The 53920-nt window shown below is 37.5% G+C and overlaps 2 protein-coding genes across 2 annotated transcripts; one reads left to right on the forward strand and one right to left on the reverse strand.

Annotated features, from left to right (window-relative positions):
• Window positions 1-7736: 7736 nt before the first annotated feature.
• On the reverse strand, window positions 7737-9260 carry LOC110866085. Its single transcript, XM_022115433.2, has one exon. The coding sequence runs from the start codon at window positions 9258-9260 to the stop codon at window positions 7737-7739; it is 1524 nt and encodes a 507-aa protein (XP_021971125.2).
• Window positions 9261-25101: 15841 nt separating this feature from the next.
• LOC110864419 (homeobox protein BEL1 homolog) lies at window positions 25102-28721 on the forward strand. The gene is made up of 4 exons (XM_022113476.2): window positions 25102-26428; window positions 26841-27223; window positions 27708-27768; window positions 27913-28721. The coding sequence occupies exons 1-4, from the start codon at window positions 25682-25684 to the stop codon at window positions 28501-28503; spliced, it is 1782 nt and encodes a 593-aa protein (XP_021969168.1). The 5' UTR covers window positions 25102-25681; the 3' UTR covers window positions 28504-28721.
• The last annotated feature ends 25199 nt before the right edge of the window (window positions 28722-53920 follow it).

Below are 53920 nucleotides of genomic sequence, written 5' to 3' on the forward strand. Positions count from 1 at the left end.
TTTCTAATTTTGATTATAACTAGGGCCGTAGTTATCCGTGCGTTACGCAGGGACGCGGTTAGAATTCAGAACGTATTGCACACCATGACAACCGATAAATAAATTTGTAAAATTAATTAAAATGATATATTAATGGGTTATGCTATTTGCATAGTAACTCGGCTTTGAACATCAAAATAATAACAAAAGGTAAAACAATATAGTAAATAACAAAGGTAACATTAAAGTAAGCGATAGAAACTTCGTACAAAATTTACACCAACGCGTAAAAAAAACGTGCATCAGTCAAAACTACCGACTCGACAGTTTTTTTTTTAATTTTTTTTTACAGATTTGTTTATAATATTTTCATCTACGTTTGTGCAAAAAAAATTTAGCCCAATTCGCGCGGGAAGAAAAAAGTTCTCACGGTTCTCACAACTCGTGATGGTTCTTATTTGAACCGAGCCCTATATATGAGAGATTCATTTGAGAAGAAAATTAAATTAAGAACAAAAAGAACAAAGAGTACAATTGTAAAATATTAAATAATTTTTCTCTAATATCATTATTATTATCTTTGACTTAAGACTATCATACTCCACTAAAATTTTTTCCTATACACATCAAAATTTATCACACACGTTTTGAAATTTATCCTACACATATTAAAATTTATCCTACACAGCTCGTAATTCATCCTACACACCTCGTAATTTATCCTACACTTTAAATTATTTTTTTTCTTCTTTGAAAAAAAAAATATATTTTTTGAAAATAAATTACAAATTTAATGTAGTTAGCTATTAAAAAGGAAGACTATCAATTAATGATCTATCTAAGTTTATCAATATACTCTTACACTAATATTAAATAAAAAATAAATGAAGTAAAATAAAACATTCTTATTGATTCTTATTGGTTGAATTTTCTTCTTTTTATTCTTACAAAAAAATTCTTTTCATTTAAACCTTCCACACACACACATATATGCATGTTTAAAAATATAAATTAAATTATATCAGGTATAGTCGGGTAAACGTGTAAACTTTATCAGGTAATCGGATCAGGTAAACGGATATATCACCAAATCTCAAACCCGTCCTAAACTCTCCAAAAAAAATAAAAACTAGTCTCAAATACGATTAACCGACCCCATACCCGTCCCAAATGTGTTGGGTTTCGGGTTTACCCATCGGGTTCGATTTTCATCCCTAATTGAAGAAACACGTAACTAATTTTAAGGTTAATTAGTTTGGTTTATGTTCCACCATAAGGGTTAATCTTCTTTGGTTTCCTGAGCTCCTTAATGACCGGGTTATCCTGCAAAACAAAACACCGTTAGCTCGTTAAGAGGGGAATATCGGGGTTTCCCTCTTAACCAGACTCCGGCGTGAGAATAAGTATCTGCTTTGAGGAGATTAAAGTGAGTAAGAGTGAGAGTAGAGAGAATAGAATGAATCAACTTGTGAATGAAGGGTTCTATTTATAGCCGGAGAGGTGTAGAGGATGTGGGCTGATGGGCCTTGGGCCGGAAGACGAAAACAGAGCGGATATGCCCTTTGTCTCACTGGTGTCGACCGTTAGTGCCTTCTAGAAGTTTCCCGGTGTTGGCGCACCGTGATTGGAGCCACGTGTCGCTGTTGTCGGCCTTGTTGTCCCTCTGCCATCAGCAGGTAAGTGGAGATCGTGGGACAGGTGTCTTTGCCCTGTGATTGGTGCCACGTAATCGTCCTTTAGTACTTTCTGTCTCCTGCACGTCAGACGATCGTGGAACACTATTGGGCAGAGCCTGAAGGACGCAGATTGGCTCTTTCTTCTGCCACTTGTACTCTGTGTACTCTAAAGTGCCCTTGCACCATATCCCTGCGCGACCCTTGCTGCACATGGGACTGGCCTGCGTATGGTATGGGCGATTGGAGGCTCGTCTTCAGGATGTTAAGTGCTGAAGTTGTTGCTTTCTCTTGTTTAGACCCCGCACGAGGTTGTTAAGTGCTGGCGTAACCCGCGCGAGGGTGAGATTGAAGAAGTAGTTGATTAAGGAGTATGGCCCGGCGCGCGACCTAGAGGAAGGTTTGCGCGACTTTTTGGGACCATACCCCTTCAAGTCCCCCCAGTCCAGTGCTGCACCATGCGCAAAGTAAATGGTTGGAGCTCTGGACTTAGAAAAAAGAAGTTAAAAGCTTTGATGGTGCCTGCTTGATCCTGGTTGACGATGCGCGTGTACTTGCTTGTCGGTTACTATGGCGCGGCTACCAGGTTAGCTCTTGTGATACACTGCCTTTTGTTTGATGCGCGCAAGGTTGTTGGACAATTGTTGATGGTGCGCGACCTTAGTATCTTCTGCATGAAGTTTGTAGTAATTGTAGGCGGGAAAATCCTCGAAATTTGAATTCTGACGGGTTGGTGCAAATGCCGTTGATGGCGACATTTGAGTTGACCGTTGACACGGCTGTCATCAAGTTGTCCCTGACGGTTCGGCTTTCCGTCAGACGAGTGAGGCCCACGCGCGCGTGGTAACCGTCACTCCGATAATCCCGCCTTACGTGGCGTTTTGTGATTGGGCACGCGCGCGGTGATCTCGGCACGTTTACCCATCGCATTAAACGCGATGGGTATATATACCCGATGAGATGAAGGAAGGGAGCACTTTTTTCTTCAACTGCTCCCATTTTCTCTCCTCGTTCCTTGCAGATCTTCAAATCTTCAAGTGGTTACTAGCAGATCTTTGATGAATCTTCTTCATAACTTCAAAACTTCCTTCTGAACTTTAAACTCAATACTCATGGCTGAAGAACATCATGAAGACGTTCCTGGAGAAGAAGGTCCTTTTCTTGTCCTCCGGTGGGATCTAGGGCTTTTTGAACAAATCGTTCGAGGTTTTCGGTTTCCACCGGAATGGGATGCCAAGTATCCTGGTCAGAACCAGACGGCCGCCGATGCGCCGCCGGGCTACATCACGTTATTCGAGGATTTCTGTCGTCAGGGCAACTTCCGGTTGCAGGCGACGAACTTTATGTCCCATATTCTTTGATTTTATGGGTTTCATATCTCCCAGATTAGTCCTCCTGGGATGGTCAGGGTTCGACACTTCGAGTTTCTTTGTGGAGCTCACGACATTGAACCTACTGTGGAGAGGTTCCGGGTCTTTTATCATCTGATTAGGAATATGGGTTTCTATTCCTTCGCCAATCGGGGAGCTGCGAATAAGATACTTCTGAACCCTCCTAAGAGTTTCCATGACTGGAAAACAAAGTTCTTCTTTATTCGCGAGGAAGTGATACCGATTGCCATGACCTTCCGCGCCTGGTCTGAGCCAATTGTGAAGGAGGATCTGTCGATCCCTAAGCAGGAGAACTGGTATCTCAAGCTTACTGCCACTCCAAACCGAGTGTTTGGTGAAAACGTTCTAGTGGCGGCGGGAATGAGTGACCAATGGGCGCCGGATAGCAAGGACGTTCCAGTTTTGAAGTTCGATGACCGAGGTTAGTCACTTGCTTTATTTCTCTGACTTTAATTGTTTTGTAACCTGTTTTTAATTCTGTAATTGCGCGTGTAGAAGTGCACCTGTACCAAGCTGCCTTCCCAACTTTTGGAGGGTTCATGGGTGCGCGCCCACTTAGAGCGGGGGAGGTATACTGGTACGACCAGATTAAAAGTCATTTCATGTACCCAGTTGCCGATGCTTTTGCCGATCCACCTACATCAACTGAAGGTGCGCATATTCCTAACCCTCGTCCTCTGCGCGTTATGACTTCTGCTGGGAAAGAGATTGTTTATCTTTCCAGCGAGGAGTCTGTCGGATCTTCCAATGGGGAGTTAGGTTCCTGGTCTACCATCTTTGCAGGTGTGATGCGCGATTTAGGCATTGACCCGGAAGAAAAGAAGAAGAAGCCAAAGAAAAAGAAGGTCATCACCCTGGATGTCGATGTTACCAGTAAAAAGGGTGGGAGTAGCCGTGTAACCACTAGTGTTGCTGATAAAGGTACCCTCCGCCTTCGTCAAAGTAACTTAGAAGATTATGTTATTATCAGTGACTCATTTGAAGGTTTGTTGCGCATAGGCGAGAAGAAGGCGGGAGCTGCTGGTTCAAAGAGCTCGGGGAGCGCGGGTTCTCGCAACCCTGATGCTTGGGCCACCTCGTCTTCTGTTGCGCATGAAGAAGGAGAAGACGAAGAAGAGGTAGAGGATGAGGAGCCTGCCGTGCAGCTGATTAGGAAAAGGAGTAGGGAGGCTGCGATTGGTGCCTCTGTGATGTCGAAGCCTGGTGGCGCTCCTCTGATCGGAAAAAGGAGCAATTTGCGTTCTCTTTATAGATTTTCTCCTGGTTAGTGTTTTGCTTTTGCCTTGCGGTCTTTTTGTTATCTCCTTTTTAACATTCCATTTCTGCAGAGACCGAAAAGAAGGCCCCTGAGAAGAAGGGTGTCACCATCACGGAACCCTCAGAGCCAGCGCTTAAAAGGCCCAAGGTCACCAAGGTTACCGTTAAACCTTTCAAGGCTCCTCAGTTTGAGAAGGAGAAGCAAAAGGCTGTTGAGAAGCCTGTTAAGGAGAAGGAGATGGAGAGAAAAAGAGCTGCTGACAAGCCTGTTACTGAGCCTAAGGAGCCCGAGGTTACTGCTACTATTCCTCTTGAGAAGGCGCAGGGTCCAGAGGAAGTTCGTATCACAGGGCTTGACCAGCCCATTCATGAGAGGGGGAAAGGCCCGGAGGTGAAGAAACCGGTTAAACCCTTGTCAACTGATGCCCCCGTTCAAACTGCTCAGGTAACTTCTGCTGGAGAATCTGGTTCAGCTGTTGATAAGGAGAGAACTGCTGCTGGTGGTGGTGCGAGTGCTGGTTTTGCTGCTGGCCAAGCTGGCGCGGGAAAGCAAGGTGCAATGCCACACTCTCCTATAGGTCCTATGGATACCTTGGGAGATATTTACTACAAGTCCTATACGGAGGAGGGTCGTGGTGACGCTCCGCACCAGCCGCCATGGGGTTTGAAACAAAAAGACACTTTCCTGGAGTTCGCTCCGTGCCGCGACTGGCTTCTGAACTCCATTCCTCCTAGTGAGGTTAACCGACAAAGAGAGCGAACCCACAGTGCGTTGTATCACGCTTATGTTGTTGGTGAAGCCAACACCCGTGCTGCTAACCATCAGATTGTTCGCGAGTGGCGGAGCATGGTTAGGGAAAAGGAAGAATGGGAGAAATACCGCGAGCGGTTGCTAAGGCATGTCAAAAACTTTGAAAAGTCGAAGGCTACCTTTGATGAGGAGAAGGCAAAATTCGAAACCGATAAGAAAGCAGAGGAGTGGGGCCGTGAAGGCCTTAAGGGCAAACTCCGCGCTGGTGAAGACCTCTTAGCAAAGGAGCGTGCTGACTGGAAGACGATTTGCGCGAAAGACAACGAGCGCATGTATGCGGCTCGCACTAAAATTTGCGCGAAAGACAACGAGCGCATGTATGCGGCTCGCACTAAAATTACCGATCTTGAGGGTCAGGTTACGGAATTGGAAAGGAAGGTTTAAGATGCGCAAGCTGCTAAGGAGCAAGTTGAGGTGTGTTAAGGTGTTATCCTTTTTTGTCCATGGTTTAGCGTGTAGAATTATCTAAGTTTTTCACCCTTTGCAGGTTGAGCTTAAAGCGCAAGTATCCAGAAAGGATAAAGATCTGGCTTCCAAGGACGTTGAAATTGCGGAGTTGAAGCGTCGCCTACGAGAGCAGGTTGACAAAACTGAGTTCTTGGAGATCGATCTTGAAGCTGAAAGGTCGAAAACTGCCTCTGCCGAGGAAGCCAAGCAAAAGGCCGAGGAGGCACGCGCCATCAGTTCATCTGCCCTTAATGTGGCGCAAAATAATTATGATGAGGTCCAGGGCATTGTTGACACCCTGGCTTCGGAGGCAGAATGGATGCGTGGCAGGGGATTGTGCTGGTACTGTTTTCTTTTTAACTTGGGTTTTATTTACTAGGAAATAGTTTCTGATTCATTTCTTTTTGTAGATGGCCAACTCCATCTTGAATGCAGGGGAGCTAGATGGAACTGTTGCTGCTCTTATAGATGCCTCGCGCGCGGTTGTCACTGTGGAGGTTATCTGGAATGTGCGCAGCATGCTGAGGAGATTTTCGGGCAGGAGTTTGACACAAGTCACTGCTCGGTGGCTGATGAGGCTAATGCGGAGTTGACCCATGCTGAAAATGCATACGATCATCTAGCTCTGCCTGTAATGGATTTGATCACGAAAGCTTTGGAGCATGATGACTGGTGTGCTCGCCTTAAGGCTATTCTGGACCCACCAGAGATGGTTGAAGTGTCTGATGAGGAGGAGTCAGAGGGCGATGATGGTGAAGGTAGTGGCAACGGCGATGATGGCGGTAATGGTGATGAGGATGGGGATGGTGATCAGCCTGAATAGTGTTGACAGGCTTTGTGCCTTGTAGTTTTGTTTTTGGATTTTAAATGTAACTTGTTGCGCGGTCGCGCTTATGTAAACTGATGATGTTTTGTAATCGTTGCGCTTCTGCGCCTTTTGAATATGATCTTTATGTTTTGCTTTCCTTTTTTCGAGTTACAATTATTGCACTGTTGCGAGAAACTTTGGTTAAGTTAGCGCGAATAAATGTAAGTGTGGCTCTTATGTGAGTGTAGTTGCCCGGTCACGCGCTATGTTCGCGGAGAACCTTGGAGGCATAACTCGATAGCTCATATTTTGCTGAAGTGTTTTCGTGCTAATCAAAAGTTTAACATGCATTTGTAACATAGAAGTCATCATGATAGGAGAAAACATAAGGCATATGCTTTCATTCATTTAAGAAACAGGCGCTTAGGCCAACATACATCGCAAACACGTAGGGCGTTTAGCCAACATAGAAATTAGAAAGGCGCGTGGCCAACATAAGAAAGTAAAGGCGTAAGGCCAAGGGTAGTTACATATAGCACTTGCAGTTCTTGCGCATTCCACGTGCGCGGGATGATGTGTCCATCCAGAGTGCGCAACTTGTATGCCCCTTTCCCTAGCACTTCATGTACTAAGTATGGGCCTTCCTATTTGGGTGCTAGTTTTCCTGGGCGCTCGGCGTTTGAAGCTTCATTGTCCCTGAAGACGTATTCTCATGGAATGAAGGTACAAATGCGGACTCTCGCATTATAGTACCTTTCCAGCTGTGTTTTGTACTTTGCTTCTTTAATACGCGCAATCTCGCGTCTTTCTTCCAGTAAATCGAGGTCGAGACGACGCTCTGCTTCATTATCAACCGTGTTGGCTGCTGTCAAGCGCGGTGAGGGGAGTCCGACTTCAGCTTGGATAACTGCCTCCGAGCCGTATACTAGGCTAAAAGGAGTTTCGCCAGTGCTTGTTTTCGGCATGGTTCGGTGAGCCCACAGGATGCTTGGGAGCTCATCGACCCATCCTCTTCTCTTTGTGCCCAGACGGGCCTTTATCCCCTCGACAATGCTTTTGTTGACACTTTTTACCTGACCGTTGCCTTGAGTATGCGCAACGGAGGAGAAAGTGTGCTCAATCTTCATTTCCTTCATCCACTTTTCAAGGTCCTCTGAAGCAAAATCGGTGCCATTGTCTGTGACAATTTTGAGTGGGAGACCAAATCTGCAAATGATGTGTTCCCAGATAAAATTGCGCACCATCATTGCAGTGGTTGAAGCGAGAGCTTTGGCCTCCACCCACTTAGTAAAATAATCAACAGCCACAATTATGAACTTTACAGCTCCCGGAGCATCGGGGAAAGGTCCCACCATGTCAATTCCCCACTGCTAGAAGGGCCAAGCAGTGGATACAGGGATGAGATCATTCTTTGGGCGCAGGGTCTTCGGGGAGTGTCTCTGACATGAGTCACATTTGCGCAACTCCCTTAGAGCATCGACATGCATCCCTGGCCAGTAATAACCAGCATTCATGATCTTTGCGACAACCATGCGTGGTCCTGCATGGATGCCATAGATCCCTTCGTGGATTTCTCTGATCAAGTAATTTGCGTCTTGAGGGTCCACACAGCGCAACAGGGGCCCTAAATAGGATTTTCGGTATAGAATACCATCATTCATTTCATAGTGCAGGGCCTTGTTCTGAATCTTCCTTGCCTCTGCTTTGCTCTCCGGTAGTATCCCTTCTTGTAGATATTGAATTATAGGGGTCATCCAAGATGGCTGGCCTACTTCGATCACATTTACCTGGCGTAGCAGGACTGATGGATTCTTGAGTACTTCAATCCTTACATCTTTGGCTAGATGTTGAAAGGAAGTTGAAGCGAGCTTGCTCAAAGCGTCTGCTGGTTTGTTTTCAGAGCGATTGATGTGAACCACCTTGTATGACTTGAAGCGTTGAAGTAACTCTTTCGCCTGTTCTAAATACAGGGCCATGACCTCGCCCTTTGCATTGTAAATTCCATTGATTTGACTGGCGATCAGAATTGAATCAACATGTGCTTGTAGATTTTGAGCTCCCATTTTTATGGCGAGGCGTAAGCCTGCCAGAAATGCCTCATATTCCGCCTCGTTGTTGGTGTTCTTGGAGTCCAACTTGATGTTATATGTAAATTCATGCTTCTTGGGGCTCACGAGGCGCAACCCTGCTCCTGCGCCATCCTCATTTGATACCCCATCAGTGTACAGCAACCACAACTCGTTAGATGTATCTTTCGCGGGAGTCTCAACAATCTCACAATCTTTGATTTTTTCTACTGGAACTTCTGTGACGAAGTCCGCAAGGACTTGACCCTTGATGGATGGGCGCGGCCTGTACAAGATGTTGTGGCCCCCCAGTTTGATCGCCCATTTTGTTAACCGCCCAGACGTCTCTGGTTTTTGCAATATTGTGCCGATGTGAAAGTTGGTAAGTACTGTGATTACGTGCCCTGTAAAGTACCTGCGCAGCCTTCTAGAAACATGAAGCAGCGCCAGTACCAACTTATCCATTGTTGAATATCTTGTTTCTGGGTTGGTAAGCACCCTACTGACATAATAAATTGGCGTTTGCACTCCATTTCTTTCTACCATCAATACCGACCCTACTGCCCTATCCGAAGAAGATAAGTACAGTATAAGTGGTTCCTTTTCGTATGGCGCAGTCAGTGTAGGGAGTTTGATCAAGCATTCTTTCATCTGCTGGAACGCCGCTTCTGCCTCTGTCGTCCACTTGAACTCATGTTTCTTTACGCAATTGCGCAAGGTGCTGATAAAAGGATATGACTTTGCGGCGTGATTTGATAGGTATCGGTTGAGCGCGGCTAAACGGCCGGCTAATTGCTGCATCTCCTTGATTGTTTTTGGTGATGGCATTTGCTCTATTGCTTAAACCTTCTCTGGGTTTACTTTGAAGCCGCCATTTGTGACTATGAAGCCTAAAAACTTCCCTTCTTCTATACCAAAGGAACATTTGGCAGGATTCAATTTCATGTTCACATTCCTCAACGAGTTGAACGTTTTCTCGATATCCTTCAGCATTTGGTCCTCTTCGGGACTCTTGATGACCAGATCATCGATGTAAACCTCGATGTGTTTCCCAATATCATCAGCGAAGATTTTATCCATCAGGCGCTGGTACGTCGCGCCAGCATTTTTGAGGCCGAACGGCATCTTTGTGTAACAAAAAATGCCGAGGTCGGTTCTAAAAGCTGTTTTGTCTTCATCTTCGAGTTTCATTTGAACCTGGTGGTACCCCTTGTAACAGACTAGAAAGCACTTCCATCTGTATGGTGCGAGAGAGTCTATCTTTTTGCCGATCTCAGGCAAAGAGTAATAGTCTTTGGGACATGCCTTGTTGAGATCGGTATAATCGACGCACATTCTCCATCCTCCATTTGACTTCTCCACCATTACCGGGTTTGCCACCCAACTTTGATAGCGCACCTCTTGAAGGATTCCTGCTTTTAAGAGCTCGCATACTTGCTCGTTCATTGCTTTTGTCTTATCCACTCCCAGACTGCGCCTTCTTTGTACTTTTGGTTCAACGGAGGGATAAGTGTTTAGACAGTGTTCTGTAACATCGCGCGGGACACCGGTCATGTCTGCCGGAGTCCAGGCGAAGATATCCATGTTTCTGAACAAGAGCTGTTTTAGGTGCGTTCTGATGTTTGGCGAGATAGCGTGGCCTATCGTCACCATTTGTTCAGGGTATTTGCGGTTTAGGACCCATTTTTCTGGCTCTGTCGTGGAAACCTTTGGTGCCTTAGTTGGGCGCATATCATCTGTTGACATCACTTCCTTCTTTGCATAAATAATTGCCACCCCCTACTCGGTTGGAAACCTGATTGCTGAGTGAGGGGTGGAAGTTACCATGTTGAGCTCTCCTTGGGTTTCTCTCCCAATCAAAACGTCGTGCCTTGATTTCACAGGCATCACCATGAAGTTGACCATTGTTGTTCTTAAGTGTTTCCCGTCAGAAAGCGTGAGAGGGAAGCTGATCTGGCCTAGTGGGAAGACCATTTCATTGCAGAATCCCGACAAAGGGTAATGGACTGGTTCAAGTCTTGCTTTATCTTCATCATCGATTTGATTAAAGCATTGCTCATAGATGATATCTGCTGTACTCCCTGGGTCAATGAATACGTACTCTGTCTCGTAATGGCCGATAATGTCGGTAATGATGACAGGACGCGTTGCGCGTGGGCCCCCGCGCACTACCGGGAAGATGATCTGTTGCTCTTGCCATGCTGGTTCGAAAGGACGCTTGCCTTTATCTCTCGCGCTATATCTTGGTCCGTTAACCATATGTGTTTCCAAGCGTCTGACCTTTTTGTCTCTTCCGTCATCATTGCGCTGAATCTGACGCATTTCTTTGCGCACGTTCTTTACTAGATGACCCAGTTTCCCACTTTTCAAAGCTTTCTCGATTTCTTGCCTCAAACTGATACAGTCATCTGTTAGATGACCTGTATCTTTATGGAAGTCACAATATAGGTTGGGGTCTTGCCCCTTTTTGTTGGTCATAGGCCTTGGCGCCTTGAAATCATGGTTCTCCGTCATGAGCACCTCTTTAAGTGTCTTTATGAGCGGAGTCCAATGCTTTTCTCTATTTTCATTCCTGACTGCCTTCCTGTACCCAATGCGATTGATGGTGTCTCGCGCGTCTTCCTTATAGCGAGATCGTTCTTCATAACGAGGTCGTTCATCGTAACCGCTGGAGTGGTTAGCTTTCCACCCAGGGTTTTTGCCTTTGTTTCGTCTGCTGTTATCGCGCGAGTTTCCCTTATAAAATCGATCTTCAGTATAAGAGTTTTTGTTGCCAGCCAGTGACTCTTCAGTCTGCGCGACTATCTTTGCGGCTTCCATGAGCTTATCCCACTCCTTGGGCATTCCATCTTTTCCTGTGATTGTCCTGATAAGGCTATCACAGCGAATTGCTTTCTTGAAATGAGCACACATGAGTTGCTCGCTTACGCCACCAATTTCTAGACACTCTTTGTTAAAGCGGGTGATGAAATCTTCTAAACCTTCGTTCTCTCTGCGCCAAATATCCGTTACCTCGGCTGTGTCACGCTGGTAACGTCTCTGTTGACTGAAGTGATTCACAAATTGTGTTCTAAAATCAACCCATGACTTGATCTTTCCCGGTGGGAGGCTGTCGAACCAAGCCCGAGCAGCTCCCGTGAAGGTTTGGATAAACAAATGGCACCACATGGGCATATTCCATCCTCCCATGCAGCCGGCGCTTGTGAATACTCTGACATAATCATCCGGATCAGTCAGCCCGTTAAACTTTCCGACCGTTGGAGGCAATTTCTCTTTTGACAATGGCGCTAGAGCGATCTTTGGGATGAACTTCGAGTGTTCTGTAGCTTCTTCTGGTCGATAGGCGAGGCGAAAGTCTCGCTCTGCCTCTTCGCTGTATCCGACGTGCTGCCTCGGTCTGTAGTACTCATGATTTCTTTGCAAGCGATTGAAAACTGAGGACCCCTCGTCATCTTGCCAAGTTGGGTCATTTGGGTCTGTGTCATCCCACTCGTTGTTCATGTTGCGCGGCGTGAGCCGGCTATGAACTGGTCCTCTCTGGACATTAGACGGATAGTCGTAATAGCTTTCTGTTTCTCCCCGTGTGTCGCGCGTGTCATGTACGCTTGGTCTTCTCTGGGGAGGAGGCTTGTTGCTTCTTCCTTGAAGATTTTGCTGTGGGGGTATCTGGCGCGCCCCCTGACTCTGAGGTGTAACCAAGGACGGTTCTGCCGTTAAAACTGCTTGCTGTGCGCTCAAAGATTGATACGCCACATTGATGGTGGCAATCTGCTTGGCGTACCACGAGGCTGGAGTTTCGCCTTCGGGTAGCCCTAGTAGCACTGAAATGTTCTGGGGTGGAGCTGGATTTGAAGGTCAAGCACCATTGTTCCCTGGGGTTGTTGACTGAATGATGCGAGTGATCCTCGCGCGAGGTCCCTTAGTGTTGGTGACTTTGATTTCACCAACTTCTTCAATATGTTGGGCTTGGACGTTTTGATTGTCCTCCCCCAATGCTGCATGTGCATTTGCTCCGAATCCAAAATCAGGAACGATTCCTTGACCAGCCATGGTCGAAGGAAAAACAACGAAAGCTCACAGAAAAGAAGATGAGTGGTTTATAGAAAAAACTGGTGGGCGCCAATAAAGAAACACGTAACTAATTTTAAGGTTAATTAGTTTGGTTTATGTTTCCACCATAAGGGTTAATCTTCTTTGGTTTCCTGAGCTGCTTAATGACTGGATTATCCTGCAAAACAGAACACCGTTAGCTCGTTAAGAGGGGAATATGGGGGTTTCCCTCTTAACCAGACTCCGGTGTGAGAATAAGTATCTGCTTTGAGGAGATTAAAGTGAGTAAGAGTGAGAGTAGAGAGAATAGAATGAATCAACCTGTGAATGAAGGGTTCTATTTATAGCCGGAGAGGTGTAGAGGATGTGGGCTGATGGGCCTTGGGCCGGAAGACGACAACAGAGCAGATATGCCCTTTTTCTCACTGGTGTCGACCGTTAGTGCCTTCTAGAAGTTTCCCGGTGTTGGCGCACCGTGATTGGAGCCACGTGTCGCTGTTGTCGGCCTTGTTATCCCTCTGGCATCAGCAGGTAAGTGGAGATCGTGGGACAGGTGTCTTTGCCCTGTGATTGGTGCCACGTAATCGTCCTTTAGTACTTTCTGTCTCCTGCACGTCAGACGATCGTGGAGCACGATTGGGCAGAGCCTGAAGGACGCGGATTGGCCCTTTCTTCTGCCACTTGTACTCTGTGTACTCTAAACTGCCCTTGCACCATATCCCTGCGCGGCCCTTGCTGCACATGGGACTGGCCTGCGCATGGTATGGGCGATTGGAGGCTCGTCTTCAGGATGTTAAGTGCTGAAGTTGTTGCTTTATCTTGTTTAGACCCCGCGCGAGGTTGTTAAGTGCTGGCGTAACCCGCGCGAGGGTGAGATTGAAGAAGTAGTTGATTAAGGAGTATGGCCCGGCGTGCGACCTGGAGGAAGGCTTGCGCGACTTTTTGGGACCATACCCCTTCACTAACTTTGATGCACATGGAAGCACAAACAAATGGTAATCAAGACTTAGCGTCATCAAAACGTACAATAACTCGAATTTATACCCTGGAATGAAACGTATTATCTTTGACCCGACTCTTTTTTTCGAACACATTTTACGTCAAAACATAGACCAACCGAAAACGTATGCAAAAATAAGCATGAATACGTATTATATTTGACCGTACTCGTTAAATGTGAATTTATATTGTATACGTTGAAACATGAATATATACCGAGACGTACACTAAAATGTCAAAACGTAAACCAACTGAAAACATACATAAAAATAACTATGAAAACACATTATATTTGACCCTACTCGTTTTCAAAAAAAAAAATTACGTTGAAACATGAATTTACACCGGGGGTAAATTTGATATATTAGAACTCAAGAGGTGAAAATGACATTTTATAAAGTGTTTAGTAGGTAAATAGGGTGTAAATGTCAATTTCAATAGTTTAGGTTCTATTTTTGTCAAGTTATAAACTTTAAAGGCTGTTTGTTCTTTTGTCAGGGACTATTTTCGTCAAGTTGGAAACTTAAGGGTTGTCTTATATTATGGTCCACCGACCTTTTGTTTTAAGGTTATATAAATATTTGTGTGTGTTTTCCGCTACATCACACAATGGATTATGGTCCACCAACCTTTTGTTTTAAGATTATATAAATATGTGTGTGTGTTTTCTGCTGCATCACACAAACAAATTTCCCTAAAAAACCATATCAACTACTATCAATGTTATATTAATTATATTGAAATGAAGATATAATTTGCATAGAAAAAGAGGGATGGAATGCTGAATGCACCAGCTCCATATGTTGTAAAGGGATAAAGCAGGTACTACACTTGTAGGATGGTCCATATATCATCAATGGACCCCTACCTTCTTTCCTGTGCTACAAATCATCACATTTATCAATTGTTAAAACTTCACATTCCCTCTCTCCTCTCCTCTCCCTACCAATCGATCTTAATAAAATCGTTTCGGTTTGATGTTTATTTTGTAATAATTCAAATCTGATGTATACGAGTTAAAAATGAGAGACGGTATTTAAACAAGTTATTGTTAGAAATGAACACATACTTTGCGTATCACACGATAAAATCGCAACAACACAATGTATGAATGACAAAAAATTTTGTAATATGTGATGTTTTAGAACAGATAGAAAACGTGTAGGTATGACTCAAAAAATGAATTTTTTAGATCTACCTTCCTTGGTGGTCTCAAGGTTCTTAAATTCTTGAGTTTTATTATCATTTTAAAACATTGACCAAACCTTCTGAACTAACATCCTATTAGGAATGTTGTCTATTCTTTCAGCTTCATACCCATTAATTAATTTAGATATTAAAGTTTCGATTAATCATCATCATACTTGGTAAAATCTACCAATGACAAAGCTACGATAGGGTTCAAGGAAGGTAAGATGTAGACAACCTTACCTCTACTCCGTAACAATAGAGAGACTGTTTCCAGTGAAACCCCTGCCTCGATAGTAGTTTTGCATCAAGCCTTGGACATGAGACACATGACACTCAACAATTGGGACACAAGCCGATTAGTGCATGTACCCCCTTGTCTTTCGGCTATTAACGCCACCACATGATGCATGATCAACCGCCCCTCGTTTTTTAACGTTATTTTCACGAGATTAGTAAATAACGTTAAAATTAGTGCACTTTCACTTTTGCCCCTTTGAGACCCATACACATATACAATATATTAAAGTTTTAGATTAAGATTTTAAAATGTTAGACCATGCGTAGTGGTAAGGGTGAATAATGCCCCCACCCTTGGGCGTTTTCCGCCATGTAGCAGTACAGTCAGCAAGGGGCATTACTGGACGTTTTTCTAAAATGGGTGTAGTGGGGGTGTGAGCATTATGTTAAAAGGGTGTAGAGAATTAAATAAAAATAAAAAAAACCAACAAAAAAAGCTGTTGGCCAAATAGGGAAGATTAAATATGATTGGCCATTCAAAATTGCTCCAAGCGTGATTTGAAAAACGCCAAAACATCAAAATTGACCAAACACGCCCAGGGGTGGTTCCCCGGCGTGTTTGGGCAAAAAAACGCCCCTTGTGCGATATCATGGTTAATAAGGTGTGTTTTATATATAATCTACTAAGAACATAAGATTATCTTTAATAATGATAACATAGTTAAACTAATCTAATGAAAAAGATCTTGCATGAAAAAATAGGGTTTAACTTTTTAAGACAAAGTTTAACAAAATTCATTTAAGTATTTTAGCTTTTATTATATGGTTAAATCTCTGGACTTCTATTTTACTGTACTTTTATAAAGTTCATTAAGCTAATCATGTAAAATCAGAGAGAACTTGCGTGTACAAAATATAAGAATTTACTCATGTAAAAAATATAAAAATTACTTGTTCGTTAAAAGTAGAGTTAATAAACTCTATCAATGAGTTTTTATGGTTAATTAATAGATTTAACTATATAAAGCAAACCCGAATTCATTCCATAAAAGTCCTTAAAGCTCTTTCATTAACAGAAGTACAATTTAATTCATTTAAATTATACCTTTATAAACATGAAACAAGTTAAACTATTTTGGGTTCCTTCTCTAATTTCACATATTATCATACATTCAACCTTTTCCGTGTTTCTACATTTTTAATACCCGGGTTAGAATCAAATACATAGTCTCCTAAAAATAAGAAGTCATAAGAATGACGTTTTCCGCGTTTCTATATTATTAATACCCGGGTTAGAATCAAATATAAAGTCTCCTAAAAATAAGAAGTCATAAGAAGGGTATCAAACGACCACCGATTAAACTCATTGAAGCGGCATTAGAACTGTATTATCGAACTCTACGATATGAAATTTTAGGTTTTTGCGTTTAGATGTTTAGCTTGTAGATTTTCGAATTTTTGTTTACACCAATGTGTCTTTTTACTCATTGTGTCTTTTCTATATTTGTGTCTTTTTTCCTCGATGCTGTGGTATATTTTTGGGCACTGTATTAGATTTTGCTTGACATTGTGTCTTTGTACACTTTTTATTTTTACGAGGCTTTGTAGAATAACTTTACTATTTCCCTTTATCTACTTTGTTTTCTTATAAAATAAGTGAAGCGTATACATTAAAGAATTTACGATATTACGCGTAAACTTATTCACATATTTTATAACTATAGATATAAAACGTATATGGTATAAATATCGCTGTTACAAATAAAAAATAATATTAATTAGGGTAAAAATACATATAATTTTAGTTAGATGACAAAGGATGCCGTGACTCTAGATGACAAGCGTCGGAGAAAGCTTTGGGTCATAAACTGGACCACCTGCTTTAAATTGAGGGAAAAAGATAAAGTTTGTATGCGGGACAATCTCACGTGTTTTGCGCGTGACACTTGGAATCACTTTGTATTTGTGTCTCCTCTTAGTACCTTTTAAATTGGGCAACTTTTTCACAATTTTGTTAGAACAAGGGTTATACTAAAAATATCAAAGGCAAAGCCAATTTTTTACTTTTTACCCTTGTAATCTTTATTGGCATCCTGCCTAACCTAACTTTTCAATTTTGTTTTATGTTTTTTCTATCTTCTTTTTTCAATTTTGTTTTATGTTTTTTCTACCTTCTTCTTATTGTCTAGCCATGTGATGTGAGATGGTTAGGGCTCGGAAGAAGCTTTAGCCTAAGGGCGTGGGGAAAGTAGGGGCGTGCGGCACATTTTGTGTGTGTTTTAAATATAACTAATCATATCTGGTCACCTCATACCATATTTTACGTAAAGTCCCCTTTAAGAACCACAATATCCCCCTTTAGAGCACCTCTCCTTCTACCAAGCATACATGACGCCACATGACAACACTTTTTTCATCTTACAGCGACTTTAGAGTCTCTTCTTTCAAGCCCACGGCGCATAGTCTTAGTTCTAGTGACAAATAGCATCATTGAAGTTATGACCGGGCCTCGTGATTAGTTTTCTCTTTAGGGGTTGATATACAAACCGACCCAACCATCTAATCATGATATAAAGTGCTTAGTGCACGTAATCTAGGTGTCGTTTACTCATGCATTTGAACTCGTATCGTAACAAGATCTAATCACGTGTTTGTTTCTACATTTGTACATATCAAATGACTAAAGGTATTGAGTGGCAGGCATTCATTGGAATTAAAATTTGAAAAGACTTGTGCAAATTGAATATTAAGCATCAAACGCCATAGCGAGACGTTCGTTAAGCAAAATAATCGATAGGGCCCGCGGAAAAATTAATATTTTATTCATGAACGAAAAATCCAAAGCTAAGTAGATGACCAAAAAAAGATGCAAAGTGAAGAAAGATTGGTGGAATAATGATGGTCCCATTGCTAGATGAGATAGGTATGGGATAGTTTTTGAATAGGTGTCTTAATTGGAATTAAATGGAAATATAGGACCACTCAACCCAATTGATGACCATCTTAAGAATGCAACTCAAATTTTCAATCTCAAAAAGAAATTTGCTAAAGAAGTTTGAAATCAATTAATGAATTACAGACACCATATAAATTATTTAGGTGATCCCAACAAGAATAACAATTACATAGATCATCTTGAGTCATTAGTTAGTCTGTTGGTTAACGTAATAGAAAAGGCTGATGCATAGTGATTTATGTATTATTAAAGAGACTTGACTATACTAACCAACCTTCAACGAAATAAAGTATCAACCTTTTATATATACTAGTAAACATCTCTCGTGCGACGGCGTCAAAACGTAAAGTAGCGTGAATTTATAACGTCTAATGAAAACATATTATATTTGATCCAACTCGTGTCAAAATGTAAACCAACTTAAATTTATACCGACACGTACACATATAAAAATAAGCAATTAAAACTCGAGTGGGTCAAAATGATATACTATAAATTTTTTAAAAAGTAAAGGGGCGCAAACATAAATACTGAAAGGTATAGGTCTTAATTGCAAAAAAAAAGACAAAAAGAGAAAAAAGGAAAAATGTTACTGTAGCATGATTTGACAAATGCTATAGTAACTCCTAACTTAGGGTGTTAGGAGTGGGAGTCGGCAAAGGTCGGCAAAAGAGTTTACCACTCGGTAAACACCACCACCAACACTAGTTTACCGCTCAAACTTTACCAAATCGGTGGTGGGTTGATGATGTGGTAAAGAGAGTGTGTTTGTGGTGGGGTGGGGTTCATTCCAATCTCAACCAATCACATCTTTTTCCTTTTTTTTAAATAGTTTACCACTTCACCAAGTGTCTAAACCATTGCCAACATTTTGAGCATAGTTTACCACTTTGACATGGCACACTCTCATTGGTTGATTTTTTAGTTTGCCACTCTCAAGTGTTTAACCACTCATAACACCCTTATATCTAACATCATCATTGACATGTTAATGTTAGTGTGAAAGTTAAAAAAAATGTACATAAGGGTGTAGGGAGTGGTTAGACACTTGAAAGTGGTAAACTTCAAAATCGACCAATGAGAGTGTGCCATGTCATTTAATGAAAAGTGTTTAAATTATACTTAAAAGTGTTGGCAATGGTTAGACACTTCATGAATTGGTAAACTATTTAAAAAAAAAAAAAAATGTTTGATTGGTTAAAGATGGCATGGACCCCACCTCACACACCCCCACTCTCTCCTACCCTCCCTCTCCCCGATCGGTAACAGGTTGCCGCACCTCCACCTTCACGCGCGCGGCAAACATGGTTGGCGGCGGTGTTTCCGCACGGCAAACCCCTTTGCCGAACCAGTTTGCCGCCCCACTCTGTATCCCCTAATCATTACTCATTAATCATCTCAATTAAAAGAGAACATGTTGTATTTAAAAGAGAACATGTTTGTGTGCTTTGCTTGATTCTTCCGGTAAAAAAGATTGAAGCCCCACACTATGATGAATATTGATCAGATTAAACTCCTGCAAAAAGACTGGTTTTAAACTGATGTTATGTTTCTCGAATTTTGTGCACCAAAAATGGCCACAAATCTTTATAAATACAACAGGGCTCATGTAATAATGCCAGATGTCGGCTTGTGGCAGTGTCATGCATTATTTATATTATATCTTCGAAGAATATATGTCTTTTTAACTTGTTACTCTCTTTTGTCCACATAAACAAGGTCAATTTATAAGGTTTAATAATATTCATCTCGTTTTTCTATTTTGAGTTTTAGTATATATCTTTTGCATTTATTGTGATGCCACTTTCGACAAAGTTCAAAATTGAAATGATTCGTACTTGTTAGCATATCATATTCGATCTCTGTAGACTTTAGCACCCCGTTTATTGCTTAGTGATATTGATTAGTTTTAGAGTTAAATGCCATTTTAGTCCTTGTGGTTTCGGTTATTTTATCAGTTTAGTCTAAAGGTTTGAAACATTGTCATTTTAGTCCAAATAGTTTCAAGCATTGCCATTTTAGTTCACTGGTTTAACTTCGTCCATTTTTTCTGTTAGCTAGAATGTAATTCGATCATTTTATATGGTCGAATTGCCCTTCTATTTAACAGAATTACATATAAAATGACCGAAATGGCCTTCTAGTTAACAGAATAAAAAAATGAAGTTAACTCAGTGGACTAAAATGACAACGTTTGAAACTAGTTGGACTAAAATGTCAACGTTTCAAACCTTTGGACTAAACTGGCAAAATAGTCCATACCAAAGAGACTAAAATGACATTTAACTCTTAATTTTATTAGTAGTAATTTGTGACCATTATTTTATTTATTGTTAATTTATTTAACTACATAAAAAGTCAATGTAATTTGTTCCTAATCACACATTTAAGATGTTGTTTGTCTAAGTACGTTATGTGGTTTCATTAAGTTATAAAATGACTATTTTATCTTTTTTTTTAAACAAACTATAAAGCCTGACTAGCGGGAATTAATGTTAGACCCTGTATATTATAAAACAAAAACGACATAACTAGAACATGCTAAACTGTTTAAATTTTAGTTTCAAAGACACGACTATATAGTTAGGGTTGTTCAAAATGCTCGTGGCTCGCTTGAAGCTCGCACGGAAAAAGCTCGAAAAAAACTCGACTCGAAATTAGATTGGTTGTAAACAAACCGAGCCCGAGCGAGACCTGGCTCAGCTCGTGAGCCGGCTCAAATTATTTTATTTTAAATATATTAATTTTATTTATTAAGTGTATTAGCCTAATCCTAGAGCAATTAATGTATTAAACATAGTAATGGTGCTTGTTTTCCAACATTCCTTCAAGCCTTCATTTTTTTTCTTGTCCCACGTCGTTCGTTCGAACAAAAAGCCTAAGAATCCTTCAAGCCTTCATTTTTTTTGTCCCACGTCGTTCACACAAAAAACTGAAGAAAAAACCTCCATTATAAAATCCAAGGTGAAACCAAAGAAAAAATTAACAAGTCGTACTCGCACATTTGGTGCTTTGCACTACTAAGTTGCATATATTTAGCAATTTTTAGCTAAATTACATTGTAACTATGGCCTTCAGGTTAGATAAATTTTAATGTTTGAGTGCGTCTTGAGGCTAGTAAACTTAATAGTTCACTGTTAGATCGAGTCGAGCCGAGTTGGTTTGGGTTTTATTCGAGTCGAGCTCGCGCCCAAAAATTCAGCTCATTTTAGAATTCGAACTCAAGCCGAGCCAACTTGTTTGAATTCGAGCCGAGCTCGAGCTGGGCCTGGCTTGGCTTGACTCGGCTTGTTAACAACCCTATATATAGCCAAACTAAAGAACTATTTGTGTAACTGATCCTAGTTTTTATTAACTTTAATTTAGAATTTTTATTTGTAAATTAACTTTAAAATAGTCAATTTTGTTGTTATATTATATTTTTTAGAACGACGAATTTCAGATTTAACTTTTGTATTGGCTAATAGATTGACAACGATTATGGGGATTGTGATTTCTGAAAGATTGGTACATCTTGTATAGCTCTTTAATTTTAAACGAGTTAACGTCTTGGTTGTAGAGAAGGGGTAGAAAAGTGTTTCTCCTAAAGACAGACTTCGAAAAAGCCTACGACAACGTTAACTGGAATTATCTTTTATCAGTTATGCATCAAATGGATTTCCCAGAACTGTGGTGCTCGTAGAACTCGGGGCTCTTGCTTTGGCCAGGTCAGCGGTGCTGGTAAATGGTAGCCCTACTTTCGAATTTCAATGCCACAAAGGAATTAGACAAGGTGATCCTTTGTTGCATTTCTTATTCCTTATTGTTATGGATATTTTTTTTCTGAAAGCTAATGAGGTGGAGATTATTGATGGCATTAAGAGTTGAAATGACGGGCCCATCTTATCCCACCTTCTTTTGCAGATGACGCATTGATTATGGGTGAGTGGTCGGAAGGTAAAGTGAGGAATGTGGCGAGGCTTCTAAGATGTTCTTATTTGTGCTCGGGACTAAAAATCAACCTACACAAATCCTTCCTTTATAGTATTGGAGTAGAAAGCTTAGAAGTTTCGAACATGGCTCTAGCTCTTAGGTGCAAATCTGGTACGACTCCTTTTACTTACTTGGGTTTAATAATGGGTGCAAATATGAACAGAATCAATAGTTGGAGACCTATATTTGAGATTTTCGAGAGACGCCTTGCTTCGTGGAAAGCCCGAACTCTGTCCATCGAGGTAAGGTGACTCTTATCAAGGCGGTTCTCGAAAGTCTTACTGTATATTATTTCACTCTTTCTAAAGCTCATGTGGAGGTTGTGGAAGGTTTTGAATCTATCATGAAGGGGTTTCTATGGTTTGGTATGAGTACATAAAAAAAAAGTCCATTGGGTTGCTCGGGATAGGATGTCCATTCCAAAAAAGATGGGAGGCGTGGGAATTAGTAAGCTAAAAGACGTCAATAACGCATTACTAGTTAAATGGGTTTGAAGGTATAAGATAGAAGAAAACAGTTTATGGAAAAGGGTGGTGGGTGCGTGTCATGTTAACTGTAGGGAGTGGTCATTTTTGCCTTCAAACAAAACCATATCAGGTTTTGGAACTCTATAGTAATATTGGAATCTAGACTGGATGTGGGAGGAAAGAAGGTCCACTATTACATTAAGGGAAAGGTTGGTAGTGGTGAACAAATTAGATTTTGGCGGATCTTTGGTTAGGTAATTCTATTTTCAAAGATAGGTGGCCAAATCTATAAGGTTTGGAGATGGAAAAGGCTATAGGGTGAGTGATTGTTTTGAATCTCGCGGCTTGAATATCGAGTGGATATGGCGATGGAGAAGGGGGATTTCTTAAGTTGTTGAGAGGTAGGAGTGGCTGGAGCGTTCTCAACTGTTGAAGACGATTCTTTTCTCCAGATGGAGAAAGGTCTGGTGGCAAGAAAAGCTGCTTCCAGGAGGTTGTCAAGTGTTTTCGCTCGACGATTCCATTCTTGGGTGGTTGGTTTGGCCCTTGTTCCTGTAACTCGAATCCTATCCCGGTATATCCCGGGAATGGGATGGGAAAGATCACAAAGTCTTCTCGGTGAGAATGGTCAAGGAGCTTATGACAACCGGTGTCGACTATAGTCAAAACTATATAATGAAATGGTGCAAATGAGTTCCAAGCATATGCAATATTTTCTCTTGGAGAGCGGTGTTGGATAGGTTGCCCACAGGATGGCCCTTAGATAAAGGAATATTCATGTCTACTCAGATCTTTGTGCCTTATGCGAAGATGGTGTGGAAACTGTAGATCATGTTTTTACGGCCTGGAGCGTGGCTTCAGAGATTTGGATGAAATTTCCAATCACCGGTAAAAAGGAAGCCTAGGTGATAAGCGGGCTCATTATAATTACATGTTTGAGTTTATGGAAGGCGAGGAAGGAAAAAGATGTTCGAACAAGAGATGCAAAGCGGAAGACATTATAGGCTCGGTGAAATCTTTAGGTTTCTTTGGCTTAAATATAGATCTAAATTCTCCGATATTGTATGGAGTGAGTGGTGTATATATCCATTTGTATATGCTTGGTTTGTAGTTGGTAGCAGGCGCTTTTTGTGTTGGTGGTCACCGTCTTTGTCTTGGGTGAGATGGCGTTGTGAACAAAAGTTAAATTTAAAAAAAAAAACTGAAAATAATTACCAAAATATTTGGGGGAATCAACATCATAATGATTATTACGGAAGTTGATGCATAAAAACATGCTAACGATTTTTACGTTGGCTAGCTTTTACTTTTGTTGTTAATGAACATTTGGATGTTCGGTTAACATCTTTTTTTTTCCTGTATACAAATTCGTTACTACATACTATATATTTTCAAAATCTTATGTGTATTTTGCCTTTTGACATCTGTAAGTTCATCAAATGTCGACTTGCTTTACAAGATCTTAGATATGAGACACAAAGTAGATACTAATCAGAGATTGTTTCAGATTTAATATTGTTGTAGTTATCCTAATTAACTATCAATGTTTTTTCTTACAAAGAGTGTGTGATTTTTTTAATAGTTTTTTGGATGATAGGTGTTGATGAAATTATTGAGAGGATAATTCTTTCATTTTCTATGATGACTTTTGGACAATATGGACCCTTTTTAAGTCGTTTAGAAAAATCATATAAGTACACATATTTCTAGCGTTTGTTACACAAGATAACGTTTTTATCATTACAAGGAAGAAATTTTTGTTTATCCTTCATACAACACTTTATTTATTATATAACTATCATGTAATTGATCCAAACAAATGATTTAGCATCCACTGGATTCCTTTTATGATCATATTAGTTTTCTTAAATGGCTAACTCATATACATTTTTTTTAACGGCCAACAAATCAATCTCGAGCATTCTCGGGGCACCCACTGGACAAACGGAGTACTCCGAAAGTAACCCGAGTCGTCCACCACCAATTCCGGGGAAAACCCGGTAACCCACCCGCCCGTAGGCACGACGGTAAAACCCGTTTGGCTCAAGGATCAAACCCAGTTTTCCCTGGATCTCCTATCACTGCCCACCAGTGCCTCACTTCTTTTTTGCACCAAATGAGAATTGAACTTGAGTTTTCAGAGAAGAACTCAAGTCCTCCTACCGCTTGAGCTAGAGGTCATTGGGTGCTAACTCATATACCTACTAACTAAATTTACATCCTTTTGTTCATGATGAGACTAAAACCCTCAACCTAATAAGCAGGGGCAAATCCAGCCCACATTTGTGGGTTGCCAAGAACCCAGTGCGTTTGGAAAAATTAAAAAAATAGTGAAAACTTTGTAGAATTTAGAAAAAAATAGTGAGAATTAAAGAGAATTTTCCAAAAGTAACTCATTAGAATAAAATCTTGCATCCGTCAATGCTAATAAGTAATATAAAAAACACATTTTCAACATTTTGATACCACTAGATTACAAACCTTTTCATTATATATCGTATTATATTGATAAAAGAAAAAAGTTTACCTTAGTGCTAATAAGTAATATAAAAAACACATTTTCAACATTTTGATACCACTAGATTACAAACCCTTTCATTATATATGGTATTATATTGATAAAAGAAAAAAGTTTACCTTATCTTAAACAACATATAGCTAGTTACATTTTTTACAATACATATACACACATTTACAACATGTTATGATCAGGGTTTAAGCGACCGTAAAAACCTATCATAAGCAATCACAAATAAGCATTTACTATTGTCCCCCAAATGACCTTTTTCTCTGCCACTATTTTGGGATATCTAATCACGTATAGGTATATCTCTTTGAGCTTACCTTTTTCCTAGGTTTTGGGTGTCATGACATCACTCTCTTATCACATGTTTTACTTTATTTTTCACACACCACCAAATTTCATAAATACATAAAGGCTATCCACTCTTCCCACAGCCACTCTCCCTCCACCGTTATCACCACCACCATGCCGCCGTGCTACTAAACCCCCCCTCTCTCTTTCTCTCTCATCTTCCTTTTAGGTTTTGGCTTTTAGGGTCCCCTCTCCCTCTTCCAAGTTCCATCACATGTTTTGCTTTTTATACAACACCAACTTATATTAATACATAAAGGGTCGATCATATCTCCACCCATCCACCACCCTTCCCACCACCATCTCCACCAACACCATCACCACCACCTCTCTCATCTCATATTAGGGTTTCATCAAGAAGCAAGAAGAAATCAATAAAGACACAAAAAGATTCCATCTTTTGCATCTTTCTTGAGTTGGTTTCATCATCATCATCATTGTTATCACCATATAACATCATCATAATCATGATGATGATGGTATTATGAGTTGAAAACTTGAAATGGTTGAAGAAGAGAAGATGATAAGAGGAAGTAATATGAATATGATGGTAGGAAGTACTACCACCAAAGGGTTTGATCCTTATGTTAACTCATCATCAAACACTAATGACTTCTTCAACTTTGAGCAACACAACTCAGATCTCTTCGCATCTTCTTCTAAACCGGTCATGATTGCCGGCCCCGGCGCCGGAGATTTCTCTCAGTTTGATGACCAATCATCTCTCCAAAGATGTGTACTAATCCCTTGTGAACCAAATGAAAGGCCAAGTCAAGGACTTTCACTTTCTCTCTCTTCCACTCATCCCTCCACCATTGGAATACAATCATTTGAGCTTGTAAGACCACCACAAAGTCATCATAACCATGGTCATCCTCACCAGGGATATTTAGGGAAGCCTCTCTATATGCATGATCAGCAACATCATCATATGATGGCAGATGATCAATCAGCTAATATTATGAACACTGCTTCAGGTGGTGCTCAACATCAAAGTGGACAATACAGTTTAAGAAGCTCAAGGTATTTAATACCTACACAAGATCTCCTCAATGAGTTCTGCAATCTTGGTACAAAGCAAAATGATCATTCAACAAAGGCAAAAGCTCAAAGAACCAACCAGTCACAAGATCATGATCATAATTTGGATCATATGAATGCTAGTTCTTCAAAAAATATACCTTTAAATTCTATTGAATTCTTGGAATTGCAGAAAAGAAAATCCAAGCTCCTTCAAATGCTAGATGAGGTATAAATCTCTCTACTTTTTGTTTGTATTGTAAAATTTTAAGAAGTCTTCTTTAACAATGAATTTCATGGAATACATACAGTTGTTAATGTTTAGTTTATTCTGATTTTTGTAGTAAAGCATATATTTTTTTAATTTGATAAATCAAAGATTCTTGTTTTCTTTTGAAATTTCTTAAACTTTTTTTTTAACTTTTTTTTTTATTTTCAACTAATTGAGTGACCATAAGTTTTTCCATTAATGCCCACATGGTGACAAGTTTGCTCCTTAAATTTAATTTGATAACCCCCTTTTCTTGTTGAATGTTTGTTGTTAACAATTTATTTGTGATTGTATACATAAATTTACATGCCATAAAAAGCCCAGAAAAGATAGCTGGTCTATTTAACATTTGTTTTTGTTGTTTTTATAGGTGGATAGAAAATACCATAATTACTGTGCTCAAATGAAGGCAGTGGTTGCATCATTTGAAGCAGTGGCTGGTAATGGTGCAGCAACAGTTTATTCAGCCTTGGCATCAAAGGCAATGTCAAGGCATTTTAGGTGTTTGAGAGATGGTATTGTAGGTCAGATCAAGGCAACCAAGAAGGCTATGGGAGAAAAAGACATTTCTGCCCCTGGTGCCACCAGAGGGGAGACTCCTAGGTTAAGGCTTCTTGATCAAACTTTAAGACAGCAAAGGGCTTTTCAACAAATGATCACCATGGACAGCCACCCCTGGCGGCCGCAGCGTGGGTTACCGGAGCGGTCGGTGTCCGTTCTTCGTGCTTGGCTGTTTGAGCACTTCCTCCATCCGTAAGTTCCATCTGCCATTAGTTGATCTTAACTGATCAAGGAATTGAATTTCATTTTTTTTTTTAAATAAATCAAAAACTATTTCTTTTACAATCTCTCCTCAATCATTGGTTTTCATCCATCCCTATGTTGATTCCTAAATTCATTTATTATCATATTATTGATCCCATCAAAATTTTTATTTTATTTATTTTATTTTGTCTCTTGGGGCCTTCTTCTTATGTTTTCTTGTGGATTTGATTCCTTCACATCTCTCCTATAGGGAGGGACCATATAAATGTGCCCTTCTCTAGTCTCATCCACAAAATATATTTTATTCAATTTATTTTTCTAGTTTGGTTTGTTTTGTTTTGTTTGAGATATCCTCAAATCATACGAAAAAAAGTTCACATGTGAAGGTTGAACTTGTTTAAGTTTGTGGTAACAATTTATTTTGATATCATATAGTTCAATACACCTAACTATATGTTACACGAAATCGCAGGTACCCTAGTGATGTCGATAAACATATTCTAGCACGACAAACCGGCCTCTCAAGAAGCCAAGTATCGTCACATCTATAACTTGTTCTCTTTTCGTTTACATTTATTTAATTCGTACTTTATTTTTCTTGTCACATGGTACTAGCTAGCTAGCATAATGAAGCACAATATGTTTTTCTTTTGTAATGTATTTTCTTTTTTCTCTAGGTATCAAACTGGTTCATTAATGCAAGGGTTAGGCTATGGAAGCCCATGGTGGAGGAAATGTATATGGAAGAAACAAAAGATAATGAACATGAAAACAATGAAGGTGTCACAGACAGATTCAATGCTGCTACTGATGAAAACACTACAATCACAAAAGTGGAGCAAAAACCGACGGTTGATCAGCTTATTCGGAGGGATTCTGATTGTCTTTCGTCGATCATTAACCACCACGACCACAATACAACGAAAACCCTTGACCGCACCTTTCACCAGAGTTTTCCAAGGGTCTCAGCTGATTCTTTTGGAGCAGTGGAGCTAGATTTTTCAGCATACAATCACAACTTTGGTGGCAATGGTGCTGGTGGTGGTGGAGGGGTTTCTTTGAACTTGGGATTACAGCAACATGCTAGTGGTGGTGGTGGCGGCGGTGAAGGTGGTGGTGGAGTGTCACTATACTACCCTAGAGACCATATGGAAGATTGCCAAACTGCAGTACAATATTCTTCTCTTTTAGAGGGTGATCAAGGACAGAATTTACCTTACAGGAATTTGATGGGGGCACAACTGCTACATGATAATTTGGCTGGTTAAGAGTTAAAAAATTTATATCTTATTTTATATAAGTTAAAAAGAACACATATGGGATTTATATATATATAATTCTAGGTAAAGGGTATACATGATTGGGGTTAGGATAATTGTTTAAGATCAACATTTTGAAGTTTTTGTATATTGAAAGGGTATTGTAATATTTTTCTTGCTTTAATATTTTGCAGTCAAAGAATTATAGAAATGATCAGTTGATTCAACATAGGAATGTACAGCTTCCTCTTCTAGGCGTCTAGTAGTGTTTTTAAGTCATTGGTTGTATCTATCTTTATTGTTTTAAATATCATTAAATACCTACCAACCAAAGCTTTTTAGACTAGGGTATCAAGACGGGTAGTATATATATTCTATATCTAAATGGGTGAAGGTTTTAGCCGACATTGATAGGTTTAAAAGTAGGTTAAGTCTAGGTTTTGATCATATTTTTTTGACAAATTTAATTAACTCAAGTTTACATGATACGCTAGGATTGCTCTTAATGTTACACCGCTCCTATTAACCACCTTTCTATATATATTGTAGAATTTGAAGCTATAACCTTACGGATAAAGGTGAGCCATTTTACAACCAGGATGTTCTTAGGTTACCCGTAGTGGGGCGTCATATGAAGGAAAAACTGGGCATAGAGCTCCCATAGCGCCACCAACACCACTACGGCGGGCGCTATGGGGTTGATTTTTTCTTTTGGCGTTATCCTCTTTGCGGCGTCATCTTCTCCAGAATGTTTCCCCCCACTCATACACATATATATACTGAAACGGGATCAGGAGAAAACGGTGAAAAGTGTGAGAACGGTGAGAACGGATCCTGGCCCAACACGTGGCAGGGAGCGCTAATTGTTATGCCGGGGTACGATTGTCATTGTCCACTTCCCGCTAAACAATGGCGTTATGATTCCTTTGCCCAAAAATAATTAAATATATATGGCATTTTCATCTTTATGCTAGTTTACATGGCGTTTTTTAAAAAGTGTTTTTTTTACGAATGACGTTTATATTTTAATGGCGTTTTCATCTTTATGCTTGTTTTTTCATGGCGTTTTTTTAAAAAGTATTATTTACGAATGGCGTTTATGTTTTAATGGCGTTTTATTGATTTCCTATAGATTTGGCGTTTTTGTATTTTCTACTTGTCTTAATTTAGTTTTTTTAACCTTTTTTAATGTTGTTTATGTTTTAAATGGTTACTATTTGTTAATTTTCTAATCATGGCGTTTTTTTTATTTGCACAAATACGGTAGTAGATCACACAACCAAACATGTAGATGTAATAATGTAAAGAGTAAAACACGATAGTCAACATTAAAATACATGGCGTTTAGCTAATCTACATATTCTAACATTCGTTTTGCTATTCTCTCGTCTGCTTTGTCAAACAACTTACGTATTTTTTCTTCCCCTAAAGCCATGAATGTATTTAGACAACTTGTCAGTAGTTTTATGTTTTCATTTTCGCTATGAAACAGGATTTTTCCAATGTATTTTACCCTTAGTTCATTTAGCTGTCTTTGTTGGAGTTGATTTGGGGTATCTTCTGTTGCCAAACCACTTTTCCAACTAGCTATATCCCCCATGTATGTTTCCATATGCCTCATTGCGAAAATACCACAGTCGATGACATTAGACTTTGTCCTCCAATCCATCTTTTGTCTGACAACCTTCGCTTTGCTCATGATCTTATGCTTTGGGTGATTTTTAATACGCAAGTAGTTTGCAAAAGTTCTGTGCTGCAGTTTTCACATTTTTTTTGCATATATTAGTTTGGCGTTTTGTCAACATAGTTCCTATATTATAAGTTTTTAAGATACTTACCAATTTTTCCACCCATCCTTCATACTTTTTTTTATGCTGACGTTATCCCCTACACCGCTGTTGTCCAATACATCAACTCTTTTGTGTTTCATGTTGAAACAGACAACATAGAAATGTCTTTCCCAGATTATTGGCACGAAGATCAGTTCATATTCCTTGATGGTTTTATGTTTCTTGTCTCCTTTGAAACGTGTGTTTTTCAGAACAGTTTCCATGTTTCTGTTGAATTCATTGTTTCGTGCATCTTCTGTTGTCGTTTCGTAGTATGCCGGAGTATTCTGTAATATTAAGTACCACATGATTAAACAACAAAACAATGTCTTATTATAATTTTATCAAATATATATAGCAAAAGAGTTACCAGCAGTATTTCTGTGCAGAATAACCTTGAGGGTGATTCATGAGCCTTGTATCTTTCTTCATAGTTCAGGATATGTGTCCAACTTAGAATAATTGAGACGTGTGCTTGAAATCCTGGTGTCATGCTCTCACAGATCACCCTCATGAGAAACTTTTCTCCCATCTTGAACAGCTCAGTTCTAAAAAAACATCATTTGGCGTTTTAGTTATACAAACTCATTCTATTATAATACATGGCGTTTTGATTGTTTTTGCATGCATATTCTCAAGTAAACGTTATGAATGGATAGTTTGGCGTTTTATTTTGAGTTGTTCTCCCATCTTGAACAGCTCAGTTCTAAAAAAACATCCTTTGGCGTTTTAGTTATACAAATTCATTCTATTATAATACATGGTGTTTTGATTGTTTTTGCATGCATATTCTCAAGTAAACGTTATGCATGGAAAGTTTGGCGTTTTATTTTCAGAGAAGTGTACATACTCATAATCGCCGATTCCAGTGAAGATGTATGTGGAAAGGTTATTTTCAGGGTTTGTCCTTTTTTCATGTATTACCACTTGCCTCCTTAGTTAAGGTGACAAACATGCCTTGCTCAATTTTTTATCTCTGTTCTCCTCTTCAGCCACATTCTTTTTTTTATATTTTTATCTTCTTCATCATCTTTATCAGCTTTTTCATCACCATGCAGCTCTTCAGGGTTTAAAATTTATTTTCTTGCATCAGCTTTGTGATGTCTGGAGTGTTGCCTCATCACCTTTCTCCTGCACATCTGACATGTTTGGCGTTTTTGGTGGTGATGTGTTGATGGCGTTTTCATCCTGGGGTTTATTGGGTGTCTCTTCCTCTTCAAAACTTTTCAAGAGGTTTTCCCAGATGTAGTTGGTGGCTGTTCATATGGCGATTTATCAAACACTGCCCCTTGTTGGTCAACACTTTTGTTCACCATCTCCCCTTCAGTTTTTTCTTTTTCAGTGTTGAATGCCTGACTGTCTTGTGTTTCTGTTGTGGCGATGCTTGGTGTTTTATCAAATACAGACATTTTTGGGGTTTCTTCAGCAGGTTGCAGAGTTTTTTTATTGCTTTAATTGCTTCATCCACCATCTTTGAATTATTAAGACCTTCTTTAATATCAATCATTTGTTTTAGATCTTGTCCTGGCAGCTCCAAAATCTCAGCAATATTCCTCTTAATTATTTTCTCCCCATTGTATCTTGAAATGTGATATTCAAGTGTCTCGAAATCACAACTCCACCTCTCAATATCGTTTTCGTTTACATCTTCATCTGATGATATAGTATCCTCTTCATCATCATATACGGGGGTTGTTGTAGCAGTCGAGGGTTTGGCGTTTTGTTCTATTGCCACATCCCTTGTATCCCCTTCTCCTTGCCTTTCTCCTTCCCCTTCTCTTTCTCCTTTTCCTTCTCTTTCTCCATTCCCTTCACCATTCCATTCCCACTCCCCTTCCTCTTCTTCTTCTTCTCCTTCCCTTTTTCCTTTTCCTTCTCCTTCTCCTTCTCCTTCTTCTTTTCCTTTTCTTTCATTTTCATCTTCAATGACGTTTTCATGAACTATTTCCACTTGCATGGCATTTTCATCAACTGTTTCCACTTCAATGGCGTTTTCAATTCCAGCCATCTCCTTCTCCCTTTCTTCTTCATTTTCAAATTCTTTGACGTTTTCATGAACTGTTTGCTCTTTAATGGCATTTTCTTTTTCAGCCATATCCTTTTCCCCTTCTTTTTCATTTTCATCTCCTAGTACCACCTCATTTTCATCCTCAGTTTCTTGTGTATCTTCTTCTGTTTCAGCTGGCATTTATTTGGCGTTTTCATCAACAAATTTTGAGATGTTCTCCAACAATGTCATACATTGTGAGTATTTAATGTGTACCAGGAGGCTGTTTGGGTATTCAGTCTTTGACTGTTTTAACAGTGCACTCATTTTATTGTAACAATCTTCTAATTTTTTGTATGCTCCATCCAATTTATCAGCCATTTCCTGTTATATTAAATAAAAGGATTTTGTTTATCATGGTGTTTTTTGTTTTTTTTTTTCAAATTTATTATTTGAACAACATACCTCTTCAGGTTCTTTGTTTTGTTCTTCTTCATCAGCAAAAGTGTTGTCATATTGTGTTACTCCTCTGATAAGAGCATGGTTTCCTGATGCAGAAACTTCAAACATTGTTTCCCGGCTTTCTATATCCTCAATCACCATCCTTTGAAGTGAAGCCTCTTCATCATCATTGAAGGGCATGGCGTTTTGCACCTCATAGTTATAATGATCATCATGATCAAAACCATCATCATCATCAAACTCATCATCATGCTCAACATCATCTTCATCTTCATTCTCAACATCATCACCATCATCTTCATCATGAACAACAATCTGCATTTTTCTTGTTTTTTGGGGCTTGCTTCCTTTACATTTTTTGACTGTTTTCCTTTTTACTTCATTGCCCACAAGGTGTTTTGCCATTACACTCTCAAATAAGTCAAGAGTTTCTGTTGTAACCCACTCAGTTGGGTATCCTTCTTTTCGGTCCCATTTTTTCATATTACACTCTCATTGGTCTTTTTTTTCTGTTAAATAATAATTATATTATTAAATCTGTTTTAATAATATTAACAAATCAGAATGATTTTAGTAATATTGATTTAATTTTAAAAATATATATATATTAACGGTACTGATTAATTAATATATATATATATATATATCTGGTTTTATAATATCATATTTCGGATTGCAATTATATGAATAAATCTGTAAATAAATCTGTTTTAATATTTATATTAAATATAATTATATAAATAAGTCTGATTTTATAATAATAATAATAATTTGTTTTATTACTATTTCTGGGAATAATAATAATATTATTAATAATAATAATAATGAATAATAACAAAAATACTGAATTGCTTTATAAATAATAACTGATTTTGTATAACACTAATATTAATAATAATATATATATGAAAATATAATAATAATTATAATAATAATAATACTCATTACATCAGCATGTATAACAACATTTCAATCGGAAACAGTCGGCCGAACGGAAAGAAAGAAAAGAGAAATCGGAGAGGGCTTACCGGTCGTCTTCTCCGGCGACTCCGGCGAGGTTCCGGCGTGTTCTCCGACGAAATGCAAACGTTCGAGAGAAGCTGTGGTGACTGCGACTGAACTCCGGCGAGTTTACGGTTTACTTGTGGAGGTATGAGAGGAGAGAAAGGTGGTGGTGTGTGTTCCGACTCGAAGGGAGTCCCGGTATTTATAAGGTTCGGAGATCACGAGAATTCGGAAACAGTCCATGATTGATTCAAATTAAGGAATGAATTCGAGGGTTTTTAGGAAATGATTGTATGATTGTCTGATGATTGAACATGTTAGATGGAAAGGTCGTGAAAAAGGAAAGAATCAATCGTTGCTGCTGTCATTTGGGCGGCAAAGGTTTAAAAAGGAAGGATCGAGATTTGCGCATAAAAGGAAATAAAACACCAGTTTATCAGCTCCGGAAAGGAGGATAAACTGGTTAATGCTTTCATGTTTGGCAGTACAGGCGCGAGTTCGAGTCCCGTTTCAGGCCGGTTCCAGGGGGTTTCACCCCTTTTTGGCCCTTTAATTCTTTTTCAGTTTTAAAGAATTGCAGGTTAGTCCCTGATGTTTCAAATAATTGACTAACTGAGTTAGCTGACTTAGTTAAGTGACCTCCTTAACAATTAATCAACCTAGTTATAAATTTAACTTGTTTCTCTAAGGTTTAACTAACCAAGTTAGTTAAACTAACCAAACTTAACCAAAATCACTTTTTATTTTATAACTTTTATTTAATATATTTATTTAATTATTTTAAATTACTAATTTATTTATTTAGTATATTAATAAAATATTATAAAAATCTATTTAACCCAAAATTTCAATATTTTACCGAAATAACGTACGAATTCCCGATTTTTTTTGTACGGTTTTGGGTAATCTCTTGGCAACGATGGATTTGAGAGCTGAGATTAATATGTCTTTTCACTGTTTTTACGTGTTTAACATAGTTTCAACGTGTTTCAACTTGTAATAACATGTCATAGCATATAAACACAAATATGAATAAAATCATGCATTTTTCATTATGATTCAAGTCTCGAAATGAAATTTGAGAATAAACGAGAGTACAACTGACTAAATTGGAAAGTACAAGTCAACAAGCCATAAATAGAAAGTTCAAAAACGCGAGGCGTTACAGTCTCCCCTACTTTAGGAGATTTCGTCCTCAAAATCAAGATGAAACTTTTGAAAAGATTATATCTAAAGGGTTATAAAATGAGACTTTGATCATAAGATTTTTTTTTTTTTTTATTTAGGAAAATTGGTTTCATGAATGCATCACATAGCACATTGTCTTTCATATTGTTGTTCACATAGAATAAAATGAATGAAATGTCATAGATTTTCACATAGTGCAATATGTATAATGAAAGCATAATAAATTTAATTTGTTCACGAGTGGGTATCATTATTTATTTTAGATCGCGACAATAGTGTAAATTGTGACTTCCTAGCTAGAAATGAATGAAACGCTCAAACGTAAAACACATAATAATTGAGATAACATAAAAGAGATTTAACGTAAAATATGGATTGTCACGGAATGTAACGTATGACACTTCCAAAGTGAATCGAAGACCTTCGCGAATTAAGGAAACGTGTTTTGGCCTATAGGTATTAGTACTCTCATCGATGGTCCCCAGGTAGGCAACGGGTCCTTAATGGATTTATACGAATGCCAAACCTAGACAGGACGTCCCGACTACCGGTACCTAACCCTTCCAGTTACTACACATCCTTAATCGATTGGGAAATCGAGACTTTGGCGAGAGCGAAAATCGAGGAGTGGGACTAGTTAAACAAGATGCGAGTATCACCTCTAACTTGATAACGTCGTACCCTAACGTGGTTGGTACTTATCAAAAGATAAGGGTCCACTAGAATATGAAATGGAAAGCTCCCAACAAGGTTTGGATATCACTCCTAACTTGAGGGTAGATTTCGTGCAAAATCAAAGTATAGCTGAGTGAAATTCATCACCAAGTGTGGGAATCACCCCTATCTTGATGAATCATTTCGATTGTGTTGTAAGAGTGTCTTCAAGCCTCCAAGTGTGTATTGTGTTAGCCTTAGGAAAGGCATGTATGATTTAGAAGTCCAAAAGAAAGTAGAGGGAAGCAAAGAAGATAGAAAGGAAGTTGTTTTAAGCAACACATAGTGAGAAAGCTCCTAAACTATAGACTAGGCAAGGCATTCCTAATTCCCTATAGTTATGGCTCTGATACCAATCTGGTATCAGAGTACTCCTACTATAGACTAGGGAAAAGTATGGCAATCCTACCTAATTCCCTATAGTTATGGCTCTGATACCAATCTGTCACACCCCAACCGATGGCGGAAACATCGGGATGAGACGAACAAATTGCTCAAAACAACATAACACTAAATGTGACAATAATTTATTTAATTTATTTCATAAACTCTAAAATGGGATACATAGTTCCAAATAAATAAACATAACATTTAACAATAATCAAAATGCTAAGTGGGTTTCTAATGTCCAGCCTAGCTTGATTCTTGTTTTCTTGATCATTCAACCTGCAATATGTATTAAAATAAATCAACAAAAGCATGTTGGCGAGTATACAAGTTTTCATACATAGCATAGTACGTGTTTAAAATGTTTACTCATATCCAAATGTGAGATACAATATCATGTAAACAGTATATACTCGAAACGATGTTACTCTATGTGCCCAAACCAAAGTTTAACGCAATTAAAGTGTACCCAAACGAGTTTGAGTATGTTTGACATAGTTTAAACCTAACAATACCTGCTCATAGAACAGGAGGGGCGTTTCTCAACCTATAGCGCTACCATTGTTAGGGGAGGCTTGTACGAAGTTAATGAACACATAGTCATTAGGTGTTTACAGTAGCATAACATGTCTAACATGATTAAAATGTATCACATAGAGTAAGGATAGAGTGTGCATAAAATGTTTAATGTGATTGTGCTGTTTGATATAGAATACATATTGCACCCAAAAGTGAAAAATAGAAAATGGGTCATGTATACTCACCTTGGAGTGCGTTGCGTATTTCTTGGAAAGAGATTATGAGGATTGTTCCAAGTGTCGTTGCACAAGAGATTTACCCTATTAATTTTGAGTATTTGTTAAATATTGGGAATTTAAAGTTTATTTAAATAACAAGGCATGAATTAATATCTTAAATAATAATCATATGTTTCATATTGTTATATTTAAAATATATGACGAATAAATGAGTAAAATAATATTACTGTTTTTACCAAAATATTATAAATATTGCTAAAATGTTGGATTATATAAATAATGATTCCTAATTATTATGTATTTAAAAAAAATTCTGATATATATTTAAATATAATTTTTGATTTAAAATAATAAATCTGATTACAATAATAAGTCTATAGAATTCTAAAAAAAATAAGATAATAAATCTGAAAATAATTCTGATTTAAAAATATAATTTCTGATTTAAATAGGAAATATGATTTCTGATAATAAAATTTCTGATTAAAATATAAAATATAAATTCTGAATATTATTTTAAGTAACAATTCTGACTTATAAAATAATTCTGAAATAAATTCTGATACAATAAAAATTCTGTCATAAATTTTGATTTCAGATTTAAAAATATATAAATAAATCTGTTAAATAATAATTATATTATTAAATCTGTTTTAATAATATTAACAAATCAGAATGATTTTAGTAATATTGATTTAATTTTAAAAATATATATATATTAACGGTACTGATTAATTAATATATATATATATATATATATATATCTGGTTTTATAATATCATATTTCGGATTGCAATTATATGAATAAATCTGTAAATAAATCTGTTTTAATATTTATATTAAATATAATTATATAAATAAGTCTGATTTTATAATAATAATAATAATTTGTTTTATTACTATTTCTGGGAATAATAATAATATTAATAATAATAATAATGAATAATAACAAAAATACTGAATTGCTTTATAAATAATAACTGATTTTGTATAACACTAATATTAATAATAATATATATATGAAAATATAATAATAATTATAATAATAATAATACTCATTACATCAGCATGTATAACAACATTTCAATCGGAAACAGTCGGCCGAACGGAAAGAAAGAAAAGAGAAATCGGAGAGGGCTTACCGGTCGTCTTCTCCGGCGACTCCGGCGAGGTTCCGGCGTGTTCTCCGACGAAATGCAAACGTTCGAGAGAAGCTGTGGTGACTGCGACTGAACTCCGGCGAGTTTACGGTTTACTTGTGGAGGTATGAGAGGAGAGAAAGGTGGTGGTGTGTGTTCCGACTCGAAGGGAGTCCCGGTATTTATAAGGTTCGGAGATCACGAGAATTCGGAAACAGTCCATGATTGATTCAAATTAAGGAATGAATTCGAGGGTTTTTAGGAAATGATTGTATGATTGTCTGATGATTGAACATGTTAGATGGAAAGGTCGTGAAAAAGGAAAGAATCAATCGTTGCTGCTGTCATTTGGGCGGCAAAGGTTTAAAAAGGAAGGATCGAGATTTGCGCATAAAAGGAAATAAAACACCAGTTTATCAGCTCCGGAAAGGAGGATAAACTGGTTAATGCTTTCATGTTTGGCAGTACAGGCGCGAGTTCGAGTCCCGTTTCAGGCCGGTTCCAGGGGGTTTCACCCCTTTTTGGCCCTTTAATTCTTTTTCAGTTTTAAAGAATTGCAGGTTAGTCCCTGATGTTTCAAATAATTGACTAACTGAGTTAGCTGACTTAGTTAAGTGACCTCCTTAACAATTAATCAACCTAGTTATAAATTTAACTTGTTTCTCTAAGGTTTAACTAACCAAGTTAGTTAAACTAACCAAACTTAACCAAAATCACTTTTTATTTTATAACTTTTATTTAATATATTTATTTAATTATTTTAAATTACTAATTTATTTATTTAGTATATTAATAAAATATTATAAAAATCTATTTAACCCAAAATTTCAATATTTTACCGAAATAACGTACGAATTCCCGATTTTTTTTGTACGGTTTTGGGTAATCTCTTGGCAACGATGGATTTGAGAGCTGAGATTAATATGTCTTTTCACTGTTTTTACGTGTTTAACATAGTTTCAACGTGTTTCAACTTGTAATAACATGTCATAGCATATAAACACAAATATGAATAAAATCATGCATTTTTCATTATGATTCAAGTCTCGAAATGAAATTTGAGAATAAACGAGAGTACAACTGACTAAATTGGAAAGTACAAGTCAACAAGCCATAAATAGAAAGTTCAAAAACGCGAGGCGTTACATACATACATATGTATGTATAACTGAAGGGGTTATATAACCCCCTTACCACTACACCCTCTTTTGATATAACGCCAATAAAGCCCCTCTCTTACGCATTTCGCCACTTGTCGCATAACGCCCGCAAAGGGGCTTTATGAGTACACATTGTCTTAGGAACAAATGTTCAGTGTAAATGGATGAAGGTTTTAGCCGACATTGATTTAGGTTTAAACTTAGATTCAGTGTTTATAACAACCCTCGGTAAAACCGACACCCTCATAATAATTTTGACACCCTAATATATCTTAAAATGTCTCAACATGTCTTTATATGCACCCCGAATGTGAAAACCGAGCCAAAATAGATTATAATATATAAAAATAAATTAAAAACCCTAAAAAGTAAGCTGAGGCGGGCCGCGTAGGGCCTCACCTCAACTTAACGCGGGCCGCATTAGGATGTAACCGGACTCCGCTGAAATCATTAGTTGATGCGGGCCGCGTACGAGTTCGTTTAAGTTAATGCGGGCCGCGAGCGACCTAGAATGTGGCGCAGCCCGGTGATGACACGTGTCATCACCGTGTCAAGTCTAGAGGGTGACCCAGCCAAGCTACGCATTGACCGGAGGTCAACGCGGGCCGCGTAGGCCTTGTGCTCATGTCACGCGGGCCGCGAGAGGGTGCGATTTCAGCCCTATAAATAGAGGCCATCGGCCTTCAGTCCGTCTCGCTCATTCCTTTCTTTCTTTCTAAATTTCTGTAGTGGCTTTATTATACCCGGGCGTTATACCCCCTAAAATAGCGAGGTTCTGCTACGATGTAAGTATTGTAACCCCTGGAGACGTATTAGATACGCTGCCCGATTGATCTAGGGTTCCGTAACGGCTGTCGTGGTTCTGCCCGACGTAGTCGTTGGAATGCCGTCTCGGGGAGGGTATTACTAATGTTAAAATGGGTTATTATACTAACACACGTGCATTTGTGTAAATTATAGATATTCACCAGGAAACCCTAAAGAATAACCTAAGACAGCAATGTGAGTTGATCCACTTTTTGTTAACTTTTTTACAAAACCTTACATACTTTTCCATGCGAATAACAGTTATTGAGTATTTGTAAGAATACAATTATCGTGGGTATGTTGGGGTTTTGTATACAAAATTTGTTACAACCTGGTTAAGGAGTAACATTTCCACAAGTCGAGTTCGACAGTACCAACGGGTGATAATTTGATATAACTTGGAAACAAATGTAATTGCGGGATCGCCCTCAATACTGTTCACTGTGAAATTATTTTATTTAAACCTGATTAAAATGGGATTCACTCACCAGTATTTCCCACTGGCAAAAAGTTTTTAAAACGCGTTTCTGGTAACAAAATGTGAAAGCCAAGTAGAAGCCAGCTGGACAGCACTGAAGGCTTGGAAAAGTGGCAATAAAGTTACCTAAGAATAAAATGGATGTTTTATTAAATAAATAGGATTTATTCCTACAAAATGTGTGTACTGAAAACTTGGGTTTTACCCATATGTTTAATATTATTAAACGAGGTGGTTTACTCTGATTAAATATTTCCTAACTACGGTCCTGATGAAAATTTCCGTTGCCAAATTAGATATATAAACGTGATACCACCGAAACTGGCTCACGGCCGCCCGTTCCCGGGAACTAGGGATCGGGGGCTGTGACAGTGTTGGTTTTGGTCGCCATTTTTTTTATTAATTTTAATTAGCTCAAGTTTATAGAACGTTTTCAGTATAGATTATTTTTTAGAACGGCTCCTAATCCTATATCACCCCTATTAACCATCTTTACATGCGCTATGCAGGATTTAAATACTTGACCTGATAGATAGAGGTGAGGCATCTTACAACTAAGATGTTCTTGGGGACAAATGTTTAGTATAAATGATTCAAACACTTTTTAACTCAAGTTTATAATTTATTCAAAACTAGAATTGAGACCCGCCGCAATGCGGCGGGGATTCTTTAGTTATAACTAAGTCGACCTAGGATCAACATGTTATATTAAACCTGTGAAGAAAAAAAATAGACGATGTAAAAACGTTCACCCATACACGCACGTTGCGTCGTGTTAACTCGCAAAATTTAGAACGAAACGTAAAAACGTTAAACCAAAGACGCACGTTGCGATGTGTCAAGTCACAAAATTTAGAACCAAGCATAAAGCGGAAAATTTGCGGAAAATGAAAACTATAAAGGATCAAAGATGAAAGTAAAAAAAGTTGTGAGAATAGATTGCAAAAAATAAAAAGTTTTGAGTTAAAAGTAAAAAAAGCAAACAGTTTTGGGTTAAAACTTAAAAGTAATTTATGAAATACTTTTGAGTGAGAAGTAAAAATAATTAATTTTTTTTTAAAAAAAACCCTAAAGCCAAGGTTACATCAGCCATATGCATAACAATTTTTTCTTTGGAAAACCCCCCAAAGCACACCCCGCGTTGCGGCGGGACGTAAAACAGTGTCAAATAGTACTAATGTCACACAACTGTGATAGAACACCAACACTGACTCGACCTAGGATCTGCATGTTGCGATGGACCTGTCAAACATGAAAAAATAGAGGTAAAAACGTTGAACCACACATGCACGTTGTGCCGTGTTAACTTGCAAAATTTAAAACAAAACATAAAAAAGTTGAACCACAATCGTACGTTGCGTCGTATTAACTCGAAAAATTTAGAACTATACGTAACGAAACGTAAAAACAATAAACCAAAGACGAAAAGTATAATTGACCAAAGTTGTTAAGTTAAATTGCAAATAATGAAAAGTTTTGAGTTAAAGTTAAAAAAATAAATTTTGTAGGGTTAAAATTGCAAAAGGTAAAAACCTTTGAGTTAAAAATAAAATATCAAGTCTTTTTTTTTTGAAAAATCCCCAAAGCACAAGTTAAAAGTGTTTATGCATGGAAAAGTTACTTATTTATATATGGAATAATGAGATCAAAACTTAACTCATGATAAATGATGAGAACTTATATATATCGTAAGTACCGCAAAAGCCATTCAAATTTCGTTTTTTTTTACAATTATCATTTATCATTAAAGTACATAAAAAAACGTTTTCAGATACATATACTCAAAAATAAAAAATTACACGTATGTAATTTTGTCATTTATACGTGTTAAAGTTTTATCATTTACAAATGTGTAAAAATTTGTTAAAAGTAATTTAGAGAGGGAAGATGAATTTATTAAAGAGAATTGCTTTTTTAAAGTTGCTTTTTATTAATAATAATAATAATAATAATAAAAATAATTATAATAATAATAGTATATATCTTTTTAATTTGATTATTTTTTTAAGTTCTTATAGTTCTAACAATAAAATTTCACTTATTGTCATTTCCTTTAAGAAATTACGTATATGATAACAATAGTTTGCCTGGCTATAACACACTTTGTCTTTTCACTAAACTAGTTTATTTTTCGCCCGTGTGTTGCGGCAGGGACCCAATGACTGCAAAACGCGTGTCAGTGACAGCAAGCAGATACCAAATACCAAAACATAAATAAAAATGTCGTGAAAAGGACAGTCACCCCGTCCTAAAAAAAGCGATTTTAGATAACCTAATATATAATAATAGGACACACACATCCTACACGTTGGAAAATCGGTTGTTTTTAGTTCAGTTATTACGGTGCTAACACGTTAAAATATGGATGAGCTCGGTACCGGTACCGGTAACGGTACCGAAAGTACCAATCTAGAAAACCATCGAAGTTAGGTACCAGCACCGAAAATGCTCGGTACAATACGGTATGGTATTTGAAGGTAAAAATCAATAAATGCAGATATGGCGCTAGACCGGTGTCGAACCGAAAGTAACGATTCTGAAAACGTCAAAAGGTGGGTACCAATTTGGTTCCGAAAATGATTTGGTATAGTAAATTTGGTACCGATACGATACCGGTTTGATTACAGGATTTGATACGATTTGCTCATCAATAATCTAAATATCGAAGTTAATTTTCCATACTACAATTCATTCATTACAGAAAAAGACAAAAAATAAAGCAAAATAAGTTGTTGTGTATATAAAACCTCATTCAAACGAAATACAGTTTACTTACCGTGTGTATGAAAAGTAATATAAACGGTGCAATTACTTGCATTGTTACGTTGCTACAGGATTTGATGAGCTCGGTACCAACTGGTACGGAAAATACCGTTACCGAAATCCCCAAAAGTGGGTACCGGTACCGAATATATCTGGTAAGGTACGGCTCGGTACCGGTATGACACCGACATTCAAGGGTGAAAACCGATGAATATCGGTGTCGAACCGGTACCGAAAATACACCCGGTTTGGTAAATTCGATACCGATACAGGTACCCGATACCAGCTCATTCCTTAGTGATGTTACTATTCATTAAATTCAATTTTTATTACTATTCATTCAATTATGTTTACTATTACAATTTACTTACTGTGTGTATGAAAAGTAATCTAAACGGTGCAATTACTTGAATTGCTACGTTGCTACGGGATTTGATGAGCTCGGTACCAACCGGTACGGAAAATACCGTTACCGAAATCCCCAAAAGTGGGTATCGGTACCGAATATACCTGGTACAGGACGGCTCGATACGTTAGTGATGTTACCATTTAATTCTTTTTTTATTACTGTAAATTCAATTATGATACTGTTCATTGATTTCAATTTTTAATATATAGGTCAATTATTAAAAAAAAAGTTATTCACACCTTTAGTCTCTATGGTTTTGCCAAATAACAACATTGGGTACTAACATGTTTTTGTTGCAACATTGAGTACCGTGGTTTTGTTTTTGTAACAATGTTGGATATTAAGGCAAACCTTAGTTAAAAACTAACTACAAAGCAGGGGTATTTTCATCATTAAAAATAAACTATTAACATATTACCCCCTCCCTTTTTTCCCTTCTTCTCATATAAAACTTAATCACGTTGCTTGCTCTTAATCGAAAACTGCTCTTCACGATGTGGATAATCAAAAACGAGTCTGACAAGTTTGATTCTCAATTGGTTTATGGTACATATTTAAATCCTTTCTCTTTCTTTGATAAACATTCTATCAATAGTAATGACGAAATACCCCTTCTTTATAATTAATTTTTAACTAAGGTTTGCCTTAATACCCAACATTGTTACAAAAATAAAACCACATGACTCAATGTTGCAACAAAAAAACGTTAGTACCCAATGTGGTTGCTTTACAAAACCACTGGACTAAAGGTATAAGTAACTCTTAAAAAAACTCGTTGGGTCGTTTTGAAATGACTCATATCCTTATTTATGAAAACAAAACAAAGAATAAATATACAAATTACCAAACCATCTTTACCTAGTTATCTTCTTCATGCCATGTCCCATTTCTTTCTCCACATTTCAATAAGAAAAACCTTTGGCTACGTTAACAGTATAAAGCTGGGATCGGTTTTGGCTCCTCCTAGTCGCCTAATTATGTTGTCATAACGTTGAGAGTGAGAACCAGACTATGACATCGTATTCGAATAACTCGATGTGCTTTGGCGACTTTCCATATCCCAACGTACCATCTGGCCATGCAATCATCGTTTTTGTTTTTACTTGGGACAACATTGCCACAAAAATCGGTCACCATTGGGTCACTATTCTTTCTTAAAACTTTACCATGCTTGTCGTGTAATTATAATAAAATTCGTTGCATAAATTCCTGTGGTTTACAAATGTTACACCCTAAGCCCTTCCGCTAACAGACGCTAGATTTCATTTAAAAAGTAGGCGAAATGACAAAACTGCCTTTTTATTATTTCGATATGCATCCCTGTGCTTTCAATATTATTCCAAACATTTAGTCTAACACATTCCCTCCAAATCTATGCATGAATCAACCATTTAAACGATGCCTGTTTTAACCTAACAAGAATTTCATAGGACCCGACATGAATCGGTCTTGCACCCTTGCATGAAACTATACCTATTTGAACTAACATATCATTCCATAGGATCCGACATGAATCGACCATGAATTCTAACCTATAGCCAACCAACATACCCAACATAGAACCAGCCATACATATCCCAATGCTACACTCAACAAATACAGTTTTTTTTTCCTTTGATCCATACTCTGTTGCAATGTTTTTCTTCTAAAACTACTTGTTGAGATCAAGTTCCTTTGAATGTTAGTACATTACGATCAAGTTCCTTTGAATTATAGTACATTACTTGCTCCATTTTGGCAAACAACACTTGTTGAGATCAAGTTCCTTTGAATGTTAGTACATTACGATCAAGTTCCTTTGAATTATAGTACATTACTTGCTCCATTTTAGCAAACAACACTTGTAAAGCTTCAAACTACCATATACCCATGAAACCAACATTAGAACAAAACCATTGACATGACCAACCAAACCATATATAACCTTATACCTCAAACAAACAAAATCATTTGACCCGACCAACCAAACCATAGATAACCTTATACGTCAAACAAACCAAACCCATTTGACCCGGCCAACCAAACCAAATCATTTACAAATTAACCTAGATCATTAGCATAATTAGGTATAAAAAATATTGTGATGAAATGTTAGTTTTGACATAATTAGGCATCAAAGCATATAAAAGCATCTACCCCTAGTCGATCCTAGCTACTAGATCCTATCTTCCCTTCCTCGTTCAAAGCAGAATTTGATGTTCGTGTTGTTAAAGAACTTTACAACCACCTTCAAATGCAATATGAGGTGGGTTAGGTTACCGTTGATTCTAATGTCGGATACAAATGTTCAAAATCAACTTGTATCATGTTCAATTTCAATTTTCAAGTAAACTATGCTAATCATTAATTAAGATCAAGTAAAGTTGACTTTACATGTGACAACTTGTGTATTCATCTCCGCTTCAACAGAAAAAAACCATGATCGAGTCAGTTGTGATGATCAGGGATGGGTGGGTTACGATCATAGGTGGGTGGGTGTCGGGTAATGTTCATGGTGGATTGGAGGCAGCACGGGTGATGTTAGAGGACAATGGGTTACAATTGGAGTATAGTGCAGGTGAAGGTTGGAGGTGCAGTTGGGGCGGCCATCGGCGTTAGTTGGTTGGTTATCAAAGGAAAAGGTGGTTAGTGCGAGTGGGGGAGAGGAGAGGAAGGTAGGTACGTAAATGAAAGGGACTCAATTGGTTAAGAGTTGATATATGGGGGGAGTCGGGTTTTTGATTGGTTGAAAAGACCAAAATGCCACATGCTGTTAGTGATGGACAAAATATGCTGATGGAGTCAGCGAGAGGGGCTCATGGTGTAACATTTATAAACCACAAGGACCCAGGCAATGAAAATTAAGTTTAAAAGATTGATATAGTGATCTCGCCCCCATACCACATAGACGTAAATTGCAATTTACTTTAAAATCCGTTTAAGGATTGTTCTTGGAATTCAATTTCATTTAGCTAAAACTTAGGAACCAACAACAATCTAATATAAAAAGACCTAAATTGTCTTATATTGAGCCACTAAATAAGTATCTATTTTTAAACCCTAACTTCACCATCATGTACATATAAATACGTATGTGATCCGAAGGTCTAAGATCCGGTTTGCAATTAAAACTTAGTGATATAGATACGTATAGACTCGTTTGTTTGTACGCAATTTTGTAACATTGTTGTGAATGTATGAATTGTTGTATATGCAAAACTTTTGAATTTGTTAGTCTAGGGGTGTGTTTAGTAATTCAGTTAAAATTGGTTGAACTATCACATGATATTTGATGAAATGTCTTAAAATGTGTAGATCCAAATCCAATTAGCGTTGTTCATTTGGAACGCTAGATTAAATTTATACTTCTATAATTCAAATTTTGAAAACTAACATTAATTAATTATGAAAATATAAAAGTAAAAGAAGTCCCTCTCCCAACCCATAAGTGTATTTACAGGATTCTTTACATGCATATTTATGTAATATGAGATTTTTGTATTTAAACTTATTAAGTAAATTGACTAATATCAATATGTTTTCTTAGAAAGCATTGTATGTATACATTTTTTTTAGAAATAACACATTTTTTTTTACTAACATTGGAATGATCGTAAAAATAAATATAACGTTGTAATTAGTTTTTTTCTTTTGGATGTTGAATATTATAAGTTATTAGAAAAGAATTCAAATATATATTAAATTAGTTAATGAAAAAAAATTAAGAAATAAGAGATTTGCTTATTCAACTAACGTAAGTGTAACCCATAGCCTAGTGGTCTAATGATATGGTGTTTGCTCCCGCAAAAGTTGTATGAATTCAAATCGTCAAAATGCAAGGGTGTGTGGTATTTAAATGAAAAAAAAATATTTAGTAACGTATGTAGACATTATTATATCCGCTTTTCCGACGAGAGGATCACCCAAAACCAACACTTTTTTAAAACTCAGCTACACATTGGGTTGTAAACAAGCCAAGCTATTTAAGATCGGTTTGACAAAAAAAAGGGCTCAAAACATGTTAAGTTTAAACAAGACCGAGCCTGAACTTCAATTATCGAGTTCGAGACGCTGTCTTCAACGCCCTAATTTCGGATCACACCCTTTTTAACCAAACCCGACCCGCTTTCAACATTTTTAACAAGTTAAAACAAATGGGTCCTAAACCTAAGTGTGTGTTCAATGCATTTGAGCAATGCACTTATGGAGTTATGGTTATGTGTTGTAGATGTTTGTGTAAATTTAATGCAGTGAAGGTGTTTGATGAAATGTCTGACTGGGATGTTTGTGTAAATTTAATGTAGTGAAGGTGTTTGATGAAATGTCTGACTGGGATGTTGTGTCTATTGCTGTGGGTTTTGATTGTGTAGAAAGTTTTGAGGTGTTTAAATGTTGTGGTATGAGAGGTTATGAGATTAATGTGTATAAGGTTTTGAGGTGTTTAAATCTTGTGGAGCACTAACAGACCTTCATCAAGGAAAATCGCTTCATTCATTGGCTATTAAAACCGCAATTAGTGCTAATAAGTTCGTAGAAAATGTTTTCTGGAATGCAAGAAACAACAATTTTGTCGCGTGGAATGTCATGATTATGGGATATGCTCAGTTTGGTGTTATAGTAAATCTTATAATCTACTATCCAAACCCGATGAGATAACACGAGTTAGTAAAAAAAACAATGGATTTCCAACAAAATTCAAGAAACGAGTCGTTTAGACTAAAAGCCGCAGGCAATGTACATTTCCTTACAAAGAAATAACACACACACACACATATGTATGCATGTATAATGACTAATGAGTACATGTAATAGAAAATACTCTGATATTGTGAGAGAATACAGAAACTAGAGAATGGAAAGCGGCTGTCGCTATCTTGGATTTGATCTGTCCTCTTTTCGGTATGACCCGTTTGGTTGTGAAACTTTGTCTCCAAATGTTGTCCATATCAAGTGAGAAAACTTGCTTGACGTATCTCGAGGCTGTTGCTAATATGTTTTTGTTGAACAATATGGGGTGTGTTTAACTATTTATATAGAAGATGCAGCAGTTGTTGGAATACAAGGGGCAGCCACAAAGAAACTTCAATTTGATTTATATTGTTAATTGGTTAAGGGTTGAGAGACAATATTGACAGCTAATTGTGGTTGTATTAAGATTCTTTTTTGTGGTTCAATTGTTTTTTTTTTTTATGTTTAATTAGAAGAATAGGTTTTGCTCACTGATTAGGTCATGTGTAGTCATAAAGCCCTTTTGTGGGCGTTATGCGACACGTGTCGTGCCACGTCACACAGGGGCTTTATGGGGCGTTATGTCACTAGAACCCGTAGTCATAAAGCCCCTACCTCATCATAACCAAAGTGTAAAATGCAGGGACCAAAGTGTAAAATGCAGGGACCAAAGTGTTTTAATGCAGGGACCAAAGTGTAAAATGCAGGGACCAAAGTGGAAAATGGAAACAACTTCACGCCGTGAAAAAAGTAGCGCCCTCCCCCCATTTTCATCTCATAAAGCCCCCCGTAATGGTGTTCAAGGGCTTTATGGGGCTTTATGGGGCTTTATGAGGTGAGATGGAGCCCCACTACACAAGGCCTTAAGAGTAGAGTGCAGTAGGCTTAAGTAATCCTGATGTGTCAATATTGACAGCTAATTGTGTTAAATAAAAAAAAAGGCTGTTTGGGTTGAATTGGTTCTTTTTTCTTTTGGGGATTTTAATATGTGACAATTAATTGGCTCTTGTTTTGGTTATTTTATAAAGTATGTTTTGTAGAGAATCTGTTTACATTTTAGAAATGGAAAAGGGGAGAAAAAGTTGAAGTTGTGTGTAATAAAAATAAGCTCAGCATATCTTGTGTGCCATGTTGGAACATGATTTAGGCTACATGGTTAGATACAGTTTTTCTGACCATGTTCATGTAGCATAATGGAAAAGTAAGAAACATAAAATAAAATAAAATAGGTGCTTGTGAAAAATAAATAAATAGATAAATAAATAAGCATTAAGCTAGTGATGTAATGGTAAGGGAGAGGCTTAGTCTTTCAAGTGACCCAAGTTCAATTCTTGCCCACATCATTTAGTTTCTGCGGCACCTGATGATGATGGGAGACTAAACGAGTAGGTGGCGATCGCTAGTTCAATTCTTAAGCTGAGCGGGTTTTATCGTACCGCATTGTCATGCCTTCGGACGAGTATTCACGGGCTTCGGCCCTAGGTGAGGGTTTTCCCCAGTTCAGAAGGCGCGTGTATCCCGATATGGTGAATTTCGCCAGTAGCCCGTTTGAAATATTTGTTGGCTGTTTAAAATAAATAAATAAATAAATAAATAAATAAATAAATAAATAAATAACAAATTAGTTGTTTACTTGTGAGTTACAATATTTTTGTAGGATTAAATCTCTTGACTTGTGAAGCGTTTTGGAAAGGTTTCTTTTGTATAAGTTTAGAGATTAATCATTTAGATAATCATGATTGTTATTAGATTTGTTAAGAATTTAGATAATAATGATTTTTATTAGATTTTATAAAAGTAAAAGATTTAGAAAAAATAATTGTTTATTGTTATATTTTACAACTCAATAAATCAATCTAATGTATTTAACATGTGAGTCATAACTTGAATCATTTCTCTCTCCATATCTTCCCATTTGATTTTATGGAACTTTCTGGCACATCACCAATGAATTTTTTCCAATATCAAATCTTGAAATTCTTTTTTTTCACCAGCACCGTCCACCATGACCCATAACATCTGTTTGAAAATGTTTCATCTTCATCAACACCATCCCACCGGCCACCTTTGAGCTTGATCACCACAACCACCACCGTAGTGCCAGCTAAACCCTTTTAGAACCTAAAGTGGCTTTTAAAATTGGAGTTAAGTTCACGTAGACACGTACAAACAGTCTTATCGTACAAAACGTATGAAAGACATGAAAAAAAAAAAAAAAAAAACGCGATGACATTTTCGTAATTATTTGCTCGTAGGATAACTATCAAAATTACTCTACAAATGATCTTGTAGGGTAATTTTGAAACTTGCAGAGTAATTTTGATACGCTTGTAGAGTAATTATAATACTCTACAAAATTATCCTACAATATCAAAATTATATTACAATATCAAAATTACCATACAAAATTATTTTTTGAGTAATTATGATACTCTACAAAATTACCTTACAAGTTATCATTTTACAAAATTATCATACAAGATCAAAATTACCCTACAAGAACATTTTACAAAATTACCCTACTAAATTAAAATTACCCTAAAAGATCATTTGTAGGGTAATTTTGATAATTACTCTACGAGTAGATAATTACGAAAATGCCATGGCGTTTGTTTTACCTTTTCACCATATTCATACGTTTTGTATGATAAGGATATTTGTATTTAATCTTTTGTCATGATGTCCTCTTCCTACTTAAAATATATTTTTTTTCTTAACATTATGTAAGAATATGATAACACACAATTTTTTATATAATTTCTTAACAGCACAAAAGCACATACTTTTAACATAAAATTCAATAAATTGAGAGGCAACTGCCAAGGGAGTTGTGATCAGGCAGAAATAATTAAATATAATACAAATAAAAAATTTTAGGGCCCTTAGATATAGGGGCCCAAAATTACTTTTTTTTCTACAGTGAAAGAGCCATTGACTCTAGTCTCTGACCACTTAACACAACATGTTAAAAAGGCCTAATTACCCTATTCCTCAAATCTGAAATCTAAGAACCACACTAAGGGACTGTTTGGTAGCCTCTGAATGGTCTTTAAGAGGCTACCTCTTAATGAAACTATTAAGAATTTTACCAATAAGAAAGTAGAAGAATGTGACATGTGATGATTTATCATTCAGAGGTTACCTCTTAACCATTCAAACTTGAGGTTACCTCTTATTCATTCAGAGGTTTTAAACCATTAAGAGGTAGCATCTTAATGGTCATTAAGAGGCTACCAAACAGCCCCTAAGTGGCATGTTTATGCCGGTAGCGTATATCCTTGGGGTCAAATGTTAAATTTTGTTTCTTTTTTCTAAATTTTTTATATTTATTTATTAGATCTAGAGATGAGAATAAGACGAGTCCGTGACACAAATTAGTAATCTCAGTGTCATACATGATTGCAAAGTTGTCTCCGATAGTGGCCCAATACTCGTGGGGCATTTGAAGGGTAATTACCTATCGAGTATCGAATATACTCATTAGCTTGTTAAAAAAATACAAGTTATGATTTACAAATGAATTTTTTTTACTATTTTAGTTTTGTACAACTTTCATGAAAAATTAAAAAAAAATGTTTACAGGTATGGTTTTGGGTAAACAAGTATCGATGTTCTAGGTAATTTGGCTAGATATCACCTAATACCATACTCATCCAATACCGGCGAAAACTTTGAAATTAATCTAATACCCGGTCCATACCCATTACCCAAGTACCACTCTAATGTTTCGGGTTAGGGTTCATTTGCTACACTAATTAGATTAGTATGATCTTTTGTGTATTCACCAATGTGCAACATTCAAGACAATCTTTCAATGATAAGTCAATTAAACAATTCAAGCATACAAAATGATCAAGAATGTCATTCAATTAACTAACTCCTATCTAAAAGTACAATAGTAAAAAGCCAAAATAAGGTTAGTTGCATTCATCTCTAGGGGTGGTGATGTGAAGTAGATCTTGAGAAAACAGAAAGCATTGAATGGAAAGCCATTGTTGCAATCTTGGACTTTATCAACCCCCTCTTCGGTATCACTCGTTTGCTCTCCCGGCACCTATCTTCCATATTCGACATAATTCACTTTGATCAAAGGTTTCACAAGACCAAAACTTTGGTTATCAGTCACTTGATTTCTGAGTCACTTGCTTTGTATCAAGCAAAAGGGCTTTATATATATAGTCTAAGATTTGACCCAAGAATCTTTAGGAACAAATTGATGGGTATTTTTAATTTCTGGGTGTGAAGGGATATGTGGAATTGGCAATGCCAGCAAATTGTCTCCTATAATAAAAAGATATGGTTGTCAAATGGTGGGACAAATGGAATCCATTAGGCTCACTGAATAAAAATAAAGGGGTACAATTACAATGTTCTCACAAAACCAAACTGGCGGCTTAGATATAGACTGTAGTACACTACAATTTCAAAATGGATATATTCTTTTAGGTAAGAGTGATTAACATAGGTTGTAACTTACTAACTTGTAAGGGTTTGGAATTTTTTACACAAATGAACACTGACGGACAACGAATAAGACCATTTACGTCGGGAGGTCCGTGGGCACGTCAAGAATGATGTGGCAAGCCAGCGGACCAAGCGGACGAGTTGACATGGGGTAAGTTTGTGGTGAAGTTCGCAAGGGTAGTCAAAGAATCTGGACTTGGTTTTGGACGAAAATCATAGGGTCATCCACTCACATTTAAATATTAATAATATTATTAATAGGGTGTGTGAAGGTATGTTGATGTAGAAAAATGGAGATTTTTTAAGGAAGTTTGAAATGTGATGTGACGCTGATATGACAGTTTGTGGAAGTTTGTTGATGTGAACCCTCTAAAATCTAAATGTAAAAAAAAATAGGTTGTGTTCAGGTTGACCCGCATAAAAACAGGTTGACCTGTTTATGTGTTTATATAAAAAAAACTTTTATAATTTTATTTTTGTTTTTCCATTTTATACAGTTATTCATACTAATTTTAGTTTGTCACACCATAGTCACCCTCATATTCACATGTAAACACGTTACTCCTAACTCGCTTATAACTCATTAACATGAATGACACATTTAAATAATGAGTTAAACGGGTTGTGTTCGGATTGACATGAATGTTGAAATTTTTTATACAAATAATAGTTAGGTCGGGTTCGGGTTACTTATTTCGCTCTCCAACCCATCAACGTGACACAATTGAATAATAATCAAGTGAGTGGGTAACAAATTGTATTGAAAAAGTCAAAATGAGTTGTCTGAATTGTTCCCCCTGTTTTTCTAGGGAAGACCATATGCTTGAACATGTCAAAATTGGCCCCACTACATGCCAAAAATCCAACCAAGCTTCACCACTTATAAAATTCTTTCACACACCAACTTGGGACAAATTGAAATTCCTAGGAACCATGGCCACTTGCCCTATGCCTATGGTATGTATCATCCTAAAATATCAATTAATGTAACGTTTTCTCAGAGGACGAAAACCACTTGTCCTGACATGTTTCTGCTCGTTCACGTGAGATTTCACAAACGATTTGAACATACACCGTATTTGTAAAAGGTAGTCACTAGTGTTACTAGATCACAAAGGCCATAAACTCTAAAACTGCTTAACGATAAAATTATAAAAATAAAGAGTATG

Source organism: Helianthus annuus, chromosome 6 (genome assembly GCF_002127325.2).
Source record: "Helianthus annuus cultivar XRQ/B chromosome 6, HanXRQr2.0-SUNRISE, whole genome shotgun sequence".
NCBI classification, from domain to species: Eukaryota; Viridiplantae; Streptophyta; class Magnoliopsida; order Asterales; family Asteraceae; genus Helianthus; species Helianthus annuus.

Bases quoted from the DNA above. Each gene is read 5' to 3' on its own strand.
- LOC110864419 (XM_022113476.2), top strand. From the start codon at position 25,682: ATGGTTGAAGAAGAGAAGATGATAAGAGGAAGTAATATGAATATGATG. The intron at 26,429-26,840 runs GTATAAATCTCT...TTGTTTTTATAG, and splicing joins TCCTTCAAATGCTAGATGAG to GTGGATAGAAAATACCATAA. The intron at 27,769-27,912 runs GTATCGTCACAT...TTTTTTCTCTAG, and splicing joins CCGGCCTCTCAAGAAGCCAA to GTATCAAACTGGTTCATTAA.
- LOC110866085 (XM_022115433.2), bottom strand. From the start codon at position 9,260: ATGCCATCACCAAAAACAATCAAGGAGATGCAGCAATTAGCCGGCCGT.